This window comes from Sminthopsis crassicaudata, chromosome 3 (assembly GCF_048593235.1).
Source record: "Sminthopsis crassicaudata isolate SCR6 chromosome 3, ASM4859323v1, whole genome shotgun sequence".
In the NCBI taxonomy this organism is placed as follows: Eukaryota; Metazoa; Chordata; class Mammalia; order Dasyuromorphia; family Dasyuridae; genus Sminthopsis; species Sminthopsis crassicaudata.
This window is the reverse complement of record NC_133619.1, coordinates 589194983-589267071: the sequence shown is the minus strand read 5'-3', so window position 1 is coordinate 589267071 and position 72089 is coordinate 589194983. Positions and strand designations below refer to the sequence as shown.

The 72089-nt window shown below is 39.9% G+C and overlaps 2 protein-coding genes across 3 annotated transcripts; both read left to right on the top strand.

The window, feature by feature from the left end:
• The first annotated feature begins 27950 nt into the window (after positions 1-27950).
• CSF3R (colony stimulating factor 3 receptor) lies at positions 27951-48820 on the top strand. 2 transcript variants are annotated; one of them, XM_074305173.1, is made up of 16 exons: positions 27951-28266; positions 36368-36446; positions 37925-38224; positions 38964-39087; positions 39558-39751; positions 40593-40765; positions 41150-41315; positions 41424-41509; positions 43566-43779; positions 44172-44369; positions 45001-45102; positions 45651-45797; positions 46278-46418; positions 46807-46903; positions 47492-47573; positions 47839-48820. In XM_074305173.1, the coding sequence occupies exons 2-16, from the start codon at positions 36389-36391 to the stop codon at positions 48349-48351; spliced, it is 2595 nt and encodes an 864-aa protein (XP_074161274.1). In that variant the 5' UTR covers positions 27951-28266; positions 36368-36388; the 3' UTR covers positions 48352-48820. The 2 variants fall into 2 exon arrangements, with proteins under 2 accessions (XP_074161274.1, XP_074161275.1); XM_074305174.1 differs by having other exon boundaries at positions 36368-36450; positions 37933-38224.
• An 11261-nt stretch (positions 48821-60081) lies between these two features.
• On the top strand, positions 60082-70154 carry MRPS15 (mitochondrial ribosomal protein S15). The gene is made up of 8 exons (XM_074305172.1): positions 60082-60272; positions 61335-61388; positions 62076-62154; positions 62745-62793; positions 64160-64244; positions 67928-67986; positions 69150-69341; positions 69997-70154. The coding sequence occupies exons 1-8, from the start codon at positions 60158-60160 to the stop codon at positions 70087-70089; spliced, it is 726 nt and encodes a 241-aa protein (XP_074161273.1). The 5' UTR covers positions 60082-60157; the 3' UTR covers positions 70090-70154.
• The last annotated feature ends 1935 nt before the right edge of the window (positions 70155-72089 follow it).

Here is a 72089-nt window from a genome sequence, read left to right as displayed (position 1 = left end):
CAACCTGCTTTTATAGGTCTTCCAACCAGACCTCTTCCTAATCTTAATCTGGCATTCCATGCCTCTATTCAATAGATGGTCCTGCCCTGACTCTGTCATTTTGCAAACTCTATGACCTTCACAGAGTTCCTTCCCTTCTTTGATGTTCAATTTCCTCATTTGTAAAATGAGTGAGATTTGCTTCCAAGTTTACAAAAGCAAGATTTATTTTATTTTAGGAAAATATACTTTCATCAAATACAGATTTTTGGATTTTGCAAATGTAGAATCACAGTCTAAAGAGATTTCCAAAGGAATAAAGTTCCAAATTCGACCTGAAACTTCAGAATCTTCTTGAAAACCTCCAGAGGCAAGCAATTCATTTTGCTTTTCTTAGCTCTCATTATTAGCAAATTTTTCTTTACATCAAGTGAAAATCTGCCCAACAATGCAATTTCTACTGATTATTTATAGTCATGGAGAGATAAACACAGAGAGAGGAGAGAACAGAACAGAAGGAAAGAGGGAGGAGAGAAGGGAAAAACAAAATGGCAACAATACCTATATTCTTCCTAGCTATGTGTGTAATTATTTCAGGGATCTATTTTAACCCAACTTTCTTCTATCTTTTTCTTTCTTAGTGTTCTCATTTATCATCTCTATGCAAATGATCCCCATATCTAACTATCCAGTCCTAAATTGTTGGAATACACAGGAGCCACCTGATAGTGGCTGCTGTAGATCCAACCCAGAATGCATCTCCTCCTGTGAGAGGATGATACAAGGATACTGACAGGCGATTGTGTTGTCTGACCTCTCTCCTTTTCCCTCTGCTTCCAATCTATCTCATTCCCAGCCTGCAACACCTGTGTCAGCAAAGATTGCCTTGCAACTCCTTCAGATATTATGATCCAAGAGCAGTGGAGGCTCTTGGAGAATTAACATATCCCTTAACACTAAGTGTTAATTCAACTTCATCAGGGGTCTGCTGAGCATTTTTACTTGGATGTCTTGTAAGTATCTCAACATATCTAATATAGAACTATTGTCATTCTCTCTAAGTTCATTCCACTTCCACATTTTTTATATTTCTGTTGAGGATTCTACCATCTTTTTTATTCAACTAGTTCCCAGCTTTGGAATCATTCTTGATTTTCTCTTCTTCATTCTTTCTCTCTAGTCCATTAAATTCCAATGTATTATTGGGATTTTTTAATATTCCTAATGTAATAAACACCAAAGGAAAGGAGCATTTCCATATACCTGGTAGAACATAAAAAGAGGAACATATATGAAGCTGTGAAATTCTATTGCATACAGTGTAATTTTATTTTTAAGTATATAACAAGTTCACCACATAAATTGTAAAACTGTTCTTATTTTCTGAAGTTCCTTCTGGTCTTCCCTTCATTCTCTTCTGTAAATTTTTAAAATTCTTCAATGAGGTTACAAGGCAGCAATCATTTCTTAGGTGCTTGCTATATGTCAAGTGCTGTATTGAGCACTAAGGATATAAATACAAGTAAAAAGAAAGCTTCATGTTTTCTATTTCTTCTTTACTTTTAAAGATCCTCTTTTCTATCTTTTCATTTTTGACAACCCTAACCCTACCTCTCCCTCTTCCTTTTCCCTTCTACTTCCCTCTCATTGAAATGTAAACAAACAAAATCCATATAAAAGATGTTATATCAATCTTTATCAAGCTAAAAGATTTCTACACTGATCACATCCAAAAAATAAGCATACCTTTTGGTACCTTGAGCCTACCACCTCTTTGTCAGGATATGGAGAACATACTACAATATCTGTCCTTGGTAATTGTGGTTGATCACCACATTGTTCATAAATCTTTTACATTTTTGTCTTTACAATATTGTTATTATATAAATTATTCTCTTGGATTAAAGATAGAGAAAGAGTACCCATAAATATAAAAAAATTTATAGTAGCATCTTTTGGGGTAGCAAAAAACACCCAAAACTAATGAGATACTCATCAATGAGGAGAATGGCTAAACTTATTATGGCACATAAATGCAATAGAAAGCCATAAGAAATTATGAAACACAGTTTCAGTGGAACCCAGAAAGACTTGTATGAACTACAAAGTGAAGTGAGCAGAACCAACAGAATGTTTATATTCTAACAACATTGTAAAGCTTGAAAGACTTAAGAATTCTGATCAATGCAATGACTTACCATTATTCCAGGGGACCAATGACAAAGAAAGCTAACCAACTCCTGACAGAGAAATGAAAGATTAAATATGCAGAATGATATCCATATTGTGGTGCTCTGAAATGATCACAATATTCAAGGTATAGGCTAGCATCTGCAGGAATTGTAGAGGATAAGGGTGCTCTCACTTCCCTAGTCTGAGAGATTGATATGAATGTAATCTTTGCCCATATCCAGGTCTATGGCATCTCACAAAATTTCCAAGTTCTTTCAGAGATCATTGATAGTCTCAAAATCACAGTGATTTTGACATCTTTCAAAGGGATCCCATAATCAAAAATTCTCAGAAAATCTTATCCCAAAAGTGATGCTCTAAATGATGAAGTTCTGGGTACACACATAAGCAATTCTGATGAATATGAAAGGTCAATAAGTCAGTCAATAAGCATTTATTAAGTACCTACTATATGCCAAGAACTGTGATAAGTACTGAGTAAGTAACAACAACAACAACAATAAAAAATAAATAAATAAAGCCCTTGCTCTCAAGGAGCTCAGTGTAATGAGAGAGACAATATTCAAACAACTACATAAAAAAAAAGTTATCTACAGGAAATATTGGAGATCATCTCACAGGAAACACACTAGCATTAAGGGAAGACTGGGAAAGGTTTTTTGAAAGTAAGATTTTAGACAAGTCTTTCTCCAATTGATAAATAATCAAAAAATATGGACAGATAATTTTCAGATGAAGAAATTAATACCATTTCTAGTCAAATGAAAAAATGCTCTAAATCATTATTGATCAGAGAAATGCAAATTAAGACAATTCTTAAGTATCACTACACATCTCTCAGATTGGCTAAGATGACAGGAAAAGAGAATAATAAATGTTGAAGGGAAGGTGAGAAAACCAGCACATTAATACATTGCTGGTGGAGTTGTAAAATGATCCAACCATTCTAGAGAGCAATTTGGAACTATTCTCAAAGGGCTATCAAAATGTGCATATCCTTTGATCCAGCATCTACTGGGACTGTATCCCAAAGAGATCATAAAAAGGGAAAAGGACCTAAATGTGCAAAAATGTTTGTGGCAGTCCTTTTTGTAAGTGCAAGAAACTGGATGCCCATCAATTGGAGAATGGCTGAATAAGTTATGGTATATGAATGTTATGTAATATTATTACTCAAATAAGTGGGCATATATTAAGGATTTATTAGCCACAAATTGTACTAAGCACCAGGAATACACATTACTGCTTGTCCTTTATTTTCCAAAGTTAGCCAATGCCATCACAGGATGATGTCTTGACTTGCACATGAATTCAATTTAAGTGAGGTAGGATTGTGCAAAATTATCAGCTTTACTCTTTTCCAAACGAGTCATCAAAATCCAATGGAAGACAAAAGTCAAGACAAATGGCCATAGTTCTGGATGCAGTGGATGACTTTGGTATCTTCAATGTTTGACTAAGCTTTGTTCATTCCTTCACACCCATTTAAAATGCATCCTGCTAAACTTAATCCAGAATATTTGTCTCACTTTTCTTTAAATCTCATTTTACTTCTGTATAAGGCATAGAGTCATATTTCAGGCATGATCCCATTCCCCTTAATCTCTAAAATTCCAATCAAGACAACTTTTTCTTCCCCATTATAATTCACATTCCTTGAAAGAAGAGACAATTACATTTTTGTTCAAAATTATTTCTGGTCAACAGTAGGCACTTGGTGATTGATGATTCATTGATTAAATTTGCTTGTAAGTCATTGGAGCATCAGTTTCTCCTTCTGGAAAATGGAATAGTACTCACTTTATCTCATAGAACTGATAAGAAGCTCTTCATAAATCTTACTATGCTGTTATTGTTATGATGGATTATAGAATATCAGAGCTGGAAGGAAACCTTAAAAATCATCCAACTCAATACTTTTACTTTACAAAGAAGAAAATCAATACCTAGAAAGAGGAAGCTTCTTGCCCAGTATCACACAGCTCATCTTAATTTGAATCCATAACTTCTGACATCAAATTCAATATTCTTTTCATGCTGCTATACTGTTTTTCTTATTGAGGATCATCTCAGCTCTACTATTGACTCACTAGGTAATCTAGACAAGTTCCTTCCCCTCTCTGGACTTCAGTTGTCCCAGCTGTAAATTAAGATCTTTGTCTTCCCCACTAGAATATAAATCCCTTGAGAGCAGGGATGATTTCATTTTTTCATTTGTATCTCCAGTACTTAGAATTGTGCTCTATGAATGCTATGAAAAAAGGAATCATGCTCAGAGTTCTCACCAATTTTTCCTTCCTGACTATTGTCCTGACAAGGCACCGGATTTTGGGAAATAGGGGAAGCATCGAGCTCTTGAGGTCCCAGAAGGGAACTGGTGTCCTGAGTACAGGAGCAACTAACCATGTGCCAGGCTGACTGTAAGAAGGGCAACACACACTCACACACACACACACACACACTCACACACACACACACACACACACACACACACACACACACACACACACCTCTTTTTATCATGGCCTCAAACCTTATCCTATGGTAGGAAATCCACCAAGTCACCAAGAAGCCACCAGGCTTCCTCTGAGCAAAAGATAAGCATCATATCCCAGACTCTTATCTCTGATGCTCCAGTTCCTGCTCTCCTCTCCCTACCCCTCCCTGCCAGAGCAACAACTCCACCACTTACCCATCTACCCCTAACACAAGCTGCTCCAGGCAAAGATAAAACACAAGGGTTTGTCTTTTTGCTCAGCAAATGCCAGATGTTGACTTATTCTTCCTTGGTGAAATAAACTCTGGGAGGGAAAGCATCCAGAAGACAACAATTTACTCACTATTTGAATGATGCATATTGAGACACTGTAGAGTCCATTGTAGCCTCATTAACCCATGTTCAGTCCTCTCTACAATATTCCCATACAAAACTAAGCCACAGCTGAAGAGGTGAGCTTTCTGATGTAATGGAAAGAACACTGAGTTAAAGGTTAATTTCCAGATTGCTTTCACAACTTGAGTCACCTTGGACAAACTGATTCCCTTCAGTTTCCTCCTCTGTATAATGAGGATAATAATTACTTCCATACCCAGCCTCATGAGACAATGAAAAAATGTCTGAAAAAGTTGATTTTTTTTAACTTGAACTATTGTTATAAAAGGCAGCACAATTTAGTCAATAGAAAGTCAAGAAACCTGTGTTCAAGTCTTGTAAGACATTTAACTTCTCAATATTCTAGTTAACTCTCTTGAAACTATAAATTCCATAAAAGGTGTGAATCTACATTGATAGTGGTAAGTTACTAACACAGGAGTTCCCTATCCCATTGAAATCACAAGTATAGACCATATTCCTATTATCATTGCACTCATGAGGGTTCTTTTAAGAAACAGAAGGAAGGGGAATGAAAAAAGGAAAATAAAGCTAACTTTTCAAAATCATATTCTTCCTGCCTTTATTCACACTGTTTCTCCTATGTGGAATGTCCTCCTCTTCTTGATTCCTATTTATTCTACACTTAGTTAACATATAAAACTAATAAGGAACACAGCATGCAACTATATACAACCAAGATATAGACAGTAATAGAAGTTTTTTCCATAAGGTCCACATGAAATTCCACCTCCTCTAGGAAGCATTTTTGATTCTCCAACCTGGAAATTATCTCTACCTCCTCTGAATTTCCAAATCATTGTAATGATATTCTCAGAAAAATAAGGGGAAAGGGTGGTCTTGAAGGACTCTTCCTGTTTTAACAGTTGTATGTTCTATTTTCTCAAAGCATTCCTTTCCCCTTCTCGAGTTCTGACATTCTGTGTTCTGTATACTAAGGCACCTCCAGCTCTCATACTGCATGCTCTATGTAAGTTGCAGTCCAACTCTGACATTCTATGTTTGTCCTAGATTTGAGAGCCTACATTCAGAGCCTGGAGAGGCAATTAGTTTCTCCTATTCATTCCCCAATATTTACCACCAATGTTTCTAAATAGATGTTGTGCTACATAAACATTATAACCAAGCCACTAAAAAGGGAAAGCTTTGTCTCATGCACAATTTATATAGTGAGGTTTACTGAAAGATCTAACATAGTATGGCTATTTGGGGCACCAAGGTGATGGAGAAGAATGCTAGAATATGACCCCCTTTGCCATTCTTTCGAAGCATAAGGCTCTTCATATCTCCAAGCCAATAGTGAGCTCTTATAGCTATGGAGGGTCAGGCAATGCAATCTAAGACTGCATCGTTCTCCATTCTTTTGTTTCTTTTTTCTGGAAGCACTTGGGTTTAAGTAACTTGCTCAGAGTCACAAAGTAGTGAGTGTCTGAGGGCAGGTTTAAAGTCAGACTCTCCTGACTGCAGGGCTAGTGCTTTTTCCACTGTGCCACTAGTTGCCTTTATTCTCCATTCTACAGAGAAAAAAATCTCCTTTCTAATGTGATTTTTCAAAAATCTCTTCTTTTTCATCAGGCTGGCCATACTATAAAGGCTGAGCTTAAGAAAGTCTTCTTTTTTTTAATTTTATTTTGATGGTATATATTATTTTTCCAATTACAAGTAAAGATGGTTTTCAAATTCATTTTTGTAAGATTTTGAGTTCCATTTCTCTCCTCCCCAAGAGGGCAAGCAATCTGATATAAGTTATTGTATGTAGAATAAATTTTTAACATATTTCCAAAGGAGTCATTTTGGGAAAGAAAAATCTGGATAAAAGGGAAAAGCCATAAGAAAGAAAAACAAAACAAAATAAAAAGGTGCAAAATAATATGCTTTAATCCACATTTACTATCCATAGTTCTTTCTCTAGATGTTAAGGACATTTTCCATCCAAAGTCTATTGGAAAATGTGGTTTTTTTAACCCTTTTGATGTGATTTTTTGGCATAACATGACAAATATAGAGATATGTTTAAAATAACTGCACATATTTAAACTCAGATTTCTTACTGTCTTGGAGAAGGGAGAGGTAGAAGAGTAAGGGAAAAAAATTGGAACACAAGTTTTACAAAAATTAATATTGAAAATTATCTTTACATGTATTTGGAAAGATAAAATACTATTGAAAGTAGAAAGAACACAAAATCTATTGGAATTGTCCTTGAAAGAAGAGTCTTCTTGACAGTCTTGAAGGTAGCTTAGTGGGTAAGATTGCTAGACCTGCAGTCAGGAAGACCTGAATTCCAATCTTACTTCAGCCATTTATTAGCTATGTGATTCTGGGCAAGAGATCTAACCTATATCAGCCTCTATACAAAGAAAGGATTCCTGTCCCCACAAAAAATAAGCAGTTCCTGCTTTCAAGGAGTTCATACTCTATGAGGGAGACAACATGAAAATAATCATGTATGAATGAGACAGGATAAATTAAAACTAGGCTCAGAGGGGAGGAATCAAGATTAAAGGAGGACTGAAAAAAGCTTCATGTAGAACATAAGACTTTAGTTGAGTCTTAAAAAGCCATAGAACCCAGGATGCTGAAATGAGAAGGGGAGAATTCAAAGAATATAACTAAATTTGAGAAATGGCATTTCTTCAGTGGATTGCAGAGTATGTAAAAGAAATATACCACTTGTTTATATGAGAAAGACAATCTTGATGTACAAAGAGCTGGGGACGAGGCCTGAAAAAGAGAAAAGAACAGGCTTGATTTTTTTTTTTTTTCAGGAAATTGCAATGTACTTTTCCTGACCCCAAACTTCCCATAATAAATTAGGCCCGTCTTTTTTAAGACAAGCATTTACTGGTGGTGCTGGATGGCAATAAGACCGATACCATGACTCTTTTTGAAAAACTAAAGATGAATATCTTTATTCAAAGGGCAATGGACAGAGTCATGGTGAATGTGAACTGCTTTAGAAAGTACAAGAGTTAAGGATGTTATCAGAAAATGCTACATTAATAGTATTTTAGTTTTTCAAATTCATGTACAGATAGTTTTCAACATTCATTTTTGCAAGGCTTTGTGTTCCAAATTTTTCTCCCTTCCTCCTTTATCTCCTCTCCTCCCCAAGACAGCAAGCAATCTGATATAGGTTGAATATGTGCAATCCTTTTAAACATATTGCCATATTTGTCCTGTTATACAAGAAAAATCAGGCCAAAAGGGATAAAATCATGAGAAAAAAAGCAAGTAAACAAACAAAGAAAGGTGAAAATCCACATTCAGTCTCCATAGTTCTCTCCCTGGATGTGGATAGTATTTTCTACACTAAGTCTATTGGAATTGTCTTGAATCATCACATTGCTGAGAAGAGCCAAGTCCATTTCTTCACAACAGCCCCTTGCAAGTAAGGTTGTATCCTCTAACCAAGTACCCTGGGACCAGGCAGTGCACACTGGACTGCCTGGAAGGGAAACAAAGCCACAAAGCCAGCTTGTGACTGCACCCTGTCAGTACTATTGTCAGTGTAGTAGAGAGAATAAAGCGTTATGGTGCTAGGTGTGGAAGAAGGGGCAACTTGAACAGCTTGTGGGAGACTCCCTTGGGATCTTTTCTGCAGTGGGGAATAGCTGAGTCAAACATGAACTGATGGCCTCAGTGCTTCTGCTAGAATGATTAGGGGATCCAGAAAGCAGGACTGCTGGATTGTTAGTCAGGCTGGCCCATACACATTAATAAGATAATGAGCATAGTATAGTAGATGGAGACATGAGCCTTCATGTACAATCTGGACTGTTTTGTTTGCTGTGTGACTTGGACAGATCAATCCACTTCTCTGGGCCTTACTTTCCCCCTCACTCCCCCTCCTTATCTAAATATTGTCTATACACATATTCACACAAATATAATAATGGGTTTGGATTAGATGGTCTCTACAATCCCTTCTAGGTACAGCATCCTATAATTCTATTACTTAATAATAGTGGTTATGGGGAAGAGAGATTAACTTTATTCTGCTTGACCCTGGAAGGAAATGGGTAGAAGCTGCAACTGGGCAGATTTAAGTTTCATGTAAAGAAAGACTTCCTAATAATTATAACTGTCCAGAATTGGAATGGGTACCTGTAAAGGTCTGAAACTCTTGAGTTAATGCACTGAGTCGGACAACTGAGCACTTAAGGTTAATTACCGTTTGGCCAATACTCTATTAGCATGTGCTTAGAAAATGGCCCTTCCCACTATTCTGTGCTGGCCCAATCGTTTGGTGTATTCAGAGAACTGTGGGAGGGACTAGGGGGTGCAGAGAGACTAGCCAGTGTCACTTCTGGGCGAGAGACAAAGAGGAGAGGTCACAGAGATCCTGCACGTCCATTCCCTTCACTTCTATTCCTAAAGACTAAGAATAACAACAAAGGACTTTTGCTTATCCTGACTCCAGCTGATTCTAAGGCATCCAGGGTGCTAACTCAGTCTTCACATTTGGTGCCCAACACAGGACCAAGGACCCTAATTTCACTGGTGAAGTCCCCTGGTGACCAGGAAATAGGGTGAGTATTTTAATTGACAAACAGGGAACTTACTTTGTTAAGGGCTAAATTAGTAACCTTTTCTAGCTGAAATGGGGTAGATATTAGGAAAAGATTCTCCCCCAGCCCCACCCTGAGGGGGTGCTATAGAAAGCATACTTAAGTTGGTCAAGGGACAATGCTTAATTATAACTTGGTTGCAGATTGCTGGACTCTTGGGTACATTAGAACCCACATCCCCTTGGTTCTTAAAGGAAGAAGAAATAGAGCTAGATAATTGGAAGCTGGTAGGAGATCAACTATGTGAATACTACAATGATAGAGGTCCTCATTCAATTTCCACAGAAGCATTCTAAATATACAACATAATACAATTGGCCTTAAAGAATCCTGCAAGTTATAAAAATAAATAAATAAACGTTTTAAGAACAGCTAGATGAGGAAGTGTGAGGAAAAAGAGGAAGGCAAAGGACAGATTAATGGCAATATCACCATAAGGCATGAGGACTTAAGTGGGGTTCAAGTATGTGGTGATTCTCCCTCTCATAAGGCAGCTTCAACTCCACCTATGGAGCAGATCCTTCATACGCCCCCATCAACTTCATCTTCCAGGTTGGAGGGAGGAGGAGCATTGGGAGGGGCAGTGATACCACCAGCACCTCCCCTCTAGCAATCACCCCCTCCTATGACTAGATTGCAAAAAGCACTACTTAAAGCCACAGAAGAAGGGCAGGATTTAGCTAATTTGAAAATCTGAATGCATCTTGTGATTCAACAATTTAACTCTTCAGGTCAAGAAAGTAGAAGATACACTTCTTTTGATATGGAAATCCTCAAAGACCTGAAAAAGGCTTGTACTCTTCATGGGGCTACATCAGCTTATGTTAAGATATTATTACAGAATTTGGCTTATGAAGTCTTAACCCTAGGGACTGGAAATATATAGCAAGGACATGCTTAGAACCTGGACAAAATTTGTTGTGACTTTCTGAATATAGTGATCTCTGTAGGATACAAGCCCAACAAAATAGTCAAAGTGGAGTTAATATTTCCATCACCTGTGACCAACTAACAGGTGTAGGTTCTTATGTAGAAATTTCAGTACAGATTAATTACCCCATAGCAGCTTATGAGCAAATTGCTGCTGCTACTATCAAAGCATGGGCTTTTCTCCCCGGTAAAAATGACAAGAGTGAAGCCTTCACAAAAATTGCACAAGGGCCAAATGAACCCTTTGCTGATTTTGTGGGACATTTGCAGATAGCTGTCATACGAACTAATGGTGAAAATGCAGTAACAAAAATTAAGATAAGGCAACTTGCTAAAGAAAATGCTAATGAGGTTTGCAGGATTATACTAGGACTACACAAAGATGCTCCTTTAGAGGAGATCATAAGACACTGTGCCACAGTGGGCACAAATACCTTTTATAGCCAGGCTATGATGCAGACTTCCCAAGATCCCAACAAGACAGGGTCCCTTTTGGCAAGGGACTTCCAGAGAGACTCGCCAATGCTTTCAATGTGGCAAAGTAGGGCATCTGAAAGCTCAATGTTGGCATAGAGACAGAGTGAGAAAACAGGGTGGGAGAACAAGACCCAATACCTCATGACCAAAATGCAACAGAGTGTTCCATTGGGCATCAGGATGTAGACTGATGGGAAATGGGATGAGGGGCCCAGCCCCAGAGCCCAAGGCAAAAAATACTTGGGGCATGATGGCAGCCGATGAATGCCTAGAAGTTCAGTACCCAGACATGACCAATCAACCAGGAAGTCATCTAATGGGAAAAAGGTATTACAATTAGCGAGAATAGAGTTGTATGCAGCTGGGACAACTGAGATACCCCCTAGAGAGGTGAAATCTGTTCCTCTCCAGCCTATGGATCCCTTGCCTCCAGGCACAGTAGGCTTGACCATTTCACCTCCTAAGTGTACTTACAAAACAGTATCCATCCATACACTGTGGGAAACTGGGAAATGTGTAGATAACTTCCCAGTCACTAATACAGGTAGACAATGTGTTACTTATCAACCAGGAGAAATAGTAGCACCAGGTTTACTGATACAGATGCCTAATAAGCAATCTGGTGATAGTTGCCCAGATTCTGACTCTAAGCAACAAAATCCAAGAATTTACTGGACAACAGCTGTGACAGCTGATGCAGATCACACAGTCATTAGAGGTGCCAACTAGCCTAGTCACTGGCCAAAGATTAAGGCAGACACCTACATGTCTGGTGTAGGAGAATCAATAGCAGCTGAAGTTAGTGCTACCCCTTTAAGATGGGTATTTGAAGGTGAAACAGGAGTTTTTACTCCTTTTATAGTTGAAAAAATTCCCATCAATATGTGGGGAAGAGACATTTTACAACAATTAGGATTAAAAATGAGTACTTCGGTTTTTTAGGCAGGGCTGCTATTAAAGGCCTGCCAACACTTTCACCTGTTCCTATCCAATGGAAAACTGATACACCAGTGTGGATAGAACAGTGGCCCTTAGATAGAAATAAAATTCAGGCCTTATTATAATAGTACAGGAGCAACTTGACCAAGGACACTTACAACCTTCTCTAAGTCCTTGGAATTCCCAAGTATTTGTTGTAAGAAGGAAATCTGGAAAATGGAGGATGTTGACTGATTTAAGTAAGGTAAATGAACAGACGGAAACTATGGGAAGTCTTCAGCCTAGACTTCCATCTCCTACTCAATTGCCTAGAGAATGACCTCTTTGGGTTATAGACATTAAGGATTGTTTCTATTCTATCCCTCTAGATAAGAAGGATATGAAAAGATTTGCCTTTTCAGTGCCCAGCATTAACTTAGCTGAGCCTTATAAAAGATATGAATGGACAATTTTGCCACAGGAAATGAAAAACAGCCCTACTATGTGTCAAATGTATGTTGCTGCTGCTCTTACTCCAGTAAGAAAAGCATTTCCAAAAGTAATGTTATTGCATTATATGAATGACATATTGGGATGTGCACCTGAGGAACAAATGTTAGAAGCATATCTACAAAAGATCATAGAAACACTAAGGAACTACAAATTGCACATAGCTCCAGAAAAAATTCAAAGACATACTCGTTTTTAATATTTAGAATATGAAATATACCCTTAGGTGCTTATAGTACAAAAACTTTCCTTAAGAACAGAGAAGCTAAACACCTTAAATGACTTCCAGAAATTGATAGGAGATATCCAATGGATGTGTTCAATGTTAGGCTTGACTACCTATCAATTGCAACCATTATATGACATTTTAAGGGGAGACAGTGCTTTAAATTTACCATGCCAGCTTACAAAAGAAGCTCAAGAGGCTTTGAGAAAAGTTGAACTGGCTTTATCCAATGTGGTTGAAAGAGTCACTCAAAAACCCTTGGAAATATCAGGTTTTCTTACACAAGAGGCACTCACAGCAGTCCTTCATCAAGGAGACAGTGTGATAGAGTGGGTGAACCTCCCAGCACAACCAGAACAAAGCCTTACTCCTTACCCAGTGCTTGTGGCTAGAATTTTATCAAACGCCATTAAGCAAGCACTACAATTATCTGGGCTAAGACCTGATAAGATATAGACCTTTTATACTAACGCACAAATTAATGTGTGCTGTGAAACCATCCCAGAGTGGCAAATTTTATTAGCCATGGCTCCAAATTTTACACACGGGTCTCCATTAAAGATAACCAGACTATTACATAATTGGTGATGGATTCCTGAAGAAAAGGTTTCTAAAGTTCCTCTTAAAGGACCAACTATCTTTACAGATGCATCCAAACATAATATTTGCGCTATATATTCTTGTGACTTAACTATCAAGAGAGTAGACAGAACTCCTTTTCAGTCCACTCAGCAGAATGAATTGTATGCAATCATTCTAGCTCTTACTTATTATCCAGGAGATATAAACATAATATCTGATTCAGCCTATTCAGTAGGTGTGGTACAAAGAATTGCCACAGCCCAAATAAAATTTGTAGCCTCTAATATACATTATCTCTTTAAGGAACTTCAAGAGCAAGTAAGAAAGCATCCAGGTAAGATTTATATCTTGCATGTCCACTCTCATAGTGGACTTACAGGTCCTATTTTTGATGGTAATTCAAAAGCAGATAGCCTTCTAACCATGTTGGCCAATACTCCTTTATTTCAGGCAGCACAAGAATTTCATTTTAAATATCATCAGGCTGCTCAAGCTTTACATTTACAATTTGGAATAATAAGAGAGGAAGCTAGGAGCATAGTAAAAGCCTGTCTAGCTTGCCTTCCTTTCCACGCTCCTACACTCCCTCCAGGGAAGAACCCTCGTGGTTTGAGACCCAATGAAATCTGGCAAATGGATGTGACCCATTATAAATCTTTTGGTCGTCTATCTTTTATTCATGTCGTGGTAGACACCTTTTCAGGATTCACTTTTGCAATACCAGCAGCAAAAGAGACAGCCCAAGTGGTCACTGAATTTTTTATACAAGCATTTGCAGTTATGAATGTGCCACAAGCAATAAAAACAGATAATGGATCTGCATATACTTCTAAACATTTTGCACACTTTTGTGCACAGTATAAGATTTTACACACAACTGGCATACCCTTTAATCCTCAAAGACAAGCAATAGTAGAAAGAAGAAACAGAGACATTAAGATGCTCCTCCAAAAACAAAAGAAAGGGAGAGCCACAGGTAACACTACAGAACTTCTAAATCTAGCTCTTTATATTATTAACTTCTTGATTTTTGACAAAGAGGCACTGGCTCCTGCAAACAGGAGCGCACTTTTTTTATAACCCACTGAAAGGGCAGTGTCCAGTGCGAGCAGCTCTACTATCTTTAGATAATCAATAGGTGATGTGGCGAGACCCAGAAAGTGATGAATGGAAGGGACCAGATAGCTTAACATCTTGGGAGGAGAGGGTTTGTTTGTATTTTCACAGATGGAGAAGGAACCAGATGAGTGCCAATGAGCCATATTCACCTTGTCCATCGGAGAGAGACGGAGCAGAACCTTGAAACGAAGGAGAAGACCCAAGAAACATTGGGTGGTTCTGTTGATGACTGTGTGGTCATCACAATTATAATAGCTAACATTTGTATAGTCTAGACAATCTAGCGAATGGAGCACAGGTTCTAGAGTCAAGAAAACTTGAGTTCAAATCTTGCTGAGATACTTCCTAGTCCTCAATCTCTGTTTGCCTCAGTTGCCTCATCTATAATATGGGAGTAATAATAGCACCTATCTCCCAGAATTATGATGAGCATGAAATGAGAAAATATTTGTAAAATGCTTAGTACAATGCCTGGCACATAGTAAGCACTATATAGACGCTTTGTGCCTACTATGAAGTAGACCCTAATGATATAATGAATGAATATTTTCTTTTCTTTTTGATCTGATTTTTCTTGTGCAGCAAGATGATTGTATAAATATGTTTACATATATTGGATTTAACATATATTTTAACGGGTATAACATATATTGGATTACTTTCCATCTGGGTAGGGGATGGGGGGAAGGAGGGGAAAATTTGGAACACAAGGTTTTGCAAGAGTCACTGTTGAAAAATTATCCATGCATATGTTTTGTAAATAAAAAGATATGAGGGACTTCCGGCCAAGATGGCAGTGTGGAGGCAGACAGCTGCTTGAGCTCCTCGTTTTCTCTCAGAACTTACTTCATGACAAGCCTCTGACTTAATGCTTGACCCAGAAAGAAATCCACAAATAATCACCAAGAGAAGACATCCTTGAAAGTCGCCAGAAAAGGTCTGTGTTTGCTTGGGGGAGGGTCAATCAGACTGGGCGCAGACTGAGGGCAGGCAGCCAGAGCAAGACAGGCAGCTCACACAGCTCAGACCTGAGGGGGAGGGGTGTGATCTCTGCCGTTTCTGTGAAAGGGCTTTTGCCCCAGTGTGGATGCTCTGTCTTGGCAGCAAGCCAGGAGCAGCGGAGAGGGTGTAAACACCGGAGGTGAAGATTAAAACCCCAGAAAGCCAGCGTCTCTCAGAGCCCGGCCATCCCCAACCCACACCTGGACTGACTCGGTGCGTTCTCGGAGCCTCAGAGCGCAGACTTAGTACAGTCATTGCTGTTCTGTTAGTGGCTCTCTGCTGCCCTACCCCCAGTCTGTAGAGGAAGCCCATTAATACCATCCAGCCCCAGCCCCCGCAAAACAGACCAAGTGTTTCTCTTGTCAGTTTGTTTTCTTTGATTCCTACTCTGACAAAATGAACAAAAAATTCAAAAGGGCTCTAACCATTGACAGCTTCTGTGTGGAGAGGGAGCAGACTTCAAATGCTGAGGACACTAGGAACAGACTGTCCCCAGATGTATCCCCTGGGAGGGATACAAGCTGCTCCTCAATACAAAAGAACCTCATAGAGGAAATCAAAAAGGCTCTCACAAGAGAGCTGGAAGAGAAATGGGAAAAGGAAAGGGAAGCTTGGCAAGAGAGCCTGGAGAAGTCATCCCATGCATTCAAAGACAGAGTGGATAAAGAAATCAAATCATTGAGAAACAAGATTAGTGAGCTGGAAAAGGTAAACAACTCCAAGGAAAACAGGATTAGTGAGCTGGAAAAGGTAAACAACTCCAAGGAAAACAGGATTAGTGAGCTGGAAAAAGAAATCAGCTCTCTAAAAAATAAAATGGATAAAATGGGAAAAAATTCCATAGAAGATAAAAACTCAATTGGACAATTACAAAGAGATATAAAAAAAAGTGAGTGAAGAAAATACATCATTGAAAATTAGACTGGAACAAGTAGAAATGAATGACTCAAGGAGAAACCAAGAGGTAATCAAGCAAAACCAGAGAAATGAAACAATTGAAAAGAATGCCAAGTACCTTACCAGAAAGCCAACAGACCTGGAAAACAGATCCAGGAGAGACAATTTGAGAATAATCGGACTCCCTGAAAAATGGGAGAAAAAAAGAGCTTGGACACCATTTTCAAGGAAATTATCAAAGAGAACTGCCCAGACGTTTTGGAAACAGAGGGTAAAATAGACATTGAAAAAATTCATCGATCACCTACTGAAAGGGACCCTAAAATCAAAACGCCAAGAAATATAGTGGCCAAGTTCAAGAACCATCAGACAAAGGAAAAGGTATTGGAAGCTACTAGAAAAAAGCAATTCAGATATGGAGGATCCACAATAAGGATAACCCAGGACCTAGCAGCGTCCACATTAAAAGAACGCAGGGCCTGGAACATGATATTCCGAAAGGCTAAGGAACTTGGTATGCAGCCAAGAATAACTTACCCAGCAAGAATGAGCATCGTTTTCCAGGGAAGAAGATGGACATTTAACGAAATAAATGAATTCCATCTATTTTTGATGAAAAAACCAGACCTACATAAAAGGTTTGATCTTCAAATACAGAACTCAAGAGATTTCTAAAAAGGTAAAAAGAAATCTTGAGAACTATACTTCTGTCAAAAAAATATGTAAAGAACATATGTACAATTTGTCTTAGAAACTAGAGGTGGAAAGGAGATTATATCATAAAAAAGTGTAAAGTGGTGGTACTACATCTCATGAAGAGGCAAAGGTAACCTATTATATCTGAGAGAAAGAAAGGAGGGAGATGAACATAGCGTGTATCAATAGACATATTCGATTTATGGTGAAACTTCTTCCACTTCATTGAAAAGTGAAAGGGAAGGAGTAAACTAAGGGGAAGGGAATACAGTAATTTCGAGGAAAAGGGGTAAAATAAGGAGAGGATCTTTAAGGTGGGGGAGGGATCCTAAAAAGGGAGGGCTGTGAAAAGCAAGTGGTGTTCACCAGTTTAATACTGGATAGGAGGGTAAAAGGGAAGGAAAGGGGAAAAGCATAAGCAGGGGTTAATAGGATGGCAAGTAATATAGAATTAGTCCTTCTAGCCATAAATGTGAATGGGGCAAACTGCCTCATAAAGAGGAAGCAGTTAGCAGACTGGATTAAAAGTCAGAATCCTACTATATGTTGTTTACAGGAAACACACCTGAAACAGGGTGAGACATTCAAACTAAAAGTAAAAGGGTGGAGCAGAATCTATTATGCTTCAGGCAAAACCAAAAAGCAGGAGTAGCCATCCTCATCTCAGATCAAGCAAAAACAAAATTGATCTAATTAAAAGAGATAAGGAAGGGCATTATATCCTGCTAAAGGGCAGCATCAATAATGAAGCAGTATCAATATTAAACATATATGCACCAAGTGGTGCAGCATCTAAATTCTTAAAAGAGAAATTAAGAGAGCTGCGAGAGGAAATAGATAGCAAAACTATAATAGCGGGAGATCTCAACCTTGCACTCTCAGAATTAGATAAATCGAACCACAAAATAAATAAGAAAGAAGTCAAAGAGGTAAATAGAATACTAGAAAAGTTTGATATGATAGATCTTTGGCGAAAGCTAAATGGAGACAGAAAGGAATATACTTTCTTCTCAGCAGTTCATGGAACCTATACAAAAATTGATCATATACTAGGGCATAAAAACCTCAAAATTAAATGCAGTAAGGCAGAAATAGTAAATGCATCCTTTTCAGACCATAATGCAATCAAAATAACATTTAATAAAAAGCCAGGGGAAAATAGACCAAAAAATAATTGGAAACTAAATAATCTTATACTAAAGAATGATTGGGTAAAACAGCAAATCATAGACATAATTAATAACTTCACCCAAGAAAATGACAATAATGAGACATCATACCAAAATGTGTGGGATACAGCCAAAGCAGTAATAAGGGGAAGTTTTATATCTCTACAGGCCTACTTGCATAAAATAGAGAAAGAGAGGGCCAACGAATTGGGCTTACAACTAAAATTGCTAGAAAAGGAACAAATTAAAAACCCCCAGACAAACACAAAACTTGAAATTCAAAAAATAAAAGGTGAGATTAATAAAATAGAAAGTAAAAAAACTATTGAATTAATTAATAAAACTAAGAGTTGGTTTTATGAAAAAACCAACAAAATAGACAAACCCTTAGTAAACCTGATTAAAAAAAGGAAAGAGAAAAAGCAAATTGATAGTCTTGAAAATGAAAAGGGTGAACTCACCACTAATGAAGAGGAAATTAGAACAATAGTTAGGAGCTACTTTGCTCAACTTTATGCCAATAAATTCGATAACTTAAATGAAATGGAAGAATACCTTCAAAAATATAGCTTGCCCAGATTAACAGAGGAAGAAGTAAGTAGTCTAAATAGTCCCATCTCAGAAAAAGAAATAGACCAAGCTATTAACCAACTTCCTAAGAAAAAGTCCCCAGGACCAGATGGATTTACAGGTGAATTCTACCAAACATTTAAAGAACAACTAACTCCAATGCTATGTAAACTATTTGAAAAAATAGGGATTGAAGGAGTCCTACCAAATTCCTTCTATGACACAGACATGGTACTGATACCTAAACCAGGTAGATCGAAAACTGAGAAAGAAAACTATAGACCAATTTCCTTAATGAATATTGATGCTAAAATCTTAAATAAGATATTAGCAAATAGACTTCAGAAAATCATCCCCAGGATAATACACTATGACCAAGTGGGATTTATACCAGGAATGCAGGGCTGGTTTAATATTAGGAAAACTATTAGTATAATTGACCATATTAATAATCAAATTAATAAAAACCATATGATCATCTCAATAGATGCAGAAAAGGCATTTGATAAAATCCAACATCCATTCCTACTAAAAACGCTTGAAAGTATAGGAATAAATGGACTATTCCTTAAAATAATAAGGAGCATATATTTAAAACCTTCAGTAAACATCATATGTAATGGTGATAAACTAGAACCTTTCCCTGTAAGATCAGGAGTGAAACAAGGTTGCCCACTATCACCATTACTATTCAATATAGTACTAGAAACTCTAGCCTTGGCAATAAGAGCCGAGAAAGAGATCCAAGGAATTAGAGTAGGAAATGAAGAAATCAAATTGTCACTTTTCGCAGATGACATGATGGTATACTTAGAGAACCCCAAAGACTCTGCTAAAAAGCTATTAGAAATAATTCAGAATTTTAGCAAAGTCGCAGGATACAAAATAAATCCACATAAATCCTCAGGATTTTTATACATTACCAACACAATCCAACAGCAAGAGATACAAAGAGAAATTCCATTCAAAATAACAGTCGATAGTATCAAATATTTGGGAATATATCTACCAAAGGAGAGTCAGGAATTATATGAGCAAAATTACAAAACACTTGCTACAAAAATAAAGTCAGATTTAAATAATTGGAAAGACATTCAGTGTTCTTGGATAGGCCGAGTGAATATAATAAAGATGACAATACTCCCCAAACTAATCTATTTATTTAGTGCTATACCAATCAGACTCCCAAGAAACTATTTTAATGACCTAGAAAAAATAACAACAAAATTCATATGGAAGAATAAAAGGTCGAGAATTGCAAGGGAACTAATGAAAAACAAGTCAGAGGAAGGTGGTCTAAGTGTACCTGATTTAAAGCTATATTATAAAGCAACAGTCACCAAAACCATTTGGTATTGGCTAAGAAATAGACTAGTTGATCTGTGGCATAGGTTAGGTTCACAGGACAAGATAGTGAATAAAAATAGCAATCTAATATTTGACAAACCCAAAGATCCCAAATTTTGGGATAAGAATTCATTATTTGACAAAAACTGCTGGGAAAACTGGAAATTAGTATGGCAGAAACTAGGCATGGACCCACATTTAACACCACATACTAAGATTAGATCAAAATGGGTCCAAGATTTAGGCATAAAGAACGAAATCATAAATAAATTGGAAGAACATGGGATGGTTTACCTCTCAGACTTGTGGAGGAGGAAGGAGTTTGTGTCCAAGGGAGAACTAGAGACCATTATTGATCACAAAATAGAACATTTTGATTACGCCAAATTAAAAAGTTTCTGCACAAACAAAACTAATGCAAACAAGATTAGAAGGGAAGTAACAAATTGGGAAAAAATTTTTACAGTTAAAGGTTCTGATAAAGGCCTCACCTCCAAAATATACAGCGAATTGACTTTAATTTATAAGAAATCAAGCCATTCTCCAATTCATAAGTGGTCAAAGGATATGAACAGACAATTTTCAGATAATGAAATTGAAACTATTTCCACTCATATGAAAGAGTGTTCCAAATCATTATTGATCAGAGAATGCAAATTAAGACAACTCTGAGGTATCATTACACACCTGTCAGATTGGTTAAGATGACAGGAAAAAATAACGATGAATGTTGGAGGGGCTGTGGGAAAACTGGGACACTGATGCATTGTTGGTGGAGTTGTGAAAGAATCCAACCATTCTGGAGAGCAATCTGGAATTATGCCCAAAAAGTTATCAAAATGTGCATACCCTTTGACCCAGCCATACTACTACTGGGCTTATACCCCAAGGAACTACTAAAGAAGGGAAAGGGTCCTGTATGTGCCAAAATGTTTGTGGCAGCCCTTTTCATAGTGGCTAGAAGCTGGAAGATGAATGGATGTCCATCAATTGGAGAATGGTTGGGTAAACTATGGTATATGAAGGCTATGGAATATTATTGTTCTATAAGAAATGACCAACAGGAGAAATACAGAGAGGCTTGGAGAGACTTACATCAACTGATGCTGAGGGAAACGAGCAGAACCAGAAGATCATTATACATTTCAACAATGATACTGTACGAGGATGTATGCTGATGGAAGTGGATTTCTAAGTGGATTTCTTCAACACAGAGAAGAGCTAATCCAATTCCAATTGATTAATGATGGACAGAATCAGCTACATCCAGAAAAGGAACACTGGGAAATGAATGTAAACTGTTATTTTTACCTTCTGAATCCAATTCTTCCTGTGCAACAAAAAATTCGGTTCTACACACATATATTGTATCTGGAATATATTTAATATATTTAACATATATAAGACTGCTTGCCATCTGGGGGAGGGGGTTGGGGGAGGAAGGGAAAAAATCTGAATAGAAGTAAGTGCAAGGGATAATGTTGTAAAAAATTACCCATGCATATGTACTGTCAAAAAAAGTTATAAAATAAAATAAAAATTTAAAAAAAATAAAAATAAAAAGATATAATTTTTTTAAAAAAAGATATAATGAATGAAATGATCCTACCACGCAAGGAGTAAGCATTTATATGCCTTGATTCTAAGAGGAGAATAGACAAAGGACAAGGTATTTTATCCCCATGTTGAATATCAAAATAATTAAGAGACTAGTCCAAAGTCACTCAGATAATAAGTGTGGAAGATAGAATTAAAAGTCATATTTCTTGATTGGTCCGGGAACAACCAGAGATTTTCTCAGTATACCACAATTGCCTCTCTAATAGAGGCAAATGTAGAAGGGAGAAAAATATTTTTAAAAAATGTTAAGTGCCTTTTAGAATTATCTGTAGTTTATGGATATTCTATGCTTTAGGGCTGGCCTGTGCCCTGGCTCTGCAGATACACAATCTCAAGTTTGGGCTTGTTCTCTCTTTGGGACTAGAAAAGCAGCTTCTTCTAACTAGGTTGGTTGGGGATGCAGTGAGGGAATAGAGAAAAACAGATCCTGAAACTGTCTATGAGAGAGACATGGACACAGAAAGATACAGAGACAAAGAGTCAGAGAGACCCGTAGAGAGAAACAGAGATAAAGAGACACACAGAGACAAAGAGAGAGAAACACAGAGACACAGAGAAACAGAGATAGAGACATACAGAGAAAGAGATTCTAGAAAGAGAAAAAAAAGAGAGATAGAGACAAAGAAAGAAACCAGAGACAGAGAAACAGAAATAGAGAGATATAGAAAGAAAAACAATGACATAGAGAAACAGACAGAGAGAGAGACAGAGAGAGAAACAAAGACACAGAGAAACAGAGATAGACAGAAAGAGAGAGAGAGAGAGAGAGAGAGAGAGAGAGAGAGAGAGAGAGAGAGAGAGAGAGAGAGAGAGAGATTCAGAGAGAGAAACAGACACAGAGAAACAGAGACAGAGAGAGACACTGAGACAAAAACAGAGAGATTGCTGCCCGGAAGAAAATGTTGCCCAGGCTGCTAGGTTGGAATACAGCTCTCTGTGCTGAGATTGTGCAAAACAGTAATTGCCCAAGAATCCGGGTGACCTCCATTGTGCAAACAGGTGTTTACTGGAGGCTGTGAGTCGGGTTTACCCAGAGAGCCTGCTTACCAAAAGCCTGAGAGGCTGACTCAAAAAGAAACAGGAATTATTTTGTACGTCCTTTTTTCATGTTGTTTATTGTTTTCATGAGCTTCCAGCCGAGATGTATTTGATGGGAAGACAGGTAATGAATTCTACCTCTGGTTCAGCTTCAGCTCTTCCAAGAATACAACAAATTTAATTGATGTACTAAACACCTCCTTCATGCAAGATGCCATACTAGACCCTGGTGATATAAAGACCAAAAAATGATAATAATTCTGCCCTCAAAAGTCTTACATTCTATTGTGGTGGGGAGGGGACATCTTTAGACAAGGTAATCTATTGCAGGAAAAAGAAGTAGCAAGTGGGGGAATCTAGGAAAGCATCATTGACACTAGAACTAAACCATGAAGAAAAAATGACAAAGTCATGTGCAGATAAATAACTGGTGGCTGTTTGTCCATGCAAAATGTTGGGGGAGAGAAGTGGTGAAAAGAGAAGTCCAAAACACTTGAGAATCTCACTAGGGAAATTTGGATAGTAGACCAAGTTCAAGATGCCCGCTGGCTATAAGCAACCTTGAAATGTTAGATTTTTTTCTCATTACCTTATTTTTGGGCAAGACAGTCAGTTCTTAATACTTTCCAGACAGATGAAAATTTCTTCCTGCTTTTAAAGGCTCTAGAGAAAGAAATCCATCATCATCATAATAACTGACATTTATATTGGGTTTTAAAGTTTTACAAAGCACTTTACATACATTAATATCCTTAGAGTCTCAGAAGAATCCTTTGAAATTAATAGTCTTTGGCAGATTAAGAAACTGAGGCTCAGAAAGGTGATTTACATGTGATTGCATAGCAGCAAGCAATCAATAAGCATTTATTAAACACCTCATTTACATGCTGGGTATTATGTTACCACCAGGTATACAAAGACAAAAATGAAACATTCTCTGCCCTCCAAGAACTTATACTCTAGAAGAGGAGATGATATGTAATTTGCTAAGTGTATACAGAATAAATTCAAAGTAAATTCAGGAGGTAAAGGAGACTTTACTTAAAAGGTAATGATTGACCAAAGTATCAAAGAAAGATAAGTATTCTTAGAAGCAGTAGTTGAAGAGAAAGAGTGTATTCCAGGCATGAAGACAGGCAAAACAAAGGATGGAGATGGAAGAACATATATGAAGAATAGCAAGGGTGCAGGCATGTTCGACCATAGAGAAGGGGAATTATGTATAATAGTATAATAGAATAGAATAACATATAATAATAATGTTGGAAAGGTAGGTTGGGGCCAGGATGTAAAAAGTTTGTCATAAGAAACAGGATTTCATCTCAAGGTTCTTCAATCTCAAAGCCCATTGTTTGTTTGTTTTATATTATATATGCTTCATACTCTCCCACTTCCCTCCCCTTTCTATCTCCCTCCCACATTTTCATGTATTTTGTCATCTCCCATTGCTCCCTTGCAGGATGTGTTCCTTTAAATCTAAACTATGTATCATATATTTGGGAAAGAGAGGGATGTTTCCATAATAATAGCCTAAATCTATTTCAGAAACATGTGTTTTCTATGTTTGATTTGTGTTTCTATTGTTTGATTCAAACACATAGAAATAAAGTGAGTACCCATGCATATAAAAGTCATGTTTACAAAACTAATGCAAACAAGATTAGAAGGGAAGTAACAAATTGGAAAAACATTTTTACAGTTAAAGGTTCTAATAAAGACCTCATCTCCAAAATATACAGAGAATTGACCCTAATTTATAAGAAATCAAGCCATTCTCCAATTCATAAGTGGTCAAAGGATATGAACAGACAATTTTCAGATAATGAAATTGAAACTATTTCTACTCATATAAAACAGTGTTCCAAATCACTATTGATCAGAGAAATGCAAATTAAGACAACTCTGAGATACCACTACACACCTGTCAGATTGGCTAAGATGACAGGAAAAAATAACGATGAATGTTGGAGGGGATGTGGGAAAACTGGGACACTGATGCATTGTTGGTGGAGTTGTGAAAGAATCCAACCATTCTGGAGAGCAATCTGGAATTATGCCCAAAAAGTTATCAAAATGTGCATACCCTTTGACCCAGCCATACTACTACTGGGCTTATACCCCAAGGAACTACTAAAGAAGGGAAAGGGACCTGTATGTGCCAAAATGTTTGTGGCAGCCCTTTTCATAGTGGCTAGAAGCTGGAAGATGAATGGATGTCCATCAATTGGAGAATGGTTGGGTAAACTATGGTATATGAATGTTATGGAATATTATTGTTCTATAAGGAATGACCAACAGGAGAAATACAGAGAGGCCTGGAGAGACTTACATCAACTGATGCTGAGTGAAACGAGCAGAACCAGAAGATCATTATACATTTCAACAATGATACTGTACGAGGATGTATGCTGATGGAAGTGGATTTCTTCAACACAGAGAAGAGCTAATCCAATTCCAATTGATTAATGATGGACAGAATCAGCTACACCCAGAGAAGGAACACTGGGAAATGAGTGTAAACTGCTTGCATTTTTTGTTTTTCTCCCCAGGTTATTTTTACCTTCCAAATCCAATTCTTCCTTTGCAACAACAACAACAAAAAAAAAAAAAAAAAAAATTTTTTTGGTTCTGCACACATATATTGTATCTAGGATATACTATAACATATTTAATATGTATGGGAATGCCTGCCATCTAAGGGAGGGGGTGGAGGGAAGGAGAGGAAAATTCGGAACAGAAGGGAGTACAAGGGATAATGTTGTAAAAAATGCTATAATTATAAAATTAATTTTAAAAAAGAATAGAAAAAAGTCATGTTTATATTATACTGTAGTTTCTTAAATGTGTAATAGTATTATGTCTAAAAAAAAACCCACCAATGTCCATACTATAATTTAAGAATATTTTATGTTACTAAAAAGAGAAAAAAGAAAAGGAAAAAAAAAAGCTAACAATTATCTGAGCCTTCTGCAAGTCATAATCTTTTTCCTGGTGGAAGGTCTTGCCTCAGTATTGATAGCTGCATCGGGTGATGGTTACTGAAAGCTGGAGTGGTTGTGGCAGTTTCTTAAAATAAGACAGTAATGAAGTTTGCCTCATGCTTTGACTTTTCCTTAAACTTGAATACTTACAGACCATTGTAAGTTATAAATTGGCCTAATTTCAATATTGTTAGGGAATAGAGAAGTTCAGAAGAGAGAGAGAGAGATTGGGGATGGCTTGTCAATGGAACAGTTAGAACACAAACAATTATTATTTAAGTTGCCTATGTTATATGGACAAAGCTCATAGTGTCCCAAAACAATTACAATAATAACATCAAAGATTACTGATCACAAATCTCCATAATAGATATAACAATAATGAAAAAGTTTGAAATAATGTGAAAATTATCGAACTGTGACACATAGTCATGACAGAAGCACATGCTTTTAGAATAATGGCACCAGCAGCTTTGGTTGACAGTGTTGCCATAAATCTTCAATTTATAAGACAAAAAAAACAAAAAAACAAACAAAAAAATGCAACATCTGTAAAGTACAACAAAGTGAAACACAGTAAAATGAGGTATAACTATATAAAGCTTTACCATTAACAACAGCACTTCATATTGATCATCTCCTTTAAGTCTCACATCTATAATCAATACATGTATATTTATCCCCATTTAATAAATGAGAAATTTGAGGCTCAGCTTCATCAGGAACCTATCTTGCCTGACTAGCCTCATCTCCTTTACTGACAATATTACTAAACTGCCAGGTGAGAAAGCTGTAGATATAGTTTTGCTACATTTTAGCCAAGCTATTTTTGAAGTATCTCATGCTACTCTTGCAAAGAAGATAGAAAGATATAAATTAGATCCAAACACAATCAGATGGATTAACAAAATACTGGACAAGTAGCCAAATTCAAATAGTAGGTATTAATGGTTCAATGTCAATACATTAGGAATACCCCCAGAATTTGGGGCATCTCAGTTTCTTCTGGGTGGCTTAACATGTTTATCAATGACTTGAACAAAGGCATCAATGGCACACTCATCAAATTTGCAGATGACACAAAAGTGGGAGAGATTGTTAACATGTTGAACAGCAGTTCTGGTTCAAAAGTGTTTTATGAGGTTGGAGAATGGAGTTGACTATATTAGAATACGGTTCAACAAGGATAAATATGAAGTCTAGCGCTTGGCAACAAAAATAAAAAATCTACTCCTTGGGCATAAATTGGAGGGAAGTATAGACTTAGGGTTTTAGTGGACTGCAAACTCAGTGGAATTCTTCAAGCAGAGATTAGATGACCAGTTATTGGGTCTGCTATAGTAGGGATTCCTTTCATGTGTGGACTGGATTAGAGAGCTGGCTGTTGATGTGTCTTCCAACTCACAAATTCTTTCTAGCTCAAAGGGGACTTTTATCATAGAATATCAGAGGAAGAAGGGATTATGTAGCCCAGCCCTTTAATATCACAGATTAGGAATCTAAGGCTCAGATAAAACATCCAAAATCACATAAATACTAAGTAAGAATTTGAATCTGGGTTGAATGGCTCTGATTAATTCTTGTTTCACCACCACCAAGTTGCCTTGATATAATTTTTAAAATTTATTTATTTTTAATACATATTGCTTTATGAATCATGTTGGGAGAGAAAATGCCTCAATATAATTGACACTCTGAGACACAAACTTGAAGTGAGAGTCTCCTCTTTCTACAAAAACAATGACCAACACCCAATATTTTCCTCCACCTTGTTCTATCCTGCCATCAGCCTGTTCTGTTTCTCTAGCTGTAGAATGGAAAGACCTACTACTCCAAACTGGACCAGGAGCAACGGTGATCAGTGGTAGAGCAAAGGCAGATAAGAAAACAGACAGTGGGATTTGGGGCTAAAGAATGGGAATTACTCAGCACCATTCAAAGCCAAGGGCTTCAAGGAAAGGTAGGCTTCAGATTACCCAAGTGATCAATATTTTGGGGAAAAGAAGGAAGGATTAAGATTGCATTTGACCTGCCCAATTGGCAGGTTCCCAATACACCTATTTTGGGGGAGGTGCCAGGACAGGCCCCCATCCAGGTTGGAGAACTCCTGGTCCCTGCCCAGGAGCAAGACTTCTAGGTCAGGAAATCCGGGGGTGGGAGTGGGGGTGGGGTCTTCTGAGCCTTGCCACATCCCCAACCTCCTTTAAGGGTCCAGGGCAGGAAGGCTGGCCCGAAGTGGCTGCCTAGCTTCTCAGAGGCTCCTTCCTGAGGGGAAGGGGCTCCCGTCCCAGGGAAGGAGGCTGAAGCAGGTGTTGCAATCCCCCAGCCCGGGGAAGACCAGTCAGAAAGTCAGAAAAACTAACGACAGCCCTGGGTGGGGAAGGAGGGGAGGGAGGAGGAAGGTGTCAGAACAGTCTGTACTGAAGTAGTTTTCAGGAACTGAGCAAGAAAGGGGATGATGTGAGGCCCCGGGTGAATTCCTGAGGCGGGCCATCTCTCTCTCTCTGAGAAATGACTGAAAAGGAGGCAAAATCATTCCAAGAATGAGGTAAGTCCTGAGGGTCCCCAACCCTTCCCACCTCCCCAGACAGGCAGCCCTGCCATTCTACCTCAGCTGAGACCTGCCATCCTGAGGTCCCGTGATTTAGATCTGGGCCATGAAGTTGAGCCCCTGGAAACCTAAGGTCCAGCTTCTTAGGAACAGAAGTGGTGACATGTGGGGATGCACAGTGACATTCTCCCCAGACAAGTATCACTGATGGGCATCTCTAGATGTCTGTCACTCTGCTGCACAGATGAAAAGGTCCCCTCCCATCTTCATAGAGCGTGTATGACTTGAAAGAGAGGGAATATATACTTTTTAAGATGAATCCACTTCTGCTTGAATGAACTAGAAGGGTTCTGGGTGGTATAATCTATAGTTTAAGAAACTGTAGTTTGCAAACCCATGTGGGATCGTAACTGAGTGGGAGGTTGGAAAATTATGGTTTATTTGAAATGTTTGATTTATATGCCTGTTTTATAGACCTATATACCCAGGGTCACATAAAAATTTCTCAAGGGGAAAAGGGGTCACAAGTAGAAAAAAATGTAAGAAGTCCTGGTCTTTAGAAAATAGGTGGAGTGAGAAAGCTCTGAGTTGGAATTTTACCTCACACTAACTGTGTGACCCTGAACAAGCCTTAACTTCTGTTTACTCTAGAACAATCTGTGCAATAGAGATAACAATAGTACCTACCTCAAAGGGATCAAATGAGATGATAATATATGTAAATTGACTTGAGGAGCTTAAATTGTTATGTAAATATTACATATTAAAAATCATCTAATCCAAATGCTTCATTGTACAAATGAGGAAACTGAGGTGCAAAGTAGCTAAACTGGGATTCTAATGCGTATGCTCTAACATCAAATCAAAAGTGGCCTATTAATATTTTGGTGGGAAATCTAAGGCAAACCACAAACTGAGTAAGAAATGATAAAAAACACAAAGATTGATTATTAGTGGTTTGGGAACACTGAGCAGTGATGCAAAGAGCTCTGAAATGAAAGTAAAACAGCCAAACCTCTGATCTAGGATTGTTAGTAGTAACAATTAGCATTTAAGGCATGCAAAGTATTTTACAAATATGATCTCAATGATCCTGGCAAAAATGCTATTATCCTTATGTACAAATGAAAAAACCATATCAGAGATTAACTGACTTGTCCAGGGATCACACAGATAATATGAGTCTGAGGCAGAATTTGAATTCAGATCTTCCTGATTCCAGGTCCAATGTTCTAGCCACTATTACACCTAGCTGTCTCTAACTCACAATATTATCTTAAGCAAGTCCCCTCTCTTTCCTTGACCTCACTTTGTCCATCTGTAAAATGATAGCCAGTGGTTACAGGGAGAGAGGATAAAAATGAATCAGTGTATTACTAGCTCTCTAGTGATAAGCTTTTTCTGAGTCCAGCTAGGTTGTTGGTCTTTAAACAAGAGATATTCAGGCTTTTGCTGGACCTAAGTTCCCTACACAGAACCACAATCTGGCCCAAGTTGGTGAGTGGTAAACAGAAAGAGAGACGATCCCACAGTTTAGAAAAGATGAGGTTTCAACCCAACTCACCATTGATTAAGCAAAAGCTGCTGTATATTCTGGGTGCTGAAGGAGACAGATTAAGGAACATTTCTCTATGGTTTTTCCAGTTCAGATGTGGGGAGCAAGGAAGAAGGAAAGGTAAGAGACAAAGAGAAAGTATCAATCAGGGGAGGAATATAAGACTATAAAAGAATCAAGGGAAGAGAGAAAGGAAAAATAGTTAAAAAAAAAAAAAACTTCAAGAGGGGAGAGGGATCCATTGAGGGATCAATGAGCAGAGAATAAGAAAAAAAAATTAAAAAGAAGCTGAGAAATAAATTTTTTAAAAAGAAAGAAACCGATGATATTGATCAGAATGTAAGCAGGGACTCTTACTTTCTATGTACCCCTTACATTTAGTACAGTACTTGGCACAGAGAAAATTTGTTGTTTGATTAATATTAATGTAGAACCTTAAATGAAACCTGCAAATCATTTTGATCCTTACAATAACTTGGTGCTATTATTATTCCCTTTTGACATATGAGGAAACAGGCTTCTGGAGGCTAGAATTTACATCTAGGATATATTTGAGACAGGATTTGAAATCAAGTCTATTACACTATCCTACCTCTGAGGAAATTGAAGGGAAAAGACAATATAATACAGTGAAGTAAAGGATGGTGCTGATCAATCCAAGTTTCTGGACTTTTCTACAGGAGGACCAGAATCTTCAGCTACAGCTGGATTGAAGGAAGGAGTCCAAGGACAGGAAAATAAGAGACTTTCCCCCCTGTCCAGTTCTCCAACAGATCCATTTACATGAAAGATGATCTGTAATGAAAGGGATCTTTGAGCTCACATAATCTAATCCTCTCATTCAACAGATAAGGAAATTGGAACGCAAAGAGATAATTTCTTTCCCTGGGAGCCACAGGTGTTAAATGGCAGAGCCAGGGCAGTTCAACAAATATTTATCAAAGCCAATCTTATTTTTAAATGATTTTACTTAACTAATCTGCTTATCCAGTATCATCCCAATTAAAGTATTTTTAAAGGTATTTTACTGAGTTAGAAAAAATAACAAAGTTAATATGAAAAGCAAAAGGTCAGAAACTTCAAAAAAACAGGGAAAAAAATGTAAATCAAGAAGAGTCAGAAGTATCAGAACTTAAACTATCTTATACGAGAGAGTTTTGTTAAAGAGTAAAAAGGTTAATTTTGATTATTTTGAATTAAAATTTTCTTGTATAAATAAAACCCATGTAGCCTAGAGGGAATGCAGAAAATTGAGGGGAGGAAATGTCATAGACAAGCTCTCATATGGGATGTGATTGGATAGGAATATTGCTGTGCTATAAAAAATGATGAGTTGGTTGATTTAGAAAAGCATCAGAAGACTTGGATTGATGAAGGAAGTTGCTATCCACCTTCAGAGAAAAAGATAACAGGTAGAAATAAACATAATATGGTCTTACATATGTGTGTATGAATGTATATATATATAGATATTTATGTGTGTTTGTGTATGTGTGTGTGTGTATATATATATATATATATATATATATATATATATATATATATATATATATATATATTTATATATACTTAATTATAGCCTTCGTAGGGTTGGAAGAGGAAGGGAGAAATAATAGCATACAGCAGAGGATAAAATAAATTCAATAAGGAAGCAAAGAAAAGCTGGGCAGTTTTGAAAACAATGTGAAGTTCTTTATTAGATAAGTTTTCTTGAAACGGAAACTTGTTTTATATTGAATTCTTTCTTATGATCTGCTGCATTGCATGGTAATGTTGGGGTGTTTTTTTTTCTTTCCTCATTTTGTATTTAAGTTTAAAATTTAAAAATTTACCAAAAAATTATTTATCAATCTCAGGCTATGTGCCTACACTGTTCTAAGCACTGGGGATATTAAAACAAAAACAAAAATCACCTGTACCTTACAGTCTTATAAAGGGATGATGATACTTGTAGAGTTATACTAGAATGTAAGTTCCTTAAAAACAGGGCCTGCTCACAATGCCTGGAACAGAAGAGGAGGTAAATAAAAGTTAACTTAATTGAATATACACAAATACATGTAACTTTTTAAAATGAGAACTGCTTATGAGAAATCAGATACTGAGGGATAAGAGATGTGGCTCTCAGAGAAAAAATGCCTGTATTATATCTTGGGATCAGAGATAAAAAGCTGAAATAGATAAAAGAGAGTAGACCCTCTCATTAAATCCATAGAGATTAGAGGGTTATAGCTGAAAGGGACTTGAGAGGCTATTCTCTTCTCCCCCCTCCTATTTCACCCATGAGGAAGTTGAGGCACATAGAAATAAAAGGACTTGCCAAAAGTCATATAGGTAATAAGTAGCAGAACTGGGATTCAAACTTTTTTGAATTTTCCTCCAAATCTAACCAAAAAAATGAAGATGATAGGAAGGAAGATAGGAAATAAAAGTCATTCTGGGTGGATGAATCAATGTAAGTAAAGCCACAATGGTAAGAGAACATAGACTAGGGACCAGAAAGTCTTCTGCTTTGAACATTGGGTATATAGGGAAATAGTATGAAGTAAGGGCAGAAAGGGAAGTTGGATCTAGATTATCAGACTAAGGGATCTGCATTTTATCCTATTAGCTATGGAGAGCCACTAAAGTTTTTTAAACAAGTTAGTGACATTATCAGACTTATGCACTAGAAAGATTAATTTCATGTCATATAGAATAGACTGAGCAGAGATAATAGGCAAAAAGAACAGGAAAATAAATAATACTTTTAAAAAGAGTCTTATTCCAGGAAAGAAGTAATGAGAGCCTGAACAAGAATGCTAAAGAGATGGATTTGAAGAGATATTGTCAGTCAATAAAACATCTACTCCTTGCCAGGCAGCATTGGGATAGAAAAAAAGTGGGGGAGGAAGCAAAAGACAATTCTTGACCTTAAAGAATTCACATTCTTGGAGAAAAACAACATACAAAGAAAGCACTAGAATTAAGAGTAATTAGTGGAATTTAAGGTGTAAGAAGACTGAAAATGTGACCAAGATTTGATTATGAAGTACTTTGAATATCAGAGTATTTTAATTAAGTCTTAGAGGTGTTAAAAAGTCATTGAAGTTTATTGAGTGGGGGGGGGTGACCCAAACTTTGGGAAAGTCTTTCTATCTTTGCCTAAATCTTTAGGGAAAATCACTCTAGTAGCTGAGTGGATGATATCCAAGAGTAGTTAAGAGACTTGGGTCAGGGAGCCCTACCAGCAATATTAGAATAGTTCAGAAAGAGAAGAAACCAGGATGTATGAAGGTAGTGACAATGTTAGGGAGGAAATGGGAATATATTCCAGAGATGTTACAAAGAGGAAATTTGAAAATTATTGACGATTGTATATGAATGAGAAATAGTGAGGTATCAAGATAGCACTTGGGTTTCAAAACTAGGAGACTGGGAAGATGATAATATCATTCACAGTAATAAGGAAATTTGGAAGAGGGAACAAAATGGGAAAGATAAAAAATTCATCATTGGAAATATTGAGATTAAGATGTCTACAGGATAGCCAGTTCAAAATATCCAGTAGCAGTTGGAGTAGCAGTTCTCTGCTAGACTGAAAGTCAGCAGAAAAATCAAAGATAAGTAGTTTTGAGATGATAATTGAATCTATGAGAGCTAATGAGATCATCAAATGAAATTGAATGGAAAAAGAAGTGAAAAGGGAGCAGGCAGCATCCTCTAGGACATCTACAATTGGCAGGTATCCTCAACTTGGATGAGGAGCCAGCAAAGGATACTGAGAAAGATAACTCTGATGAGTAAGAGGAGAAACAGAGAAAGTAGTGTCCAGAAAATTGAGAGAGAAGAGAATATTCAGGAGAAGAGGGTGAATGATTATTTCAGAGACTGCAAAGGAACCAAAACTGAGAAAAAGTCATTGGATTTGGCACTTAAAAGATCTTGGTATCTTTGCAGAGAATGTTTTCAGTTAAATAATGAAGTCCAAAACCCAACTGCAGGGAGTTAAGAAGAGAGAGAGGGAAAAAAGAAGTAGAGACATCTATTTGTAAATGGCCTTCTCAAGGCTATTTGTTTAGCCACAAAAGACAGGTAGAATATGGGACAATATAATTAGTAGAGATGGATGGATCAAGTGAGGTTTTTTTGAGAGTTGGGGAGACAAATTTGTAGGCATTAAAGAAATAGCCAGTAGACAAGAAGAGATTGAAGATAAATGGAAGGGGAATGGATGATAGAGAGAGCAATCAACTTGAGGAGACAGGTTGGAATGGGATCACTTGTGTACATAAAGGGTTGGCCTTGGTAAGAAGAGCTACCTTATCATGTGAGACAGGAATAAAGAGAGAAATAGTGGGCAAAAAAGCATCTGGGTGATATGAGATAAGGAGTAGGGGAGAAAAAGGACCTTTAAGAGAATGCTTCAATTTTTTTTTTCAGTAAAATATGAGATGGATTGCTTAACTGAGAGGACGGGAAGGGAAACCATGAGAATTTAAGGAGGAATGAAAAGATTTAGAAGAGCCCTTGAGATGAATAAGATAGTAATTTAATTAGGAAGCTATAAAAGGGTGGCCTTACAGCAGTAAGGGTCCAGTTGGGATTGTTTAACACAAATTAGAGGTGGACTCAGTCAGGACAGTTTGATTTTCTCTACTTTTATTCATTCTGTGATCAGTGGAAGATAGTGTTTCGAAGAGATATAAGGCTGAGGTTTGGCAGGATATAAACAGTGATATGATAAGGGAGCTAGGGATTCAACAAAAGAGTACATTAAAAGATTGAACTGGCTCACTAAGGGTCAAAATAGGGAAAGAGAAGAATATGGCCAGTGAAGGAGAGAGAATTGAGCGGTTAAAGGATTGGAGGTCATCGTATGGATGAAGAGAAAGATTTAGTATTAGAAATAAGAAGAAAAGATAGAATACTAATAGATTGTGAAATATAAGAGAATTTCAGAGTTCACAAACATGGAAGTGGTGGGAGACAATAAGATGAAAGGTATGAGCATCTCTGTGTGTAACTAACCTGGGATAAAGAAGTAGATCATGGAAAATGAGTAAGTGAGAAACTGTAAAGATTTCTTGGGGAGTATCAATATGTATGCTGAAGTCTCCTCATTTAAAGGCAGGAGTAGAGGAAGAATGAAAGATCATAATGGTAGATTTGGCCATTGTTGGGATGTAGCAGATAAGGGAAAAGGAAGAGAAAGAAAGAAGAGGGCTCCCAAGTTATAAGCTTGAGGGAATATGAGAATGGTGTCATTAACTGAAATTGGGGAAGAAGTAGGTTCAGGAGGAAAATGACAAGTTTAATATGGGACATGCTAAGTAAAAGTCCCTATGGGACATTCAGCTGGAAAAGTACAGGTAATATAGTGGAAATAGTACTGAATATGAAATCAGACATCCATATTTGAATCCTACTTCCAATACTAACTAGTTTTATAATCTTGGGAAAGCCACTTAACCTGTTAGCTTCATCAGTTTCTCATCTTGAAATTGGGATAATAATAGCATTTACCTATTCACAGGGTTATTGTGAAAATCAAAAAAGATGATATATGTAAAATGCTTTTCAAACATTGATGTGCCTGATAAATTATCTATTAATAATAATAATAATAGATAATTTATCAGACATATCAATTATTCATTATTATAGTTGTAACCTGTATACACAGGAGAGGGATTAGGCCTGTAAATATAGTATATTTAGATTTGGAAATCATAAGATATCAATGAACCCATGGGAGCAGATGAGACCACCAAGGGAGAAAGTGTTAAAAATGGGAGCATCAAGGACAAAGCAATAGGAGAAACTTCAAGCTGTGGGAGGAGAAAGATGAACTAACCTGCAGATTAAAACTTGGCAGAAAAGTCAGAGTGTAAAGACTTTTAAACAGAAAAATGAATATTCATTTTAGAGGTAAGGAAGTCAAATTGCAGCCCCAAAGAGAGTAACTTTTAGAGAGTAGTGAAAACAGAATCTACACTTCTTGTGGTTGAAGTATATACAGCAGTGGCAGCAATAAATGTAGAGGGCTTTAAATTCCATAATGAACGGAGAAGAGGATTGTAAAATGGATCTTCAATAGAGTCTTGATATGGTCACAACACAATAACAAAGCTGGGCACTCTGGATAAAAATAAAAAGGAGAATAGATCCTTTCCTTAAGCAACTGACTAGAGGGGAAGGAGGGAAGAGATTTCTAATGACCCAAAAAGTAAAGGCCAGATAATTTAATCAGTCCTGTTTTCTTTCTACTATCTGAGGGTTTGATAGATATAGATATAGATATGTGTGTGATCTTGAGCAATTCTGTTAATTTCCTGAGCCTCAGTTTCTCAACTGCCTAACTAGGGATTGGGGTGAACTAGATGACCTCTGAAGAGACCCTTCCAGCTTTAGCTCTAAATCTATAATCCTATAATACCAGGGATACAGTGGGTCTGGCAAACTCTTTATCCCCAAGGTTCTGTTTCAAGTCTTCTCTGAGATATAACTATAGAAAAAGCAGAAGACCTGCTTCTCACCTTGGGGTCTCGGGACTTATTTCAGGTGAACACCAACAATGCAGCCATGTGGCGCAGAGCCTGGAACCTTCTGGGAATCTTTCTGCTCTTCCGGTTTTCTAATGGCAAGTAGTCTGGGGACTTGGTGGAAAGGGAACAATGTCATGACTACTGTCTATGAGCTAGGATGGAAACCTATTATGTTAGTTATCTAAGGAGAAAGTCAGCAGAGTCCTCAAAGATTTTAGGAATGCAGACAAACCTGAGCTGAAAAGAAACCTCCTTTTTCAGAGAATCAGTCAGTCAGTAACAAGTATTTATTAAATAGCTATTATGTGCCAGGTCCAAAGGAAGGTAAAAAAAACAGCCCAGGTGTCAAGGAGCTTGCAGTCTAATGAAGGAAGACAACTTGCAAACAGTTCATGTGGGAGAAATATCTTTTCTCTGGGTTTCTGTAGTAGATAGCTACTGCTAAAATATATTTAAAGAAATTATAGAAATTTTTAAAATCCTAGATTTTATTATTATGCTCAAGCATAGGTTCAGATCTCAGAGAAAATCTATACAATCATTAGAATTCTACCAAACGGGGTAGCTAGTTGATGTAGTGGATAGAGCACCAGCCCTGAAGTCAAGAGGACCTGAGTTCAAATCTAACCTCAGACACTTAACATGGTCTAGTTGTATAACCCTGGGCAAGTCACTTAACCTCAATTGCCTCAGAAAAAAAAAATTGATTCTGCCAAACCTTCTTATAGGCCAATTTATGTCAGAATGACAGAGAAATAGTTCTTTTACATATTGCAATCTTATACATTCCTCTTAGGTCATAGAAGTTAGAAGATAGATCCATAATTCACTTCATTATGTATCAGTTCATTATTATTCCAGGCTTTTCTGAAGTCATCCTGCCCGTCATTTCTTACAACACAATAATATTTCATACAATCACATATACAGATGATTTAGTCATTCCCCAATTGATGGACATCCCTTTGGTTTCTAATTCTTAGCCACAAAAAAAAAAAAAAAAAAAGAGCTGCTATAAATATTTTTATACAAATAGGTCTTTTTCCTTTTTGGGGATGTCTTTGGAATATAGACCTAGCAGTGGTATTACTGGATCAAAGGGTTTACACAATGTTATAAATGTTGCCTCCTAAAGGACAGGATCATAGAGTCATACATAGAGAGCTGAAAAAGTACTAATAATAGTACTCTACTCTAGTCCCTTCATTTTACAGAAGAAGAAACTCATTTGGGACAACTAGGTGGTGCAGTGGATAGAGTACCAGCCCTGAAGACGGAGGACCTGAGTTCAAATCTAATCTCAGACACTTAATACTTCCTAGGCAAGTCACTTAACCCCAATTGCCTCAGCAAAAACAAAAACAAAGAGAGAAAGGAAACTCATTCCCAGAGAGGTCAAATAATTTGATCAAGGTCACATCATTAATAATTTTCAGCATCAGGATTAGAATACAGGTCCTCTGAACCCCAGTGGATTGTTCTTTTTATCACAGGTTGCCCAATTAGCTTTCTCTGACAAGAGACAGCACCCTCATGGCTCTGTTATTGACTTGACCTTTTCCCCATCTTTTAGGTCTTCAGGACTGTGGAGACATCCAAGTGTCGGCTTCTGTCATCCACCTGGGTGCCTCTGTCACAGCTTCTTGTATCATCAACCCTAACTGCATGATACCAGCTGGCACAGCCACAAGAATTGTGTGGAAGCTGGACTTGGAGAAGTTGCCTGAAGGTTGGCAACATCAGAGGGAAGATGGAATTCTGCAATCCAACATTACCCTTCCTCACTTCAATCATACCCACGCCATGCTCTCCTGTTGCCTGCTTTGGAAAGAGACTTTTCAGATCATAGAGCAGGCAGAGCTGAAGGCTGGATGTAAGTCCCTCCCACTCCACTGATAATCCTGCCTTCATCACCCCTTGCTGAAATAGGGAGAAAGAGTTAAACACAGGATCAAGGCTTTCAGTATGGGGAAGATTTGGTGGAGACATAAGTTCTCTAAAGTCTTGACGACTAGTTCTAGTTCCCCTTCTGTGTCTATGTCCTTTCTGTGGAGAGTGGGAGAAAAACAAGTCTAAATTTCCTATTTAGTAACCTAAACATAGGGCAAAGGGGCCAGATTGGTAGGACTGGTTGTCATGAACAACTAGGTCTAGTTCCCATGTCCCTATGTTCAAAACTGGAGTAAGACCATGAGAAAGACAATGTCTTAGAATCATATAAACTAAGACGTGAAAAACACTTTGGAGAGCTCCTTTCTAAATCTCAGTTTACAGAAAAGTAAACTAGAGAAACCACTCCAGAACTTAACTAAATTTCCCATTGTCTGTCACACAGTAATAAGTGGCCCAGCTGGGATTCATTAGATAAATATCTCCTGAGTCTCCATCCAGTCTTCTCAACTGTAGGACCTCAGTTTTTATCAGCCTTCACCCTCTGGCCTTCATGGATCTCAAGGGCAGTCCTGTAGGGAAGTCTTGAATGTTATGAGCTCTGAGGCTAATAGATGAAGAAGAGGAGGAATTATGAGAATCAGGATTGGGTCCCCTGTCTAAGTTCCTTTTCAACATCCCTGTTCTTCTCATACTCTTTTTTCACCACTGTTTTACCCCAGATCCCCCTCAGCCACCCAGCAACCTCTCCTGTGTCATGAACCTCACAGCCCAGGTCCTCACCTGTCGGTGGAAGCCTGGTCCCAGCACATACCTGCCCACCAACTTCACTCTGAAGGGCTACAAGTAAGTGAATCTATGGAAGGAATATCAGCCTTGAGTTCCCAATCCTCATCCCCCTGACCACAGGGACATGTATAAGAACTACAGAGAAAATGGTATAAGAGATAATAGAGAGCTTAGGCCTGAAGTAAGGAGGACCAGACCCCAAATGGAGTCTGTAGCAAATCTGGCCACAATCAGAAACTAGGGAAACGAAAACATTGTAGTCCAGGCCTTGGAAGTATGGGGAAGAGTTTTTTGGGGTTTTTTTTTCCTCTAAGTCTTCTTTCAATGATTCCACTGAAAGCATATCTCATGGCCAAGGACATAAACAAGTTAAGTGGCAAGAGATAAGTGAGTGGGAGAGAGTCTCAGTGAAACAGGTAAAGGCTCATTGAGATGGATGAAACTTAGATGAGAGGCTGGGTGAAGGGATAGAGTTTTGGAGAAGGACGTGTGGACAACTAGCTCCAACATAAACTCCTCTTATTAAGCTCTAGGAGCAAAGATACCTGCCAGTCTAGGAAAGAACCCATCCAAGACTGTGTCTCCAAAGATGGTGAGAGCCAGTGCTCCATCCCCCGAAACCAGTTTCTCTTGTACCAGAAGGTAGACATTTGGGTGAAGGCAGAGAATGTGCTCGGAGAAGCTGAGTCTTCACACTTGTGTATCAACCCCATGGATGAGGGTGAGTAATATGGACAAGAGGAGTCCATCTAACTAGGCTCAAAAACAGAAGCAAGAACATGAAGACACAGAAACAAGAAACAGAGAAACAGAGATCCAATCAGAAATTAAAAGATGGTGACAGGTGATGAAATTTTATATCTGGTGTTCCACACAGCAGGCTGATACAAGTGTTAGTGAGATGATAAAACATAAGCATGGATATTGTCACATTCCATGCCATGAAAACATTAGAGAGGTACAAACAAAGTTTTCTATGAAGTCTGAGGAGGAATTGCTTTTGAGATTTGGTATCAAGGAAAACTTCCTGGAGCAGTTGCATTTGAGTTGGTCTTTGAAGGGTGGATAGAAAGTGAACCTGAAAAGTGAGAGGAGGAAGGGATTTCAGGCATAGGGAATGATAAGGAGCAGAGACAGGGATTCAGGAAAATGCATAAGATACATACCAATTATTTGTTTCTAAAAGAAAGAAAAAAAAAAGGAAGCATACAAGCATTTATCAAGTGCCTACTATATATTTATAATTTAATTTAAATTAGATAACTTATAATTATTCTCCTAATTGATCCCCACAACAAACCTGAGAAGTTAATGCTGTTATCCCTATTTTAAAATTGTGGAAGCTAAGGCAGAGAGAGGTGAAACAATTTGCCTGAGATCACACGACTAGTAAGTTTCTGAGGCCAGATTCCAACTCAGATCTCTCTGGCTCTAGGTGTAGTGCTCTAGCCTAGATGCCTTCTGGCAAGAACAGAGAAATAGATGATAAAGCAGGAAACACAAAGGAAGGATCACAAGAGAAATATGGAGGAAAGGGGTAATAACTGATTTCTTTGTTACAGTAAAACTAGACCCCCCAATACTCCAAGCTGCTAAGGCCAGCCCAGACCCAGACTCCTCCTTTCACCAGCCTGGATGCCTCCGGCTAAAGTGGGAGAAGGCCAGGATGAGCAAACATATGGAGCAAATGTGTGAGCTTCAGTACCAGCGTCCTGGGGAGCTGACCTGGGTCCTGGTAAGGTTCTCACTTCCCTCTCAAAGCAGTGCACTCTGTGCTTGAGGGAGAAAGCCTGCATCCCCTTCAAGGAACCCTCCCTCAGTGTCTTCATGGAACCTGGGAACCTTGTCCCTGTCTCTGAGTCCCCTAGCGAAGCTCTCCTCCTCACTGAACACTCACTCCCCTTATTTAGAGTCCCTGTTCCTCTCACTCAGCATACATCCCCATCTTGATCCTTTGCATTCCCCTCACCATAATGAGCCCTCATCCTTACCATAATGCCTTCTTCCTTTATGTATCTATCCATTCTGGTTCTCTAAGCACTCAGATTTCTCCTCCTTTATGGGCCCAGATCCAGGGCTCAGGGTTTGCTTGACATGGTTTCTGACCACTTTCTCACAGGTGTCACCCTTTTTAAATTCAAGTCACCAACATGAGGGAGAAAATGACCTCTGTGGTCTCCTCTCGGTCACTCGCTATGTCCTGCAAATGCGGTGTATCCGTTGGCCCATGGGTGGTCACTGGAGTGACTGGAGCCCCAGCCTGGAACTCACTACCAAGGAAAGGCGTAAGTGGCCAAAGATGTTGATGGAAATTGTTAGTAGAGACTACTTCTGGTATTCTTTCACCTCCTCCCATTCCCCATAGTCAGCCATGACTCTATTCTATTTCCCAGGTCCCAGAGTCAGATTTGATGTGTGGTGGAGGCAACGAGTGCAGAAACTAAACCATACAATGATGGACATCCAACTTCTCTGGAAGGTAACTCTCTTTACCAGAAGTGATTCTCTTTAGTCCCTGCTCTAGGAAGCTCATTCCCTTTCTAAGCTTAGAGAAGTAACACCAAGAAGTTGGGAATATGTGAGAGATAGACAGGCCCTCAATTCTACATAGGTTTTAGGTGGAATATTTATGTCCTCCTTTTAGATAATGCCAGTCATTCAATAGATATGTATTGTTAACTAAACACACAGAATATAAAGATTTCTAGAGACTATACAGTCCAACTCTTATCACTTTACAAAAATGCAAATCCATACAATAGAGAGAGAAACCTTTCCAGGGTCATCTTGGCTAAGCTACAGGCAAAAATAGAACTAGAGCTATGACTCCTGGTTCAAATGTTATTTATGCTCCTTATTACTTTCAACCCTCTCACTATCATTTTCCTCAATCATATATCTCAGAAGTTGGGGAATAGGAAAGATCCTAGTCATGAAAGCATGGTCAACTCCCAGCTCAGGACTCTTAGTTTCTGTGATCCAGGGAATCCCATTCAGCTTATCACAAAGGGAATCAGCTGCCTCTGGAAGTGATGAACTACCTATCACTGAAAAGAAGGCTGGAAATGTCAGGAAGGTTGAAGAGAGGATGTATGCTTTGGAGGTAAAAATGTAATAGTCATAGTCGATATTTATAGCATTATAATAATTTGTTAGCTACCATTTCTACAGTGCAAAGCATTTTACAAATATGACCATTTCCTCCTTATAACAATCCTGGGAGATGGGTTATTCTTACAGATGAGGAAACTGAGGATCAAGCCAGAAAGTGTCTGAGGCCAAGTTTGAACACAGAACCTCCTGACTCCATATACTGTGTCACCTCATTGCTCAACTTCAGTTTTACAATATGCCTTATGGCCATTATCTTATATTTGGATTCAAAAATTCCTCTTCAAAAGTTCAAGATGAAAAGAACATGAACAGATAATGTTTTGTCCAAAAAAAGATAAGTTAAGAGGGCAATGTGGCAACCAAAAAAAGCTAAACTCAAGTTTAAGTGCATGAAAAGAATACAGTCTAAGGCTAAGAAGTGATAGTACCATAGCACTCTGCCCTGGTCAGACCACATCTGGATAACTGTTCATTTCTGGGCAGCTTCTTTTAAAACAGAAAAAAATAATAATAATAATAACAGTGTGTCCAGAAGAAGGTTACCAAGGGGACGAATAGCCTCATTGTCATACTCTATAAAAATCAGTTGAAGCAACTAGAAGTACCAATCTTGGAGAAGAGGAGAATTAGGAAGGATGCTAGCAATCTTCAAATATTTTAAGGATTCCATGTGGAAGAGGATGTTACAGTTTCCCAGAAGACAAAATCAAAAGCATTGGGTCTAAGTTCAAAGAAACAAATTTAGGTTTGATGTTGGGGGAAAATGTCCTGCACATAACGTGGAATGGGCCAATTAAGGAATAATAATAACAACAATAATAATAATAATACTTAGTATTTATATAGCACTTATTAAATGCCAAGCACTGTACCATGCTTTTTACAATTGTTATCTCATTTGATTCCAACACTGGTAGATACATACATTTTACATTTTACAGATATGGAAATGGAGGCAAGCAGAGGTTAAGAGAAATAGCTATTAAAAGTTGAGGCTAGATTTGAACTCTGGTCTTCCTGATTTTAGGCTCAGGACTCTATCCACTGCACCACCTAGATGCCTGAAAATAGTGGAGCCCCCTTTCTTGGAAGTTCTTAAGCCACAACTAGATGAATGAACACTTGTCTGTTATGTTGTCGAGGAGATTTCTGGTCAGATATAAGTTGTTCTATGTTGCCTCTAAGTTACATTCTAATTCTGAAATGCTGCTCTCTTCTGAGCCCCCCAATAGCTATGAATTTTTTTTTTACTGGCATTATTATCCCCATTTTACAAATAAGAAAAACTGAGGCTCAGAAAAATTTGGTAATTTGCCCAGAATACAATCTAACTTCTAAGGCAGAATTTAAACCCAAAACTCTCCTAACTCCAAGTGCAGGGATTCCTTGAAGAGACCATACCCTTTTGTGTGTCTATGCAGCCAGTGCTCACAGAGGAAAATGACAACAGAATCCAAGGCTATCTGGTCTTCCCAAGTCCTCTAAGAGAAGATGGGGAGTCCCAACCCCTCTGCAACACCACAGAGTTCAGCTGTGCCTTCCAGTTGCCAGAGTGGGCTAAAGAAGTCACCCTCACTGCCTATAACATAGCTGGAGAATCTTCCCCTACCACCATCATTTTCTGGGAATCCCAAGGTAAGGATAAGATTCCTCCTGAGAGAGCAGACACACTATTTGGTGTTTACAGCACCACCTCCCTCCAGGTCTTCAGAGATAAGGAGGGAGATGAAGAGAATGTATAAGTCTCTTCATAGAGCCTGGGGTTAGCTAAAGCCAAATCCATCTGAGGCTGAAGGTCTGGGATCAACCATTAGTTATTGCGTTCATTGAGAGTGAAGTGGGGATGGGAAGGATAGGTGGAGTGGGATGTGCCCCAGGACACATACCTGGTATTCTCAGGCTGTCTCCTTCCAGGGATCTCCCATATAGACCACACATGTCCTTCTCAACCAGTTCTGGACCACTGTCCAGAGCCAGGATTCTTTCCTCTCCACAAAGTAGATTCCTTACCATATCCACATCTATAGGTACCTCTCTGTCCAGCATCCACACTTCTGCCCCAGATGCTCACAGCCTCTGGGTAGGATGGGATCACCCTCCAGGCCAGCCTCTCCCCAGGGCCTATGTGATAGAATGGTGCCTGGCCCCAGTTCACCAAGAGGATGACTGTAACGGCTACTGGAAGATCGAGTCCAATGGGAGCAGCACTGGGACCCTGCTGGATGGTGAGGGCTCAGAGCCTAGCAGGGAACTGGGGTTCTTTTTACTGATGATAGATCCCTTAAAATATACATATGTGGTCCTTCCACTTCATTATCCCATCCATTCTCCTGCTTCAAGGCAAAGCAGCTCTTGTCCCAACCTATATGGGGGGGAGGGGGGTTCTTCATGATAGACTTTGAATAAGAAAGCCCCTGACACTTAGTAGTTGTGCAACCCTGGACAAGCCACTCAATTGCTCTCAACCTCAGTTTCCCCACCTGTAAAATGAGCACAATAACGCCACCTGCCTCTCAGGGTTGTCAGGAGCATAAAATAATTTTTGTAAAGAACTTTGCAATCCTTAAAACACTATATAAATGTTAGTTATTGTTGTGGTGTCTGTTCTTTTCCTATGGGGAATAAGAATTTCTAGGTTTTCTCAGATTACCTGTTGTTCTTCCATTCCCCACATTCAGAGATAGAAAGTTCTTCCTGATATGCTTCCTCAGCCCTCCTACTTTAGCTGTATTCCAACAGTCCCTACCATCATTTGTGTACTTCTCCCTTAGCTGGTGTCAGTGATTGCAGAGAGAAAATACAGTGGGTAGCCCCTTCCCCTTTCAAGACTTAGCCCTCACTGCTCTTTCTTTGCAGAGAACATCATGCCTTTTCAGCTGTACAAGATCATTGTGTCCCCCCTATACGATGGCACCAGAGGGCGTCCCCAGCACATCTATGCCTACTCCCGAGAAAAGGGTTTGCCAACAACTTTCTCTCATTCCCAAACTCTTATCCCACCCCGCTTCCTCATGCTCTGGACACATTTGTTCTATTCCAGCCCTACCCATTAGTGCAGAGAACACTAGTGTGAGTGCCCAATTAGGCAATCCCCCTGCTTTGATTTCAGGCATTAGGCTTGTAAAAGTCCAGCAGAGAAATTATGTAGGTAGCCAAGGCCCTTAGCCCTAAAATAAGTTTCCCTTCTCTCCCCTTGGCATTTCCTTGTGTCATCCCCCTGTGGAAGGGGGAATGGAGGGAACTGAAGGATATAGAAAGAAAGCTGGAGCAAAAGACAGCAGTACTCAGAGACAAGGTCACAATGGCCTCAGGGATTCTCCCTCTGTCTGAATCTGCGCCCTACTTCTAACACATATGTGTGACAACCAGCTGCCAGGGCCTGGGAACAGGCATTGAGCTCCCTTCTCCATCTTTCCCCCAACCCTATCCCAGGAGCTAGACCTTTCTGGTGAGGAGGTGATCAAAATCCATTCAGCCTCCATAGAATCCTCCTTCTCATTCCACAGCTCTATTCCATGCTCCAAAGCTAAAGCTGAAGCATATTGGAAGGACCTGGGCAGAACTGGAATGGGAGCCTGGGACCCCAGAGCTGGGGAAAAGCCCCATCACCCAATACACTGTCTTCTGGACCAATATTCAGGATAAGGGATTCTGTGAGTGCTGCCCCTGCCCCTCTCTGATCCCTACCCCCAAGTCATGTAAGACCCAAGGAACATATGCTCAGTATTCTTTTAGAGAGATCCCTGACATCCCCATCACACACTCCAGATCTCCCACACCTAATACACTATCCTTTGAACTATTCCCAAATCAAGGGATTTTGCCTGTTCTCCTCTAACTCAAGGATCCCAGGATACATACCTGATATTCTCAGGCTATCTCCTTCCAGGGGTCTCCCATACAGACCACACATGTCCTTCTCAACCACTTCTGGATCAATGTCCAGAACCAGGATTCTTTAAGTACTATTCCCTGACCCCCTACCCACCCACTCAGAAAATATGTTTTCTCAGATTCCAGGGTCAGGGACCAGAGTCCTAGAGGTCAAAAGCCACATGTGGAGAAACCAGAGCCCCCAGGGTACTAATCCAGGCACTCTGTCTTTCTCATTTGTCTTCACTACCATTTTATAGCTGTCAACTTAAATGGTTCTTCTCGAAGATGCATCCTCCGTGGCCTAGAACCCAGCACCATGTACCATGTCCATCTCATGGCTTCTAACCGAGTCGGAGGCATTAACAGCACAGACCTCACAGTGGTGACCATAGCCCTTGGTAAAGACACTCTCCATGGGGGTGGCCAGAGCCAACCAGCTGACATCCATAAGTCAAGTGCCTACTGTGGCCCAAGCATGGTGTAAGATGCAGAGAATACAAGTCACAAAGAAAGAGGTGATCCCTATATGCAAGGAGTTCACATTCCAATGCCATAGACTCATATGTCCTAGCAGGACCAAATTCCTGTCCTAAAGACATATCCAGAGGAAAGATACATCTTATCCTAAGAGAAATTCCGGTCTGAAAAAGGGAAATATGGCCCTACCTCCAGGAAGACCTAGTCCAAGAGGGAAAGTCACGGTACCATATTTGGGGATTTAGAAATGTTTCTGTGCTCAGGGATCTAATCTTTTCTTCTTTGGTGTTAATTAACCCTTCCCCACAGAGGAGAAAGATATCAATGTGTTCTTGATCCTGAGTGGCTTCTCTGTGTTGGTGTTCTGTGTTATTATTACACTTGTCTGCCTCCATAAGAACCACAAGTGAGTTGAGAACCTGGGGCTGGTGGGATAGGGATGGAGAAGGGATGCTGAGAGGGGAGGACACAGCTCAATGGCTCAAGATGTAACTCAGCAGCCTCGGCATCTGTCATCATAACCCTTGTTTCCTTCCTTCCATCCATTGTCCTCCAACTGGACAATTCTTTCTCACATCTAACTTGAATTCCTTCTAAGCCTATTGCCTCCCCTAAAATAAAATCATGGGATCCAGGAAATATGTACCTTAGAGAAGAGACTTTGGAATCCTCATTTTAGAATTGAGATTCTCCCTGGCTTCAGATTGAAGGCTTTTCTCCAGTATATTGAAGTAAGGAGAGACAGCCTACAGAGTCTATAATGGGACTTCAGGGTCTTAGTAAACAAGATTCAGTTGTTCTCAATCTTCTTTCTTCCTTACAAGAGAATGAAGGATTCTCCCTTCCCTAGACCTTGAAATAAAGCTTAGGCTTTCAGAGGCCAAGATGGCCTTACCAAAAAGAAATCACAGGAACACAGGATAAATTAGGAGATGGGAAAGCTTGACACTGAAGCAGGGATCCACAATGCCTGTGCTCACTTCAACTTTTCCAGGATGAAGAATCAATTCTGGCCAAATATCCCAGACCCAGCCCACAGCAGTTTGGGCCAGTGGATCCCCACAATCCTTCATGGGGTAAGATATAGGCTGGAGGGAGGGCTTAGATTGGGACAAAGGCACGAGGAGCCTGAGGGAAAACAGACCGGGGGAGAGATGGACACATGATTCCCATGATCCAACTACATCTCCCTCGCCTCCCTATATACCTTTTCCTCTCGTAAGGTAAGTAGTCCCTTCCCAACTCCTAACACTGGGCAACCAAAACCCACATTTGGCCCCCAAGAGAAGAAATGTTCTGGATATCCCCCTCCAATCACTTTAATACTCCCATCCTTCCCAGGAGACAATTCATCTGTCAAGCCTGAGGGACCCTGCCATGTCCCCTGTCTCCAAGATCATAGTCCTGAAGGAGGAGGAGAAGAAGTTGCCAGCACAAACAATGGGGACAGATGAAGAAGTCAAGAATCTCCCCCAGCTGGTCCAGGCTTACATTCTCCAAGGGGATCCCTTCCTGCCAGAGCCCCATCTCAGCTCCAATGACCCCATCCAGTATGGGAAGGTGATGGGAAACCAAGGGTACCAGCATCAGCACAGATCACCTGCTGGGCTCTACCTGCGCTCGGATTCCACACAGCCCCTTCTGGCTGACCTCACCCCAAGTCCCAAACTCTATGAGAACATGTGGTTCCAGAGAAGTCCCCCTGGATCTAGGGTTCCCAGCTCTCATGGCTTCCCAGAAGAAGACAGTGATGATTCTGCCTTCCTTTCTCACTGCCCACAAGGACCACTCCTCGATTTTCCCCTTCTGCAAGGTCTGAAAATTGAAGGAGCTGAAGAACTGAGTGGCATTTAGAATCTCTTATGGACTCCCACCTACTTCCATGCTGTAGGATGGTACAGGGCAATTGTTCTCATTGTTTCCCATTGTTCTCAAGACTAGACAGGAAATTTTGGTTGCCCTAAAGGGGAAGATAGCTTAGGACTTCTCCAGTTGAGTATAGTGAGGGCCTTTTCTGTACAGTGGGGGAACTGGGGAAGAATCACTAAAAGTACCTAGAACCCAGCTATTTCCAAAATGAATGTCCTATTCTCCAGTCTCCTCCCCTTGTCCAAAAAGATATTCCTTGCCCCAGAGTGGCCTGGCCCTGACTGTTCTACCTACAGATTTCTTTATCTACATCATGTCTGTACTACAGATTCATATCCTGACAAGAAAGGACTGTGTATATTTCCTAAAAGCAAAGAATCTTTCCCTTATCCCTTTTTGTACCTTCCATATGTCTTCCAAATGGACAATATTTTAAACTGATTCTTTCAGATTCTAAGGTGTGTCTGGACTCTCTGTCCTTGCTGTCATCCCCAAGGGTGAAGGGGAAAGAGGAGCAGGGGAGGGCAGAAGAGAATAAACATTATTGATGAACAAGTCTTATCTAAGACATGTGACATAATATTATAGAAAGAGTGGTGAAAATAGAAGATCTCAATTCCATCCAGATTCTGCCACTAACTCATTAGGTGACCTTAACTAAATCATTTTTCTTTTTCTAAACTTCATAAGAGCCACATTTGGAACTGAAAGGGACCTCAGAAGGGACCCCAAGGTTACATAAGTAATAAGTAACAATGAGAATTCTAATCCAAATCTTTTTCCTCTGATTCCAAATCCCTCATTTTTGTCCTTACACATGCTATCTTTTATGACCTTTTCCTCTGGAAAATGAGGGAATTGGATTAAATCAGGCGTTCTTAATCTTTTTTGTGTGTGTCACAGAATTCTCTGGCAGTATGGTAAACTTCTAAGAATAACAGTTTCAAAATAATTGAAGAAAATGTTCAGTTTCAGATATAGATTAATGAAAACATATGTAATCTTTGGTTCACCCAAGCTCATGGACTCCCTGAAATCCCCTTGGGCATCCATGAATGCCATATTAAGAGTCTCTGAACTAGCCAATCTTTAAAGTACCTTCTATCTCAAATGCACCATGAGTATATGAGCACTCAACCTAGATCCAGGCAACCTGAGTTCCCATCTTAATTATTTTATTTACTTTTAGTATGGCCTGACATTCAAGCTGAGTTCCCATCCCAACTCTTTTATTTACTTTCTGTATAGTCTTGCACAAGTCTCTTTCTCTGAGCCTTAATTGACCCATTTGTAAAATGGAATAAATAATATTCATGGCTGCTAGTAAGGTGTTAGAAATTTTACCATACTGTAGAAATGGAAGCCACTATTATAACAAGATCCCATATTTAGAGCTAAAAGTTTTCCTGGAGACCACCTAAGAAGGGAGAATCCCCTCATGAGGGACCTAAGGACCAGAAGAATTAACTTGGACCACACAAGCAACAATTTGAACACATAATCTAACTCACAAATGCCCTAATCATTTAGCTCTGTGCAGAATGACCCCTTAAAGGAAACAAATTTATAAAACATGGCTCCCAAGAGCCTCTATAGACATTCATGACATGTCCACATATGAAACAATCAACAGTCTAATCCTGAAATGTGAATGAATGCTATATTCCATGGCCCATGGTGAGAGAAATTCAGATAAGAGAAACTGGGATGCTGGTTTTTCTACAAGACATGTCACTTGAGTTGTACCTCAAATATTGAGTGTGATTTGGAGAGGTATTCAAAATCATGAATCAGAATCAGAATCCAGAAATCATCTAGTCCAACAAACCACAACTCATTTCATAAAAAGGAAAACTGAGATCTAAAAAGATCTACATGGCTACTGACAAAAAAGAGGCCAGAATTTAGGTCTTGGTCTTATTTGTCATGCTGTCCTGAATGGCATCTGGAGGCAGCATTATGTGTAGGCACTGTCCCAATGAATTTAATTATTAACTAATACCAAAAGGATTAGACTCAAGAATATGGGCCCTGGAAAGAATAATTTCCTGTGGCTTCTGTCCAAATGACTCTTTAATCACCAGTTATAGTCCCAATCTCCTCCCTAAATTCCAACCTCAGAATATAATAAAACAAAGAATATTGGATCTGGGATAAGGAGACACATGTTCAAATCTATCATTCAATCAATAAGTATTTATTAAATAAATGCCTAATATTCCAGATATTGTGCTTGCTGGGGATCCTCCTCTTTCCTTTTTCCTCCCCCCCTCAAAAAAAAAAAAAAAAAAAAAAAAAAAAGGTTTAAAAAAGCACTTGTCCTCAAGGAGCTTACAATATGATGGAATCTAAGAACCCAGGATGAATCATTGAATTTCAGATTTCACATCTGCAAAATGAGGTAGTTGTATCAGGGTATCTCCAACATCCTTCAAGCTCTAAATTTATGATCTCATTACCTCTAGCTATAAATCTAATTCAACCCTCTCCTGGATCTCCCCATTCAGCTCCCCACCCAAAGAGGATGTCCCCCATCCATATCTGCCTCTTGTGTGAACAGTTCTATTTCTATTGAGGCCCCTGGGTCTCTACCCACTATGTTTGATTCAATACATATAGAGTCCATTCCCTATTTCTATAATGCATTCCTTCCTCAACCCCTACCTATCTATCTTTCTCTTCCTTCAAGATTCAGCTAAGGTCCATCTCCTCTATGAAGCCCAGGTGAATCTTCCCAAGTGAAAGTTTTCCAGATTTTTCTAGAGACCTGGGAAAAGCTAAGATGAAAGGAAATAAGGTGGTAAGTTATTCTCTTTTCCTAACATACCTAAAAATGCATCAGATTGAACCCTGACATGAAAATATACTCCAAGTCATATTGCCATGTCCAATTTGTCATAGGGAGACGGGTAGGGAGGTCTTTGGACATTGGAAATGGGTAGAGAGTCAGAAGCACATTGCTTGGAGCATTCCATGTAGCCACTGTCCAGTTCTAGCTCAGATTTCCAGTGTGGAATAAGGAGACCCACATAGGCAGGGTAATGACTTTCCCTAGAAAGGTAACCCTGGTTGATGTACAGATAAGGTATCAAGTTTGGAAGACAGCAGCTGCAGACAAAATGGCTCATATATCAGGTGGAGAGCAGAGTCTCCAGTACCTAGTATAGCCTGCAGAACAAAAACCAATCAAAGTAGAACATACAATTCTGCCATTCCAAACCAAGAGAGTGTTCCAATTGATAATCAATGTGGAATCCTGCAGCATTTACTCTCACTCAGAACCAAACCCAGGTCAGGAATTCTCAGAGTTCAGACCAGCAGGGCAACAATCAGACTTTGCCCTTTGGGAACTTTAATACCTTGCAGGTCCAAGACTGTTCCTGAGATTCTGGAATAACACATCACTCAAAATCCCAAGAAAACTTCAAAAGAACCAACCCAGATCTTCCCTTCTAAACTGCCACAGAATCCAGTCCTAACATCAAGCCTGAAGTGACAAAGTTGCCTAGAAGAATAAGCAAATAATAAAAGAATCCCATCATAATGAGAATGTGATAAAGAGCTACGACATTGACATTCAAAACACAAACATAAGAGAATGACTCCAAAACATCTACAAGCAAAGCCTCAGAGGAAAACACAGATTGGTCACAAATTCAACTATAATTCCTAAAAGAGATAAAGCAAGAATCTAAAAAAATATTTTAAAAATCTTTTTTCTAAATAGAATAAGTACCGGAGGGAAAAATTGGAACAGAAAGGAGAGCTATGGAAGAAACAATAGGAAAGGGAATGAAGAGTTTGACACAAGTGATACAAAATCTTGCCCAAGCAACAAACTCTTCTGTTTGAAATGAAAATTTAAATGGACCAAACAGAGGCCAATAACTCCATGAGGCAACAAGAAATACTGAGAACAAAATTAAAAGACTGAAAAAAAAGTTTAAGAAAATATAAAGTACATTATAGGAAAAATAACTGATCTGGAAATCAAGGAAGAAATGAAGAATCATTGGATTATCTAAATGTCATGACCAAAAAAAGAAAAAGAAAATAGCCTACACATCCTACTTAAAGAACCTTAAAAGAAAATAAACCGGATTTCTTAGAACCAAAAGGTGATGTGAGGACAGTAAGGAAGAAGGAAGAAGGAAGAGGTAGAATAACCAACTAGTCATCTCCTAAAAGAACCCCTCAAATGAAAACTCCCAGAAACATCATAACCAAAATCTAGAGTTTCCAGGACAAAGGAAAAATACTGCAAACAGCCAGAAAAAAAATAATTCAAGTACCCAAGGAGTCACAATCACAATCACATGTGATTTAGTGGCCTTTATAAAAGAGCAAAGAATTGTTAATATAATATCTCATAAGGCAGAGTACGTGGGTTTATAGACAAGAAAATTCACCCAGAAAAACTGAGTATAATTCAAGAAGAAGATGAGGAAAGAGGAGAGAAGTGCAAGGTAAAATAGACTTTTAATGAAATATAAACATTCTATACAGAGGCTGTATAGAAACTTTGAAGTACAAACAGAGGAGTGAAGACAAAGGTAAATGTAAATGAACAATGAAAAAAGACCAAAGAAGAGTAAACTGACTACATTCAAATATGGGGAGATGATACACCTGTCCCTTCTGATCCCTATCATCAGGAGGGTTCATAGAGGGAGCCTCATTAGATAAAATCTTAAAGTGATTCTATTATGTCTTAATGATCTTAAGCAAAGAATGAAAAGATGGATAAGAGAAAAACACTGGGGGAGGGGAAAGATTAAAGAAAATAATTTCATATAATTAGGGTACACAAGTAGATATTTTTCCAAACAAGGTGGAGATAGTGACTAAAACTTGAATCTCTCTCTCATTTGAATTGGTCAAAAAAAGAAATATACACACACAAAGCTGGATACAGAAATATATTTTATTCAACAGTGAAATAGGAGGTAAAGAGGAGAAGAAGAGGAAATTAGGGGGGGAAATGGAATTTCTTAAATTAAAGAAGAAATTAGTCCTAAGCAAAACAAATTCTAAGAAGGTACAAAAATATTTTTAGTTATTTTTGATGTGACAAAAAATCAGAATAAAAAGGGTACCCATAAATTGGATAATGGGTGAATAAATGTGGTAGAATATTACTGTACTGAATTCTTATCAGCAAAATTATCAACCATAATGTTGCAGGATTAATGATGAAATATGCTACCCACCTCCTGAGAGATAAGTGAAGGACTCAATACAGAATGAAATAAATATGTTCTAGGATATTGCCATTGTTTGTCTTGATTGGCTATACAAAGTTTTTAACAGGGCTAGGGTAAGGGGAAAGTTATGTGGGGAAGATGTGGAAAGCAAATTTTGAGTGATTAATGCAAAAAAGAAAAATCTAAAAACAAAAATTCTGATCAACACAATGACCAATCACAATTCCTGAGGACTCATGACGATACATTTTGCCCATCTCCTGACCAAAAGGTAATAGACTCCAAGTACAGATAGTGACATTTTTTAAGAGATGGTAAATGAAATTTTTTATTTACCTTGATTATACATGGCTGAAACAGGAAAAAAAATAAAGAGACAGAGAGGGAGAGATTACTTTCTATGCCTATAGTGCTATCCCTTTTATACGAGAACATTTTATTTGTGAAAGAAACAGAAAAGGAATATTTTGCGTGAAACAGAAAAAAGCAATTTGAAAAAATAAAGAAATATTAAAGAAATGAGGGGAAACAGCCCCTCACATGAATACACATGGAGGATCTATTTGAAAGCAGCTCAAAGCCAAAAGTACTAATCATAAAGCTGGCTGCTGCACAGTTTCCCAGCAGCTAATTTAAATACCATTGCTTTCAAGATTTTGTAGTTTATTGTTGGGAAATCATCTCAATGAACAGTTTGGGGACTATGGGACATTGTGTAATAGCTATATAAGCTAGAGATGGGTTGCTTCACACTATTAGTGCTGGTTTGAAGCAGAAGAGTTCATGGAGATCAACAGACAAGACAGGACAGAGCAGGACAGGATTAGAAGAAGCTGAAGACAGAAGAAAAACAGTTATCCTCTTTCCTGCCTCATTTAAAGGGTGAAGATCTCAATTCATCCTGAGCATGAACTAAACTAATGAAAGAAATATTCTTCCTCTGCCCTCTCTCTTTTACCCCAGCTCTAAGATATGAATCTAGGAGTTTTGTTTCTGTTCCTAGTTATTTATCCTCCTTGGGTCCTGCAGGAGAGAGGCAATCTCCATTTGCAGGCCAGATGGTATAGCCAGCCAGCCAACCCAAACACAGAAATCCCCAGGAGCCTAGAAATGGATCCTGAGGGGAATTTTGAACTTGGAAACTGGAACTGTCTTCTCTGGGAACCCAGTTTAGCAGGGTACCTAATCCCCTTCACCTCCCTAGAAATTGAGGGAGTGCAAGGTAAAAGGGGGGTTATGTACTCATCCATCCCCAATCATCCCCTTGTGCCAGAGGACTAAGTTTGTATGTTTGTAATTATATCTCTTAGAGTAAATATGTGTATGTAAAAGCTAAATTTAAAAAACATACCCTTTTAAGAAAGAATATGTGGAGGCAAAGAGCAATTAAAATGAGAGTTGAAACAACTTAGCTTGAACTGACTCCCCTCTCTAAGATGAAAGTGAAGAAAACAGGCTTTGCTTCTGGGAGCTGACTGGAAGAAAACTGTTGCTGGGAGCTGATTAAAGAAAGCAAAGTCCACTGATGTTTGAAGAGCTGGCTGGGTTCAGATGCCTTAATATATCATCTATAGTTTGAGAACTGACAAACCAGGCAGTCTCTGTAGCTGCTCTGAGAGCTAATTTGATTCGATGAGAGCTCTGCTGTTGGGAGATGATTGAAGGAAAGCAGAAGCCTCTGTGGTTTGAAAAGCTGGCTGAACCTGTGTGCAAATAGATAGTGGGGAAACTTTTAAGATCAGGAGTCCTTGATCATTTTTTTATGTCATGGACCTCTTTACTAGTCTGGTAAAGGCTATGGAACTCTATTTCAAAATACTGAAAGAAATGCTAAATTTCATTGAGAAGTTACTAAAACTAAAAATGTCATTTTTTTTTTTTTGCCATCCAAGTTCAAGAGAAATCTAACCACTAATACCTTGGGAATCCCTTAACCAGATGTCAAAAACACCTGTCTTATAGACTTAATTATATTGTTCTCTACTACTCCCTCTAGGGCAGGTAAGTGGTTCAGAGGCACAGTGATCCTCAAACTTTTTAAATAGGGGCCAATTCACTGTCCCTCAGACTGTTGGAGGGCTGGACTATAGTAAAAACAAAAACTCACACTCTGTCTCTGCCCCTCAGTCCATTTGCCATAACCTGGTGAGCCACATAAATGTCCTCAGCAGGCCACATCTGGCCCGCGGGCCGTAGTTTGAGAAACCCTGGATAGAGTATTTGAGTTCAGGAAGATGAGTTCAAATCCAGCTTCAGACACTTACTAGCTCTATGACCCTGGACAAGTCACTTGACCCTGTTTGCCTCAATTTCCTCACCTGTAATATGACCTTGAGAAGGAAATAGCAAACCACTCCAGTATCTTTGCCACAGAACGCCCAAAAAGGGGGCCACAAAAAAGTCAGATGCAAGTCAATAGCAACAACTACAATCTCTGGATGAAGAGAGAAATACTTCCATAGCTCTAAAGATTTCAGGTTGAAGAGAATTACTTTGTCATTAAAAGAATGTTACATTACTCGTTTTTGTTTTTTAGATTTAATGCAGCTTTACTCATAAGAAGGAAACAAAGAAGTGCTTTGTCCAGAAGAATGGAAAGGCCCAACAGAGGAATGATCCCATCCAGCCAGAGACTCATGGCACAGAATATTCTCTAAGGAACATCAAGACCTGCAGTTCAGTTACAAGTTTCTTGGGCATCTGACTTTCCCTACCATTATGTCTCACTCCTATATTATGCCAACTTTCTTTTATATGTGTGTGTGTGTGTGTATATATTTAAGGTCTAATTTTTTTTAATTAAGTCTTTTTATTTTCAAAACATATGCATGGATAATTTTTCAACCCTGACCTTTGCAAAAACACTTATGCTCCAAATTTTTCCTCCCTTTCCCCCATCCTCTTCTCTTCATGGCAAGTAATCCAAGATATGTTAAACATGTGCAGTTCTTCTATACATATTCTTACAATTATCATGCTACATAAGAAAAATTAGAAAATGAAAAAATGGAAAAAATGAGAAAGAAAATGAAATGCATACTATGTTATGATCCATACTCAGCTCCTGCAGCCTTCTCTCTAGGTATAAATGGTTGTCCTCATCACAAGATCATTGGAACTAGACTCAATCACCTCATTGTTGAAAAGAGCCCCATCCATCAGAATTGATCTTCATATAATCTTGTTATTGCCGTGTACAATGATCTCCTGGTTCTGTTCATTTCACTTAGATTATGCCAACTTTTACAAACATGTAGATACTGTGCGCATTAGTGGGAGAGTGTAACCCAAATTATGGGTAGACTATTATATTTTGTTTTGATTTTATTTATTATTTGACTGTTCCTGCTTTTGCTTCTCTTGAGAAAATGCTATGCTTTGGTTAGTTTTACTTTTGCCTTCTTGTTTAGTAAATATGTTTGAATCAATGGTACCACCAAGAGATTGGTACCATCTGCCTACCATGTATAAATTGCGTATGATTCTGTTCAATGTCCCTATCATATCAACCTTGCAGCTGACTTATTTGTATACATGGCATAATACCCTTTTGAACTAGAACCTATTTTTCATTTTTGCATGCCCTCACACAATGAATAGCACTATACACAGAACCTAGCAGTTCATAAAATGAAGCCCTTTTCTTTAGCAGTAGTTTTAGTTGTAATAGTTTGTCCTTCATTGTCAAAGAGGACCATGACATCAGGGAGGTGATGCTAAGACGTGCAGAGAGTTGAATTTAAGTAAGGGAGGTTTGTGCAAGGTCACCTGCCTTACTTCCTCCTCCAGAGCCATCTGGGTCCAGTGGCCAAATGTAGAACAAGATGACTGGAGATGGTCTTGGATGCAATGGGAGATCTTGGCCTTTTTAAGCTAAAGTCTTCAACAGAAGACTTAACTTGGCTCCCTAACCTGGGGTAGCCTAGCCAAGCCAAGCAGATGGATAACTGAGAGATAAGGAGTTTGATAGTGAACACGTGGATCTTCTGACCAGGTGTTCCCTAGGGAACCAACAAGTCAGAGCATCAAGTCAGGGCGTTATGTGAGTAGGTATAATAAAGGCTTTTAAGATTACACGTGGCTGTTCTTGAGTGCGCTACCGGTTACTAAGCTATAGATTCAAGAGATTGTGGCCAGAGACCTTTGAAGGCCTCAGAGGAGGCGAGCCGGGTAGAGTTCACACTGCAAAGGACAGTGGTCAAAGGTACTCTGTTGGGCCTAGGGCAGACTAGTAATTGTAACTGCCAGGAGGGCAAATTCGATAACTTAAATGAAACGGAAGAATACCTTCAAAAATAGAGCTTGCCCAGATTAACAGAGGAAGAAGTAAGTAGTCTAAATAGTCCCATCTCAGAAAAAGAAATAGACCAAGCTATTAACCAACTCCCTAAGAAAAAGTCCCCAGGACCAGATGGATTTACATGTGAATTCTACCAAACATTTAAAGAACAACTAACTCCAATGCTATGTAAACTATTTGAAAAAATAGGGATTGAAGGAGTCCTACCAAATTCACTAAGACCAGAAGGAAAGGTATAGCTAGCTCCTGGAAGGATTCTCGGCTTGGGATTTTTTTTTTTTTAATTTTAGACTCTTTAGACCATGAGATCCTAGAGGAATTTGGAAACTTTTTTCCAGTAAGTAGTCTTACAAGTCAGTTCCATTGCTGCGATTTTGTGAAACTTTCCATTTGTTGATTGTCTAACTACTGATATTCTGAGTTATTCAATTTCATATAAATATTGATCTATTGGTATATTCTGTACTAAAGAGTTCTGTATATTTTTTAGTGTTTAATATCAGAAATACGGAGTTGCTAAATTGCTATGCTCCAGGAAAAATATACATATTTTTCTTTATCTGTATCTAAACTCCAAGAATAGCTGACATTCTTTGTTACTTCTCCAAATGAACCTACTTGTCTTCTTGTCCTAATGGACATGTGTATAATTCCATATGGTTATTCTGGCAAGAATAAGCATCCATGAGGGAGTTTTAGGAGGTATTTGGAATCATTTGGAAAATAAAGTGCTTGGCCTCTGGGGGATCATCTAGAGAGACTCCTAGAATTAGAGGCAATCTTGTATAGAAAGGGACACTTTTCATGCAGATGCCACTTTTATATACTGAGTATCTTTGGAAGAATTGGCACTTGGGACAATTCTCATTTGAAAAGTGGGACATTGAATTGACTTCAGATCCCAGATTTCAAGGGCTAGAACTAAAAGAGACCTCAGAGGCAACCTAGTCCCAGAATCATTGAGAGCCAGGGGAACTCAGAGTCTGCATATGCACCTCCCTACTTCCTTTCTTTGTGGTAGGGGAGCTGGGGAAAACAATATTCTACTTAGTTCATTTATTTGTTGGGTTAACTCCAAGGCTTTTCCCTGCACAAGGCATTAGAGGCGCATCTGTAGGAATTAGGTTATACTATATGTTTGTGTCAGATCCATTGCCTTAGAAGCGCTCCCGCTAGGATTCCAGGAGAAGACCTGAGAGGGAGAGCAGAAGCGGAAGGAGGCGCAGCGGCAGCTCTCACTGCATCCTGGGCTGCTGTTCACTGAGTTACAGACAAAAGTGGCTGCGGGGCCAAAACCTAGCGGGATGCGCCGTGCAGAAGGCGGCTGCTTATGTAAGCACGATTGCATCCCTCGGAGTACGCGTGGCTGTAACATCGGGGATCCCGGAGGCCAGTGCCCCGCCCCCAGAATGGCTGCAGCAGGAGCCGCTCCCGTGAAGAAGTCCGTCAGCGGCCGCCTCCGGGGGAGCTTCAGGGGGCCAGCTGGGAAGGTGGAATTGGCCGGTATGTGCGAGCTCGTGGACTCAGGGCTGGGAAAATATGTGGCTATGATCGGGAATGTGTACACCGCATCGGGGGTGCTGGACCACCTTGGGCAGCGTGAGGAGGTCGAGGGCCAGTTCATTTCGTAAGGCAGCCTTCCGTCTTTACCCAATTTCCTCATCCCGGAGGGATGTTGTGCCATATGTCAGCCTGTACGTCGGCCTGTTCCACGGGGAGGACCAGGACGCTCACCGGCTGCAGCGTGCCTAAGACCCCCCCTTGATGTGAGAATGTGGCTAACGTTAAATTGTATTCTCCATCACCTGCCAGACTGGCCGCCTTCACCCCTTCCACAGGGGCGTAGCTGGGGTTCCCCTGGACATTTTGTGGGCTGCAAAGGTCATTGCTTCAGAAAGGCATGTGCAGACACAAGCAACTTCTCCATCCCGTCCACCCCCAATCCCACAGCCGCAGCCACCAAGGGCTTGGCTGGTCTCCCCCAAATGCTTCCCCAATTCACCGATTCTGCTTGGCTGTAGAAGAGGGACACGGCCCCTTCAGGAACAACGGTACTTGAAGGTTCCCCCTCAAGTTTCATTTCCCGGGTGATGCAGGGAGGGAAGAGAATTGAAGAACGAGCTGAGTCCACTCCCTGACACTTTTTTAAAGAAGCGCCAAAACTTCCATCGATGCGCTCGATCGTCCTCTGCTCCTGCCCCGCACCCGCACTCGATTGGCTGAGCCTGAGCCAAGATGGCTGCGCCCATGTGAGTCGTCCGGTCGCTCGTTGGCGTTCGGGGCCGAGATGCTGAGGGCGGCTCGAAGGGCGCTTCTGTGGGGGCAAGCTCAGGTCCCGGCTCTGGCAAGAGGGCCGGCGGCCAGAGTGGCCGTAGGACCTCCGCGCGCCCTGCTACCCTCAGGTGAGGGGAAGGGAGGGGAGAAGGGCTGGGAAATGGAGGGGTGAGGGCGGGAGAAGTGGAGCGGCAGGCAGGACCGTGAACGAGAGCCGGGAAAGGAACCAGGCGGCGGGGCCGAGAGAAAACGGCGAAGTGGAACAGCGGAGAGGAGAGGAGCGGGCGGAGAGTGTGCGGGGACACGGGACAGAACCGGGAAAGAAAGCGGGCGGAGAGTCTGCGGGGACAAAGAAAGCGGGCGGAGAGTCTGCGGGGACACGGGACGGAACCGGGAAAGAAAGCGGGCGGAGAGTGTGCGGGGACACGGGACAGAACCGGGAAAGAAAGCGGGCGGAGAGTGTGCGGGGACACGGGACAGAACCGGGAAAGAAAGCGGGCGGAGAGTGTGCGGGGACACGGACAGAACCAGGAAAGAAAGCGGGCGGAGACAGAACCAGGAAAGAAAGCGGGCGGAGAGTGTGCGGGGACACGGGACAGAACCGGGAAAGAAAGCGGGCGGAGAGTCTGCGGGGACACGGGACAGAACCGGGAAAGAAAGCGGGCGGAGAGTCTGCGGGGACACGGGACAGAACCAGGAAAGAAAGCTGGCGGAGACAGAACCGGGAAAGAAAGCGGGCGGAGAGTGTGCGGGGACACGGGACAGAACCAGGAAAGAAAGCGGGCGGAGACAGAACCGGGAAAGAAAGCGGGCGGAGAGTCTGCGGGGACACGGGACAGAACCAGGAAAGAAAGCGGGCAGAGAGTGTGCGGGGACACGGGACAGAACCGGGAAAGAAAGCGGGCGGAGAGTCTGCGGGGACACGGGACAGAACCGGGAAAGAAAGCGGGCGGAGAGTCTGCGGGGACACGGGACAGAACCGGGAAAGAAAGCGGGCGGAGAGTCTGCAGGGACACGGGACAGAACCGGGAAAGAAAGCGGGCGGAGAGGTTTGAGAGAACGAGTAAGAGGCTGGAAATCCGGGAAGAAAACACGAAGTAACCTTGAATTCTGAGGAGGAAAGAACTGAAGCTAAAGGAAGAGGGGGAGGGAGGAAGGGGGCCACTTCCAATCTCCCCTTCACTTTCTAGGAAATGGCCTCCTCCTGCGGGCAGCCCGAGCCTATGCAGCGGACAAGACACCTGGTAGGTGACCCCTGGCGTGGCTCCAGGGATGGAGTTGTTTGAAGTGAACAGTAAACACCACCAGGCTTTAAGGGAATGGGGGGGAGGGGGACGAGCTGGGATCAGGAGGGGACTGGGTCTCCCCCTAGCGCGCCAAGCCTCTTGTGTGAATCATGCTAAAAAAAAGAATTGCTCCTCCTGCCCTTGGTAAAAAAACAACAACAAAAAAAAAAAAAAAAAAAAAAAAAAAACCCTATTCAGAAAGAACTGTGTTGTCTCCCCAAAAGTTTTGTTTCCTCTTCATTCATCTGGGACCTTCCCTCTGAGACCTTCCTGCTTATGGTTATTGCTCTGTTCTCTTCCCCTTTAGAGGGGGAAACCCCTGAAGACAGAGGCAGTCTTTTGCCTTTGTATTCCCAACATTTAGCACAGGGTCTGGCACCCATTCAGTATAGAATAACTAATGAATGACTGATTTAAATGATGTACATAAGTTGCTCCCTAACATCATGGAGGCCTGTCGCAGCCTTTGCCACCTTCTAGTTTTGCACATGAATAGGCTGAAACTCCCAGAGTCTCAAAGATTTGTTCAGTCTTTTCAGATCCATTGATCTTCTTGGCTCCCAAATATCCCAGTCTTAGGGCTCAGTGGGCAATGGGCAAGGGTGAGAGCTGATCTTCCATGGTTTCCTTTTGTGCCTGCTTTAGCCACCCAGAGCAGCCAGATGGATGACCTGCCTTCCTCCATACTAATGAAAGATTACCAAAATGTCCCAGGAATTGACAAGTACGTATGTGTCATGGTCTGGAGGCAAAATGTGGGAGAAGAGAGATAGAAAAAGCCAGTTTTAAAGAAACAGATCACCATTATCACAAACTGATCATTTTCCATTATTTCTATTCAAGCATAAGCGGCTGGCCCTATTTTGGGGAAGTGATTGATTGGGACAAATTGGTGACAGCGCAAGGAAACCAGAGAGCAAGAAAAGTGATCTGGAGAGATGGAGGCATTAGCCATTCCCTTCGGTCACTTGCTTATCATTGTGACACATAGAAAAATAAGTGATTTGAGGCTTGATATGTGTTTGGATGATTTTGCCCATATTCTGGTTAATATTGATTGCCAGCCTCCTATGTGGCAGGACAGATTAAGTTTCTTTCTGTCACGCTATGAAGATCATTCTACATGGTCCCTCCCCCCCCAAAAAAAAATCATAATCTTTTATTCTAATTTTGGGGGAGAAGACCTCTCTTCTCTAGAGAAGTTTATGATCTGTTTGAGAAAGAAGTTCTAGGTTACTATGATTTTCCGGACTCCCACCACCACCAACCACCACATCTGCTCTGAGATTCTTCACCATTTCGATCTCCCTACAGGGTCGATGATGTTGTAAAAAGGCTTTTGTCTCTGGAAATGGCCGACCAGGTGAGTGTCTTCTCTCCTTCCGAGGGTACTTTTTTTTCCTTAGCCATATTCTTTATCAATACCCATCTATGGTGCATTGTCAGAACAGGGTGAACTGTGGGATCTGCTTTTGTTTTCTCTCTGGCATTTATTTCCATTAGTTCTAAAAACAGACATAGATATGCTGCGCATCAAATATACTTTACCAATGTAATATTGATATCACTGAGCAGAATCATTTAATGAATTCTCTAAGTTGATTTGTCTTATAAGAGGAAGTGGCTAGAGGATCACTTTGGCCTCAGGAAGCCTCAGTTCCAATCCTGATCCTTCCACTTAACTTTGTTACCTTGGACAAGTCACAATTATTGGGCTTCAGTTCCCTGATCTATAAATCAAGGAAATTCAACTGGTGAGTCAGAGATATAGAGCTGAAAGGACTTTCAGAGATGAGCTAGCTCGGCCCCCATACAAAGGAGATGAAAATCTGGAAGTACAATGATTTGTTTATAGTCACATACTAAGTGACAGAGTCTGAGTTCAGACCAAGTTCTCTAACTGCATAATCAGTCTCTTGGGTACTTTCACACTAACTCCCCAATCACTATCTTTATCTCTTCTGTCATAGGACTGTGAGAAATAAATGAGACCATAGTTATAAAGTACTTCCTATACTGCAAAGCTCTATATAAAATATCAGCTGATGTATAATTATAAATAATGGAATGGAAAGCACAAGGCCTTGCTTCTGATGAGGGAGGTGGCATTCATCTCGCTTTGCTTTCTGTCCCCAGTGGGATATCAGGCTCATGTCCTCTGTCCTCCAACACATTTATTTATTAAGGTCAACCTCAAACCCAGTGCTTGGTTCCAAGGCGGGCTAATTTACCCACTCCATCCTGCTGCCTCTGGCAACCATTGGCTGTGTAATCCTCAACATGTCACATTGTTAACCACTCAATGCCCTAGGTTATAAGTATCAAACTGGCAGCCCACAACAATCCTGATTGCAGCAAGAATTAGGTCAAAATGTAACTTTGAAATATTTAACAAAATAAATACAATAAAACAATGCATTCCATTTTAAAACATGACTCATCCTACAAGGATCTTTATGTACATTTAGTGACTTCCATTTCTATTTGAGTTTGACACCACTGCCCTCAGTAACTCCTAAGATCCTGAGTTTTAGAGAAAGTCCCTTCAGAAGCCCCCAGTCTCCTTCCTCTGTACTCTGGAATTGATCCTCTTTAATGCCTGGGAAACAATGTTGTGAGCTTTTCCGAGACAACTCAGAATAGCAGTATCCTGAGAAGTTTGAGAACATGAAGGGTGTTTTGAGGATAAAGGAGCCCAAACCATACATTCTGGTTTATTCTCCCATCAGAAGGAGAAAATGAGGGTAAAGACGGAGCAGTTGTTAAACAAGATCACAGCAAATCCAGAAGATACCACATCGCTGGAAGCTCGAGGTTAGTCCTATGCTATATCCATCTTCTGCCTTTTCACTGACTATATCCTCTACCTAGAGTTTTCTCATCACCTTTTGGCTCCCCTGGCCTCTTCCCAACTTCTGCAGGAAATCTTTCCCCATCCCTTCTACTGCTTAGTGCCTTCTAAGATTACCTTCTGTTTATACCTTGTGTATCCTATTTTCATAAAGTGTGTTTGCATGATTTTTCCCCCATTAAAATGTTAGCTCCCTGAGGGTAAGGACTGTTTTAGCCTTTTTTTGTCTCTCTGGTATATAGCAAGTGGGAGGTACTTAACCAGTGATTGTTGAATGACTGGATTGCAGTTAACTCTTACCTTCCCAACAAGTGCTCTAGGTCTGGACGAGCACTCCAAGGAGGGTCAGAAGCTTGGTCACAGTTAGGAAATCTGAGATTTGGAAGAGGTCTCATGGGAATCTGAGATCCCTGATACATGCTCATGCAGCCTCTGCTTAACCCTGAACTGAGGAGAGCCACTTCCTCCTGAAGCAGCCATTCCCCTTTTTAGAAAACTCTCACATCAAACTTAAACAGATGCTTTGCAGCTTCTCTCTTGTTCTGGGTTGTGATTTCTGGGGCCTAAAAGAACAACTCTAATTCCTCCACAAGGCCGTCCTTCCCATAACCAAATATAGCTAGCATCTTTATCCTTCTCTACTCACACTCCTCCATCCTCCAGTGTGCCTAGTCTTTTCTTCTCCAACCTAAACACTCCTAATTCCTTCAACCATTGCTCATGACACTCTGAACTGAATGGCACCCCAGATATGACCTGACTAGGGCAAAGGATAGTGAGACTATGGCCTCTCCTGTGGTCAGTGCTGCTAATGGTGCTTGGAGAACCCGACCTTTAGTAATGGGTTTGGCATCTAGTTAGTTTCTCAGTAAGAACCACTTCAGCTCTCTGTCCATTCTGGTGTGTTTTTCTCTTGAGTTCAATGAGGCTGGGATAAGAGAGAATCAATGATATTTGGGCTCTTACTCAAATGAATCAGGAACCAAACAAATAGTTTTGAGAACTACTACCACTCCCAGCTTTGCTACTTATTGTATAAGGCATCTTGTTTGTCCTTTGTTCTCAAAGAGGACCATGACATTGGGGAGGGGATGCTGTGACATGCAAATGAATTGGATTTCAAGCAGGAAGGACTATGCAAGGTCACCTGCCCACCCTCCCCTCCAGAGTCATCTGGATTCAGTGGCCAGATATTGATCAGAATGACTGGAGATGGCCTTGTGTGAAATTGGACTTTAAACAAGTCCCTTAGCTTCTCTAAACCAGAACACTTTAAACCTTTTCTATCCCCTTTTCACCCAAGAAATTTTTACACAATCCAGGTTTACAGATATATAAAAGAGGTATGGAAATATTTACTAATAATTAATCATAAAGAAATTTGTTTTTAAACAATTCTTTGGTATATATACAATTTTACCATTTATAAAGATGAAAGCAAATTTGCATAGTAATGGAGATGGATGTGCTTGTTTATTTTTGCATAAAGAATATTTGATGGAATATTCAATACCCTAGGATATAAAGCATTCAGAAAACTTTTACTGTTGCCACATTCAGTTATATAACTCCATATAGAGTCACAACCTACACTTTAAAAAGCTTTACTCTAGGCTGTAATTACCTAGTATGTAAAAGAGTGATAATCTCTGAGGCCCCTCTAAACTATTCGTCTATGTTCTGTGTTCCAGCTTCCTCCCAATTTCACATTCTATGTTCTAAGACTCCTCCCAACCCTGACTTCTTTGATCTAAGGCCTCTCCTTGCCCTGAAATTCTTTGTTCTCTAACATTTCTGTGTTTTAAGGTTCTTTCCTAGTGGGATTTCATTCTGTGACTTGTTTAAATCTCCCTCCCTTCTTTGGACACATTCTCCTCTTAAAATTAAGGAATTTGACTTGAGTGTGTAAAAGGTCCTTTCCAGCTCTAATGGACAATCATCCATCCAAATATCCACTTGCCCCACCTTCTACTTGGGCATCCATCTATTTATTACAGTTTCCTTTTCACTTATAATAACCCAAACTCTTACTTCTACCCTTTGGCCAGTTTCTGCTTACTATATGGTGAGTTCAGTATCAAAGAGACCCAGACCCACATGAAAGGTTCAGAGGCCTGCTTTCAGAACCTGTTTGGGGAAGGAGGCCTCAGCTTTCCATCCCTCTGACAATTCTGCCTGTCCAATCGATACTGCTACTCTGCTACTCAAAAACTCTCAGGACTGATAGAAAATATCTGTCCAATTTAAGTTATCTTACTAAGTACATACAGTGTGCTTGCTCTTTTTATTGTTGAACCTGTGGATTACCTGTGAAATGCTTCTTAGCCCTGCTTTAAGGGAACTGGTCCTTTGGCCACTCCTCCCCCCAAACCTTCTTTTCACTGGAGCAGAGGTTACTTCAGCTGTAGTTTTGAAAAAGTAGTGTGTCATGATTCATTCCCGAGAGAACCCCATTAGTCAATGATTTCTCGACAAGGAACCATCACAGTTCTCTCTCAGAACTCATCTCTTGCATGTCTGCCAGAGCTGGGTTGCCATCATTTTGAGGGTCTCTCCTCTGTACTGTCTTCTGCTTTTTCTACCTTGCCCCAGAAGTAGTAACATCTGTACCCACAGAAATGAAGCAAGAACTTGACAGAAGTTCTTGGGGATGCTGAGGGCAGATGGGAACTGACAAATGAGAAGGAGTCATACACTCTTAAGAGCTAGCAGGAGCTTTAGAGGTTATCTTGTATCCAGAATGTACCTGAAGAAACAGCCAGAGAGCCAGAGAACGAAAGTGCTTTCTCTGTCCAAAGTCCTGCAGCACTAGCTCCCATCTGGACCTCAGGCCAGGGCTTCTGACTCACATGCAGGTCTGTTTCTGCTACTCCCCATCCTGCCCTCCCAGAAGGCCTGAAAGGAGCCAAAGACCACCAAGGCTCCCACAGCCATTGAATTATCGGGCCACTGACAGCTTATGAAATACTAGCAATTTACTAGCATTACAGAGTGTCTGTACTTCTAACCTCTGATACATACTGGCCACATGACCGTGGGCAAAGTGACTGAATAGCTGCTGATCTGAATTGTGTGGGGGAGTTTACAAGATATGTTCCATCTCTAGCCAGATTAAATGGTGGTTATAAAGGTCAAAGTTACCTAAATTAGGTGGCAGTGGGCTTTTATCTCCCTTCAGTTCTGTCAATCAATACATTCATTAAGCACCTACTCTGTGCTTGGCACTGTGCTGAAACTGGGGATGCAAAAAGAGGCAAAAGTCTACAATCTAATGAGGAAACAATATGCAAAAAGTTTGTACAAACAAGGTATAAGTAAAATAAATGGGAAAGAATTGACAGGGAGAAAGAAGCCTCTGGCCCTAAGAGGGTTGAAGAAGGCTTTCTGTAGAAAGTGGAATTTGAGTTGGGAATTAAAGAAAACAGGAAGGCCAATACTTGAAGGGGAGGAAGGAGGTTGTCCCAGGTTTAGGGGACAGCCAGAGAAGATATCCAGAGGATAAAAATGGGAGTACCATGTTCATGGAACAGCCTGAAGGCCAATGTTGCCGAACCAGAGTACTTCTCATAGAAGTACAAGAAGATTTTTTTTGACTCTTGAGTTCCAATTGTTTGCTGTCCTGACTTTTTGTGGTTTGTTATTATAGTTATAAAATTGACAGTCAAAATCCGAAACTATGAAGAACACATGCAGAAGCATCACAAGGTGAGCTGTCCCTTCCATTCCCCCTAATACACACCTTCCTTTCCCTCTTCCTTCCATCCCTTCCTCCCTGGAGATAGATTTGGCAGCATCTACAGTAAAGCAGGTCTGGATTAAGATCTTACTGGGAGGAGGTAAGGGACACTCCTCATTAAATATTTATGGGGGGAGAGGGAGATGTTTTGATTTACATCTAAAGCAACTGGATATAAAATTTTGGATAGTTTGAATTAATCCTATTTTTTGTGCATAAGCTTGCACACCTTTGCTTGCAAATGAGTGTTTCTCGTTGGCATCCGATAGAATTTTTGCCCAGACACCAGCTTGACTCTGTCAGGTATTCAAAAATTAACTGAGTTTTCCAATAACCAAACTAGATGTAATTTCAAGGAAAATGATTTTGTATGATAATCAAATGGCTTTATATTAAATATCATTAAAGTACTACTTGACTGTCAGTGTGTGCTAAAATGACACTAGATGGCACTAGTTATCAGTACACTGGCATCAGTGAAATAGAGCAGGTAAAACACTTGGGAAATCTTAAAATCCTCTCTCCATATAGCTATTACTATTTTGTTTCTTCTGGGAAGCTCCCATCACAAGGGAAGTCTGAGGCCCAGACTTTGATTCCAGAGGCTACAAGGTTCATGAAGTAGATTGGATTGAGAGTTTAGAAACAGATTGGAGGCTGAGCTGGACAAATCATGTAGTATTTGGCCCTCAGTCAGAGTCCAGTAAGGGAGAGATTAAGTTACTGAAGTCCCTTCACCTTAACATTTGTTGCTCTCAAAATCCCATTAGCTACAACCTGAGTTGTATCTCTGTGATGTTGAATCAGTGAATAAGTCCACTCCTATCTGAACTTGAAGAAACTAGAGTGCCCATCAGGAATTCATATGTTCAGTGCCTGGGAATAGAAAGACAAAGCCAGAAATAGCCCCTGCCCTTATGAACCATACAGCCTATTAGAATGGGGAAGGAAACTCATTCAAGAAACTAGCCCCCACCACTCACTTACGGGGGGAGCACATGACAAGACAAGATTCCTATGTAGAATAATGGTGCCTGGGCCATGAGCTCCTCACAAAAGTCCTGTTACTTGTGGACCAGCCTTCCCACATTGCCCTTGGCAGTGCCAGTTCCCTAATTCTATGTTTGTACAGGACAAGGCTCACAAGCGATCCCTGCTAATGACCATTGATCAGAGAAATAAGCTCCTGAAGAAACTTCGGCAGACTAACTTTGAGATGTTTGAGAAAACATGTAAAGAGCTGGGCATTGAGTACACCTTCCCCCCTCTTTATTACCGCCCTGCACACCAACGGTGGATGACTAAGAAGGCTTTTTGTATTAAGGTAAGGATCAGAAGCAACTTTTCTTGGGCTGCTGTGGAATGGGTTGGAAAACTAAGGAGCTAAATATAGGCCTGCCAGCAGCATAGAGTAGCCTTCCTAGACGTCAATTTAGTTTAGGGCTTAAACTTTGTCCATTTGTGACACCTTTTTGCCTGAGAAATTTTTACACAACCCTGGGCATATGAATATATAGATTAGATATGCAAAATAAGCACTTGCTGATAATTACTTTGCGAGTCCCACATTCAGTAATGTGACCTCATATGGGGTCACAACCACAGCCTAAGAAGTTTTGGTGAAGACAATTTTTTTTTTTCATCTTGGCTATTAAAATAATGTTTTCGAGTGTGAGAAAGTCTGTTCTGTCAAGTGGGAGACAGATTAGACTTTTCTGCTTAGCCTTAGAGGAATACCAGGAGGTGAGAAGAGAAGGTAGAGTGAGGCAGATTTTCTTCTGTCATGGGATATCTTCTGTCAGATAAGTTCATCATTGGCAGGTTTTAAGCAGAGACTGATGACTTAGGCTAAAAGGGATTCCCTGTTAACACCTCTTCCACTTGAGTAGGACTCCAGCAGATTCTGCTTGGACACTTCCATGGATGAGGTTTTACTTACTCAGAATTCGAGAAACATTCCCTCCCACTTCCTCCCATAGGTATTCCAGGAGACACAGGCGCTGAAGAAGCTTAAGAAGCAAGAAGCTCTAAAGCATAAAAGAATGAAGAGGCCGAAAGCTTCAGTTGGATAGCTCAGGCTCCCACCAATCATGTGACACTCTAATACCAGAAATAAATAAATTAAAATCCAGTCTTCCTCATGTCCTGGCAGATTATGGGGATAGATGGAGTTGTAGGTCTGAGAAAAGTGAGAGAAGCTTCACCAAGTGTGTAACAGGAGCCTCAGGGAGGTAGCCTGGCGGGGCAGCTCTCCGGAAGTCACGCCACATCCCAGCCAGGCATTTGTCCGTGGGCTTGAGTGTTCTCATGAACATTATAAGTCATTTCTTAGAAAAGTTAGCTTCTGAGGGCAGGGACCCCTTCAGCCCAGAAGGTCCAGAGGTATCATAGAAAGAGCACCAGATTTGGAGTTGACTCTAGGTTTTGATCCCACTAATATACCAGCAAGTTGTGTGAACTGGAGCAAATTGTTAACATCCTCTGAACTCCAACTCCTTCATATCCGCAAAATGAGGAGGTTAAAGAAGGTGCTTTTGGGTCCCTGCCAAAATCCTCAATATAGAATTACAAATTGGAAGTTTTATTTCAGTTCAACAAATATTAATTCAGGCTGTGTGTGTCCCAGCCCTGGCCAGTCAGCTTATACAAATGTGCCCTTGGCTAGCAGTGAACAAGACATTGAGCATATACTGTGTAAGAGGCCCAAAGCCAGCTAAAGTTGGAAGAAGCGAGGTGTTGGTGGAGAGAGTCAGGGTACAAGAAGAGAAGATCTAGCCTCTGCCCTTGAAGACCCAACAGTCAAGTCAGAGAGATCATTATGAGAATAAATGACAATAAGATGTAAGAAATGAATGGGTAAGGCAACAGTAAATGTGGTTATTATCTATAACATAAGAAAGTCCCTGAGCTGGCAAATCAGAGAAGACAGCCATTGCTGTGCTAAAGAATGACCTGAAAGGTTGGGAAAGGATTTGACAGGCAAGGAAAAATGGACTAGCATAAGCAAGAAGCAAATGGACTATTAAATAAATGGACTAGCATAAGCAAGGTTCTTATGAAACCGTGATAAGGAAGAGATGGACTAGCATAAGTAGGAACAGGTTCTTGGGGAACCATAATGTGAAACAGGGCCATGAGTAAATCAAGAGACTCGAGTGAAGTCTGAACTTTATCACAACACTCCCAGCTATATATACATGCACATTTGTGAATGTATCTTAAAGAGGAATGGCATTTACTATTGGAGACCCGAGAAAGGACAAAAACAGGTGCTGTTTGGGCTAACTTGCTAGATGCAGGGGGAAAGAGCTAGTTCAGAACCATCGAGTACAGAGCCTTGACAATAGGGTTCATAGGAAGGAAGGAGCCAGATTTTAAGTGACAAAGGACTCTGGTTCTGGAAGTAATTGGGAGTCACCAGAATTTATTGAGCAATTGCTCAAAGCAATGTTTTAGGAAAATTGCTTTGGGAGTTCAGTAGAGGGTAGATTAATGGTATAGAAGGGCTTGGGGAAGGGAAAAGAATTGGCTATTGGAATAGTTAAGGTGAGTGGTGATAGAGTGTACCTTTGAGAAACAAATGATAAGGCTTGGCAACTAATCACACGTATGTAGGGTGAGGGAGAGAAGAGCTGAATGTGATAGCCAAGTCATGAATCTGGATGACTAAGTCAGTGGTGCTTTTCATAGTAATAGGCAGGTTCAGGAGAAGGAAGGATTTGTGAAGAAATCAGTTGTGTCTTGGACACGGAGTGGTCAGTCTGCCTAGGGAACGTCAAGTGTGAAATGTTCCCCAGTCATTTGGGATTGGAGCTCAGGACTAGAGCTGGAAAAAAAGACATCTAGAAATCGTCCCGGGGAGGTGTTTATTGAACTATGATGAGATTGCCAAGAAGAGAGCCCAGAGTTAGTGGGACAGATATGGAGGAAGATCCATTACAAAGGCTGCGGAGTCATGAATGAAGAACTGAGCATCGAGAGGGAGGGAAGTGTGTGCAGAAGAGTCAATGGCTGTAGAGGAGGGAAGGATGAAGCCCTTAGATTTAGCAATTAACAAATCATTGGTAACTGG

Coding starts and splice junctions, on each gene's coding strand:
- CSF3R (XM_074305173.1), top strand. CDS start 36,389: ATGTGGCGCAGAGCCTGGAACCTTCTGGGAATCTTTCTGCTCTTCCGG. Junction 36,447..37,924: donor GCTCTTCCGGTTTTCTAATG/GCAAGTAGTCTG, acceptor CCCATCTTTTAG/GTCTTCAGGACTGTGGAGAC. Junction 47,574..47,838: donor TCCCCACAATCCTTCATGGG/GTAAGATATAGG, acceptor CATCCTTCCCAG/GAGACAATTCATCTGTCAAG.
- MRPS15 (XM_074305172.1), top strand. CDS start 60,158: ATGCTGAGGGCGGCTCGAAGGGCGCTTCTGTGGGGGCAAGCTCAGGTC. Junction 60,273..61,334: donor GCGCGCCCTGCTACCCTCAG/GTGAGGGGAAGG, acceptor TTCACTTTCTAG/GAAATGGCCTCCTCCTGCGG. Junction 69,342..69,996: donor AGAAGGCTTTTTGTATTAAG/GTAAGGATCAGA, acceptor TTCCTCCCATAG/GTATTCCAGGAGACACAGGC.